General features: G+C 41.5%; 1 protein-coding gene across 1 annotated transcript; it reads left to right on the top strand.

Annotated features, from left to right (window-relative positions):
* Positions 1-31,725: 31,725 nt before the first annotated feature.
* LOC135705464 (uncharacterized) lies at positions 31,726-43,466 on the top strand. The gene is made up of 3 exons (XM_065227211.1): positions 31,726-31,891; positions 32,034-32,541; positions 43,349-43,466. Exons 1-3 carry the CDS (start codon positions 31,771-31,773, stop codon positions 43,464-43,466), a joined length of 747 nt encoding a protein of 248 aa, XP_065083283.1. The 5' UTR covers positions 31,726-31,770.
* Positions 43,467-54,684: the final 11,218 nt, after the last annotated feature.

The following is a 54,684-nucleotide window of genomic DNA, read 5'->3' as shown; positions in this document are numbered from 1 at the left end:
TGTGAACGGGTCGAATAGGTTGAATTGCTTCCAGTGCCTCTTTCACTGTCCAATCCACTCTCATTCTAATGAGTATGAAGCGTAATATTTGCCATGACGCATGGTCACGAATTAGAGAAATTGAAAATGTAAACACAATCACAAAAGTCTAACTTCAGGGTTGCCAAGCTCATGGGATATTGACACCTTGATTTATTCACTTCGGCCTACTTCGAAATGATCGGCACAACGGTTGGCACAGGTTTCAGTACTGTCGAAAATCTTGGCACAGATTGAGGTGTGCAGAGTTGAATACCCCTGGAAATTTCGTTAAAAAAAGTGCCTACTTCTGCGATATATTCTAAGTGTGTACTAGAGGGTCTAGGACCAGAGATGAAAAAGTCATGAAAAAATCACCAGCATTCACTATGAAATGAATTTTTAATCCATAGTGAACTTTGATGAATTTCAGTGATTTTTTCAGCCCTGTCTAGGACCCTCTCTAGTGTGTACCATCCTCACAGATTTGACAGTTTATTAGTTATTAGCAATAAACCAAAAACTAAATTTATGACAAAAAAAAATTAACAATCTTAAATCTACCGCGAAAAATATCGATCAATTAACATAAATTATGATTGAACTTCAGCACTGCAGCAGCATCAGCGTCGAAAAGCCTCTCAACGCACTTCGTCACGTTGTACACATCAAACAAACCCCACTCATTCTGTGAACGCCGTATCCTCCCATCGGCTCAGTATTCCGGACGGGCGACGCATAGATAAAGGAAACGCCATTCAAACGGTATGAATACATCAAAACTGATTACCTATATCAAGTTTCGGAGAGGTTTCCTGTCATTTTTCTGCCCGGTTTTCCTCCAACCAAACCACACGAGCCGGCGCCGTCACCCATCGACCTCCGGGAAAAGTCGACAAAGCAAGAGGCTTGGAATTACCCTTCTTATCTTGAAGTATTGGAGTACAATGGCTCACAACCTAAAACCAGACCGAACGCGACGCTGAAGTGGAATGAGTTGGATTGTTTTTGCCCCTGAATGCCAATACAGGACGAAATGAGGGTATGACGAATCGATATTTTGCCTACGGCGGGCTGCGGCTGCGAGCAGGTCTCGTGGGAAAAAGCTAGGACCTTACACCGGTGTAGGTGGGGGGAGGGGGATAAATGCTACAATCAATCCCTTTGACGAAGAGCTGATGGCGGAAGGCGGAAACTTGAAGGCTTTATCGATTGGGAGTGGCAGATTTATTCCTTCCGCGTTCGCCTTTCTCGGTTAACGTTCGCCTCAATCATCTCCGCCAATCGCTGGTGGATGAAGTTTTTCGTGAAAACAGTCGGTAGATGATTTCGGTTCAGCAACATAGTATAAACAACCACAGCCAGAGTTTTCGGGGCTCGGACTGACCAAATGAGGTGGAAATTCAACGAAGGATAATTGGGGTGTTAAACAGTTGCCCGGAACAGGCCGGAAGGGATTGTTGCGAAAACTTTCCAGATTTAGCCGCTCGGTGCAGCTGGGATTCTACACGGGTTTTCTGGATTTAATGATGCATGTGATTGGTGATCTCCAGAACCATGTAACGTGTCAAAATTTACATAATTTCAAGTTCTCAGGCTGCGAAAATCATTGGCTACATGAATTTCCAATCACCCACCGGGATACATAATTTATTGCCAGCTAAATGAGCTCGAAAACGGGAAGGAAATTATTCCCAAAGTGCATCCTGGCTGCCGCACCGTCATCGGCGTCGTCGTGGGAGTAATTTCTGTCTCGTTTTCGACATTCCTCAGTGTTGCATCGTTCGTTATAGCATCAACGCTCCGAAATCAGCTCCGAGAGACGAGCTCACAGGATACAACATCCCAGCGCGCTGGCAGACCGGAGCTCGAAAGCTGAAAATGCAAAACGACAGGCGTTCGATTAATAGGGCCACATTTTTCATTACCGTCATCGACGAAAAGTGTCTGTCAACGGCGGCGGTTCGACGAACCTTTCCAACCAACCAAGGTTGGTTGCTTTCTCGTGTGGAAGGGGTGTGCTGTGTGACTTATCAGACGCTGTCGCTTAATTTAACAGTCTTCAATTACGGGCCCTGCCATGATGGCAGATGGCACTAGATGGATGGATGCAAAATTGGAGAAAATTTACCGCTTGATATATCGACGTGTCTTTCGGGAGCAATTATTTATAACCGATGGGTTTATTTTTTAAATTGGGTGGTGGGATGCATGATTGTAGAGGGAAGCGTTGGTTTTTATTATGCCAGGGTTGAAAAAAATGCAATTAAGATCGATTTAGATTACAGTAATCCCTCCATATATGCGATGAGTAGAACCGCTGTTTTTCGGCTGTCGCTGATTTTTTTTATGCCAACGCTGAAAGCGGGCAACCCTTATTACCATCACATTTACAGAACATACAGAATATTCTTAATCGAATATAATTAATCGAAGTAAAATGTTTCAATTCACCATAAAACTTGATGCGCTTGTAAAAAACGGATTAGTAATTAGTTTTTTAAAGTCATTAATTTCATATGTTTATTCAGATGACTTCTTCTACGATTGTCATTTCTGATTTTTCAGTACACATAAAAACATCAGTATTCTTTTTCCGCATCACCACACAAATAATCCAAAACATATACAAATGTGGTTAATCATAATGTAGTTAACATGTATTCAAAAACAGCACTGTACTGTTTTAAATTTGTCAGTAAAACATTACAGTTAAGTCAGTCCAAACCTCATTTGCAACATGTGTCATCAAAAAAGAATGTTGCATGCAACTGGTTTGCAACTCCTTCTGCAACAAACATAAGTTGCAAAGAGACTCCACCTTCTGCGCTTTTTAAGGTACAATGAAGTTTTATATGTGATGCGTTGTCCATAACTTAGACCTTCATTTAGTCACACTACGGTTGTTGTTATTCGCTGGGAAACAAATGGTGTTGCTTGGGATGTACCGAATGTAAATCAACAACTACTTCAGCATCAACCACAACCTCAACAACAACAACATCAACAAAACATTTTAGGCCAACTGCGCAATTATATACAATAAATTCTTCGGCATCAAAGTTAGTAAAAGCACATGCCGAAATGACAAGTTCGCTTTGTACCTTTATGATCGACTCTGGAGCAGACATATCTGCTTTTAAAATAAGCAAAATACATGATAATCAACCCATAAATATTAATGAGAAATGCACAATTTCAGGCATTTTGGCGAGCAACTTGAAACTCTTGTATTAACTGTTACTGCATTAACATTTCAGAATGCATTAACGTTGAATTATAGGTTTCGGTTAGTACAAGACAACTTCGCAATTTTCACGGATGGAATATTGGGAAGAGATTTTTTTATCACAGTATTCATGGATTTTAAATTTTATGTTTAATAATGCGGAGGCTAACATTCCTATCGAAGATAATCTCAATGAAAGAATAATACTTCCGGAACTTCCGGATGCGAAGTAGTTCGTAGAATTCCTAATTTAAAGTTAGAGGAAGACAGACTAGTGTGCTCATAAGAAATCCAGAATGGAGTTTTCTGTGCGAGCGCTATTGTATATCCTAATGCTGTATATGTTAAGTTCATTAACACTACTGATAAGCCTGTACTTATTCATAATTTTTAAATCTTTAAATTTTAAAATTAAGCCAATAAAAAACTTTATAGTAGCGAATATACATGAAAATGGAAGCAATGGGAAAGAGCAACGCTTAAATGAAATTAAACAAAAAATCAAAATTGAAGAAATCTCATCTTTTGCAAGGACTACTTTGATTTCAATTATAGATTAATTTAACGATGTTTTTGCATTAGAAAATGATAATTTAACAACTTACAATATTTATGAACAAAAAAATGAACGTATTTATTCCTAATTATAGAAGAATACATGCACAAAACGAAGAAATTGAGTCGCAGGTAAAAACTTGTTGGACAAAAATATAATTGAACCATCTGTTTCGGCTTATAATTCACCAATATTGTTGGTGTCTAAAAAGTCGAACCGAAAAGAAATGGAGGCTCGTCGTGGATTTTATGCAGCTAAATAAAAAAGTTCTAGCTGACAGATTTCCACTATCTCGAATTAACACTATTTAAGACCAATTAGGCAGGGCTAAATATTTCAGTACTTTGGATTTGATGGCAGGTTTTCATCAAATTCCATTGAACCATGACTCAAGACGATTCACAGCATTTTGGACGCCTTCCGGATATTATAGCTTCACACGTTTGCCTTTTGGACTTAGCATAAGTCCAAATAGCTTTCAACGTATGATGACAATTGCCATGGCAGGTTTAATACCGGAATGTGGTTTTGTATACATAGATGATATAGTTGTGATTGGATGTTCAGCAGAACATCACATCAAAAACTTATCCAAGGTATTCAGAAGATTGAGACAATACAGCCTGAAACTCAATCCAGAGAAATACCGATTTTTCAAAACAGAGGTAACATATTTAGGTCATAAAATTACTAACCAGGGAATACTCCCTGATGATTCTGAATTCAACGTTATTCTAAATTATCCAATTCCAACGAATGCGAACGAAGTTCGTAGATTCGTTGCCTTTTGCAATTATTACCGCAAGTTTATTCCAAACGTCGCCAAGTTAGCAACACCCTTGAACAATTTGCTAGAGAAAATTTCAATTTTCAATTGGACCGATGATTGCCAAATTGCTTTTGAACAAATACGGTACCACTTGATGTGTCCGCCAATTTTAAGTTATCCTGACTTTTTCAAGAAATTTATTCTGACCACAGATGGAAGCATGCCTGTGGAGCAGTACTATCACAAGAAATTGACAATCAAGATTTGCCGGTAGCTTATGCGAGTATAGCATTTAGCAAGGCAGATGCAAAAAAGCCAACAAATGATTGTAATCCACTGGGCTATCAATCATTTCAAACCATACTTGTATGGCCGAAAATTCACAATCCGTACAGATCATCGACCCCTTGTGTATCTTTTTTGGTATGAAGGAACCAACCAAAAAGTTAACACAAATGAGGTTAGATCTAGAAGATTATGATTTCGAAATAGAACACATAAAAGGAAAAGACAATTATATTATCTTCAACTGGGGTTTTTCGGTATCATTGATTCACTCTAATATAATTACTTTTTTTTATATTCGTTGTATTTAGGCTCCGTCAACGTATACGGCTCAACTGCGAATGTTCGTCTCTTCTTTTCTTAATCTCTACAATGCTTCGAGTGAAGGGTAAGTATTGGTAAGTAAATAAGTATAAAAAGGTTTAGACCTTGTGTTTAGAACAATCGATAATTGGTATAAATGGATATAACAACAATGTAGGCACAGACGCACTTGCGAGAATAGTGACATCTGACGACCTAAAGAATAAAGCAATCCTAATGTATAATGAGAGAGAGAAGGATTAGTATTTTCCATTTAATTCCACTACTTTATTTGCTTATCCTTGACAGATACGCGTATTTCGTCTACAATGTGCAGACTTCTTCAGTGTCTTGTACTAATACTCGACGCAGTATAAAGTAGTGGAATTAAATGGAAAATACTAATCCTTCTCTCTCTCTCATTATACAGGTATTCCACTAAGACGCCCACATTCATCAGGATTCAATTCTAATGGTCAATACTAGATCCATGACCAGGAATTGCAAAACCAAAAATAACGACAAATTGATTACGCAAACCACGAAGCCTGATAATTGTCTTGAGCATGCATAAGCATGAGCATGATTGACCGCCCACGGTTGCTACTCTGTTATTGCCAGACCAGCTGTAATTACACAGAGAACCAATAGACGATGCTTGGGACAAGCAATCATCCTCAATGTGTAAAAACTGGAGATCTCAAACTAGGCAATACCAGTGCTGGTCATGCCCGGATACAGGTCAAGAAAGGAAGGGGTAGGAATGTGTTGACGTGACACTCGCTTTGATGGAAGCCGAGAATACCTCAGCACTTCCACGAGGAATTACTGGGATATTGGGTAATAGGGTTGGGTTTGCAGCAGGGTTCATTTTGGTAAACGATAAGCTGAATTGATGTCCTAACAATCATGTAACACGAAAGAGCTTGAGATTGAACCCACGGTCTTCTGATCAGCAAGCAAAAACGTTTGTCACTAGGCAGACGAGCTCCTTTTTAATCATCGAGTTGCGGTTGTAGTCATGTTAACAAATAAAACGATTGACGAATCTTGAATGTGGATCGGCTTGAGATTAGACTCATGATGTTCTGCTGTAAGCAAAACCGGTTGCTCTAAGGCTATCGAGCCCCTCATATCACATTATACCGTTACTCAAGTTTTTATAACTATTCAAACCCGGCACCGACGACAACATAAATTTTTACAAAATAGACGATAAACAAGCGATCTTACCATACATTTTTAATATGAAAGGACCTGGGACCGCGTTTTTCTGCTCAGTAAGCAAGCCACTGCAACCGACGATCTTTGAAATCCTAAAACTAAAAGCTACGAAAGAGAACTTAGGCCTGCATTAAGATCCATTTTCACGCGACGTTCAATGTTTCGATTTTCTCTTTACGCATAGTTCAGGCAATCATAACAAGCTATGGCCGACGTGACGATTGTTTAAGACCTGGTTAAACAAGCTATTCAAATGAAATTGCGTTCTCGAATTTCACTTGGCATGTAATAAACAACAGAAATACGCGATAATTCATATTTTCAGTGGTTGAAGGTTTATTTTAAATATTCTAACGGTACTGCCTACGGCGACAACGACGGCGATTACGACAGCGACTACGACGGCGCCTACGACAACGACAACAGCGAATTTGTAACTTACCTTTGCCCGGCACCTCCACTGGTTCTCCTTGTCCGCTATCTGTCACTGTTTGCAAAAATATATAATAGCAATAACCTTTGCCATGGTCATCTGGGAGGAGGGTCGCATCTAGTGCTTTCCCCAGGAACCGTTCACGGCCACCAGCTACCGCCCGTCCAGTCTTGGGTGTATCCAGTGAGGCATCCTTCAGCTTACTCACAATCTCTGACACTCAATGCAAATCGCAGGAACACTTACGCTAGTTACAAAAAACACACCCGTACAAAGAAACGCGAAAGCACACCCGTCGTCGTCGAACGGCCCCAAGAAGCCTGATCATCTTCTTGTGCAAGAAATCGACGATGTACAAAATGTGAGTAGAATGGTAAAATTAATTACCGAGATAAATGATGACGTCATAAATTTAAAAATACAAAGCGCAAGTTATAAGAAAAAAAATAGTGACAATACAATTAGATAAACAATACATTGAAAATGAAAGTCAGACACTAGAGTCTGCTCTTCCAGAGCTTAATAACATCATGATGAATATAAATGAAAGAGAAATCGCCATATCCTTGAGTGATAGAATATTTACAATAATGACGGTGGAACAATTCAAATTGATTTCCACTAGAATAGCCTAAAACTTTAAATTTTTGCTTTACAAACCTCCAACATTTATTAGTACAAAAGAGGAAATCGAGAAAATCCTACATGATTTTCACAGTAGTTCCACTGGTGGTCAAATAGGTCAACACAGACTTTATCTGTGGGGCATTAAGTAGTTCGCCTCCTCGTGGTGTGCCCTGGAAACGTTAATTATCGAACCCAAGGGAGAGATATTGCGGCTAAACGAACTACCGCAGAGTAAGGACGCTGGAACCCCATCCAGCTCGTCCCAGGAGGTTGATAAGCCCTGCACACACCCTCGGTGTGCAAAGGCAGGAGTGACACCGGGTTCTTAGAGTGCTTAGCACACGCAGCTGGTAAGCGGTCACATCTGTCCTGTTTGGCCCTGGACAATTGGCTGGCTATCACGTCTACTCTAGAACTCAGGCGAACAACTAACAGCGATCAACAAGAGGAAGGCCCTGCACAGCTGCTCACTGTGCAGTAGCGAGTGTCACGTCTGACACAACACTTAGTGATGCGCCATAGCGCAACCGGCCCCCTCCCATGACGTAATGCTTTCGGGCGGTTCCGGGGAGGGCAAGGGCCTAGGGCACAGGGTAAGGTTTAGTGGGTCGGGAGTGCTACTTCTCCTATCCCCCCAGTAGAAGACTTTATTTTAAAATTTGGAAATGTTTTAGAACTGAGATCTGACAGAGGTACGGAATATTGTAATGAATCACTATGTCAGATTGGAAAAATTCTTAATTTCAAACAAAACTTCTCAACAGCCTATCACCCACAATCAATAGGTGCTTGAGAGAGAAATCATCAATGCCTGAATGAGTATCTAAGATCTTTCTCGAATGATCACCACAATGATTGGGATGGTTGGGATGGTTGGAATGTTATTCATTCGTCTGCAATACAGAGATGTCAGATTCACAGACATGTCTGTGTATTCACAGACTTTCATTTTTTTCACAAACTTTTTTTTCGTTACAGACATTTACAGACTTTTTTGTTTTTTTTTTTACAGATTTTTAAATTTATTTGGTTACACTGTTTTAATCTTTAATCAAATTACACGTACGATGCATTTTGCAACACGCATTAGAACGAGCTGTTACTGTTGTAGATTTCTCGCGTCACTTTTCAAATAGACCAATGTAACATATCCACCATTTTAAGAAAATCGAAGTTGAAGTTCGACAGATTATTATTGTAACTGTTTAAAAACAATACATTTTGCAATACTATTTTTAATGTAGTCAGTGTATAATAACGTTAAAAATTCAGAAGACACGGTAAAATCACAATTTTACTTTGAATCTCATGTTACAACATAGAAAAAACCACATATGACGTTTTGACAAGTCGAGTTGTACATCGGACATGTTACATTGCACGATTTTTCTCAATGACATAATCAATCAGTGTTACATTGGACGTTTTGTCTATATGATACTAGATTCCCTTTCACAGATTTCAGAGTATAGTACCTAACTTTAGATTGGCCCCGCCTTTGTAAAATGAGCACCAATCATGTTAGGCAGTCCGGTTGACCGAAGTAACAATCATATACCCATCATTTCAAACTGTACATTGGACAATTTTTGATCAATGATTATTTTAAATAAATGAAAGTAAATTTGGATGGATGTTTTTGTATCACATACAATGATAGAAAAGCAATAGTTTGTATCGCTTAACTCGATTTGTTTACATTTGTTACTTAGTACTTTTTGAAAAGTGATGCGAGATTTGTCATATCTCATGTTATATCCAAAAGATCATTTTCCATACGATTTGACGGTTTGTTTGGATACGTCAACTCACGTTGGCCGATCTATAACTTGACTGTCTATAGTCACTGTCACTGAAAAAGAGAATGAAGCGGACAGTGTGTTTCCATCCTATTCCATTCACCTTAATCCGTCTTGCAATGCCCCCAGTATTCTGCCACTTCCAGAGAAAAAAAATCTGCAATGTTCCAACTTTTCGTCGAGAATAAGGCTTGTACTCGAAAAAAATGCACAATTTTTATCCGTGTGTAACTTTTTTATCCGTGGGTAAAAATTGATAAAAATCTGGGTATAACTATTTTGGAGTTAATTGTTTACATGTGCAAAATGCATGCACATGTGCAATCATAACAATCGGTTCAGTGGTTATTGAGATGCCATCGAAACAAGAAGAAAATCGCTAGAGAATTTTGCGCGCCGTCATGAAAAATCCGACTGCGACCATGAGATGGATCGGAAGACAACTGGGAATCACCCATACAATTGTGTCTCGGGTGGTAAAATTGTTTAAGGAGTCCCAGACGACCGAGCGGTGGGCTGGAAGTGGAAGAAAATCGAAGACAGCTGACCCTGTGAACGCCCGGAAGGTGTTGATTTATTTCAAGCGTAATCCGAACCTTTCGATTCGCGACGCGGCTCTGAAGGCAAAGTGGTTCATTCAGCAAACCATGAAACGAGCTGAGCTTCGTGTATTCAAGGTCCAGAAGGCACCGAACCGGCGTGATCAACAAAACACGGCGGTCAAATCCCACGCAAGGAAGCTGTATCGAGAGTGGTTAACGAAACCGATGTGTGTGGTTATGGATGACGAAACCTACATCAAGCCAGCCGCAAAGCAGATATCGGGGCTGGAGTTCTACGTTGCCAAATCACGGTTTGATGTTTCGGAAGACATAAGGAAGAAGAAAGTGGACAAATTCACCAAAAAATACTTGCTCTGGCAGGCCATATGCCAATTCGGTAAACTGAGTAAACCGTACCTCACAATGGGTACCATCAACAACGAAATTTACCGCACTGAGTGCCTCCAGAAGCGTTTGTTGCCCTTTCTGCGGTCCCACGGAGGCGAGACATTATTTTGGTCGGACCTGGCATCATGCCATTACGCGCGATCGACGTTGGATTGGTACAGAGACAATAACGTTGTTTTTGTACCAAAAACCGCCAACCCCCCAAATTCATTTTGGGCCATAATCAAGGCCAAAGTTCGAAAATCGTCCAAGGTGTTTAAGAACGAGCTGGAGTTGAAGAAATAATGGATGAAAGTGACCAAAAAGGTCGGCTCCACCATTGCACAAAATGTAATGAGGGGTCTTAAGGGAAAAGTGCTTTCAGCTATGGAAAGGAAATTGAATTAAGTAATTATGCCGAAACATAATCCATATGCACTAGTTCATTCCATGAAAGTTTCAAGAAAATCCGACCTAAAATAAATTTTTGGCGAACACTTTTGTCTGGTGCATTTTTTTCGAGTACAGGCCTTACTTAATTAGTTATTTTAAAAAAAAATGCCATACCTCCGGAGCCCAATGTGCGATCGGTTTAAAATTCATTGGCGTTCTATAAGAGAGCCGAACAAACAAAATAAAAGTGGTTCCACTCAAATCGTTTCTGCTATCGTCGAGAAAAGGAAGTAAGTTTTACTGAATTATTTCAAAATTTTACTTTTTGGCCATATCTCCGGAACCAAATGTGCGATCTGGATAGAATTCAATAGCGTTTTATGGGAGAACGGTTTGAACAAAATGAAAGTGGTTTCATTCAAATTGGTTCAGCCTACGTTGAGCTATCGTCGAGAAAAGTGCATTTCAAAATTTCACTTTTTCGATCAAGAATACGCACTTTTTTTCTTCCATAAATAAATTTCAATGAGGTTTTATAGAAAATCAATGTAAATACTTGCACTAATCATTAAGCTGAGTTCCATGTGATTTGAGATATCGCACGATGCATTTCGGCGCATGTCAGAATCTGTCCACTTCTCGGAGGTACCCGGTGCATCTGAAAGAGGCCATTGTGATAATAGGGGCTGAATATGTCCACCATTGATCTTATAGTAAAAGTCTAATGTGATTTGAGGTGTCGCATGATGATTTTTTGATATATCAATCTTTTGCGAATTCTCCAGTGGAATTCATAATTCCGATCGGGAAAAAAATCAATAGCGATCTATGGGATCTAAAACACATCTTCTGGAACTTGTTCCACTTGTTGTCTATAGGTATATGCCATTCGACTCTCCGGGTCTTGGAATAAAATTGTGTTTTCAAGTATATTATAGCCTTTCGGTACACCATGGTGTACAAGAAAGGCAAAAAGGTTGGTATCAGCAAATTGTGTTATATTTAGCCATGTTATGAATATGTTTCTTGATACATATTATTTTAAAATTGTATTTGTAAAATCGTTACAACAGGGCTAGTGTTTAGCGTTAATTCATCGTACTTGGCTTCATTGTACAGTACTCTCCATTTCTAGATGATCTTTATTACGATATTCCTTCCGATCTGAATCGTTTCAGCAACCCTGATCATTGTGCATCAACATTTATTGAGCACGAAGTGTTTAGAATCGTATTAATAAGCTTATAAATTATTCTTTTGATTGTCGATTTCTCAATATTTAGGTGGTGGAAAGTTGAATCTCTCACTAAGATGGGCTCGTTCCCCCGCTGCTGGCATGCAAAAAGACCAGTACTAAATAACTAGCGGATTACCACACTACATGGCATATAAGATCCACTCAAATTTAAGTTTAAATTACTCAAGCTCTAGAAAACGTTGTTTACTTTTAGACTGAGTAAAAGTTCTTTCGAATATGAGAAAAATCGACGAAAAATTTACTTACTCTAGAAGTATAACTCAAAGAATAAACCACATATCCAATGTAAAATATTCATTAGTATTTCACATAACATTCATGTGATATCATAATTAGGAATTGCACCACAAAACCACATGAACCTTATGTCCCAACAAACAATTGACTATTGAAGCAACGACTTCTTGACGAATTTATTCCATTTCATGCTTAATAATACTTGTACTATTTTTAATAATAACTTCTGTTCAGGCTTTGTTCACACAAATCTGGAGAATCTATTCAACCACAACATCAAAATATTTGGTGTTGAATAAGGTATGTCGAGAAGCTTTTATTCGACTTACAAAAATTGTAACAGAGGTTATTCGATCAAATTTTTGATTATTCATCGTTTATTAGACATCATTACTTCCTTAAATAGCTATGGTATACAGGCTTGATTCGCATGTGAAATAATGTTTATTTGACACTATTATACATTTATATTGAACGATTATTCAACTATGGGATAATTAATCCGAATATAAGAACGGGACAAAGCAGAGTTGTTCTCGTTAGTGATTGTTGTGTCATTACTGCTGTCGAAGCACACACCCACCACGCACATAGATCCTATAAAATTTATTACATATATACATACACACTGTTACAGTTTCTCTGAATCGAGAGAGGAAACTTGTATGTGGATTACTCCTGCTCCAACTACTATCTCACCTCGATAGCTCCTGGGCTAAAGGTTCTACCAGGTGTCCACAGACACGGGATTAGAGACTACGAGATTTCCCGAGTTCAACACATAGCATTCATACATTCATATGATAGCCGAAACTTACTTGAGGAAATAATACGATGCGTTAACCATAGTATAACGGCATAAGACATACAACTCACAAATTACGATCAATGACGTCTGAGAGGACGATAGGGATGCGTTGAAACAAATAAACTAACAAAGAAGCGTTGATTGTACTCACATTGTATTCAGGTACCTTCTCCTAACGTCCCTATCCATCCTAACCTTTCATTTTCAGGGGCGTCCCCCTTAATCCTACACCTCGCAATTATGCCGCTGAGTGCCGCTTCCGTCTGCTGTTGGACAACGCTTTCCAATGGCGTGGTCGATCGAACGCCTTTGAAAATCTTCAAGGCTGGGCCTAGCCGCCCCCGACGTAGTCGAGACCGTCACCGACCAGTGCTTCTCGGTACGAACTGCGAAGAAACTCCTCGGAAGGCCTTTTCTGTTCGCGTTTTGGTGATCACAAACGTCTGTGCAGTTTTGTAGCCTCGATGTGTATTCGCACTCCAGGAAATCTGCGTGTATAGGTGATCTCGGGATATCGTTAGCGTCAGCGAGTGATGGCGAATTGAGCTTTTCGTGCGTCGGAGATCCTCGACGAGATGAGGGATGCCACCCACGATTCCTGTTCTAGTGGTGAATCTGGAATTCTCGCTTACGCCGAAGGATTGTTTTCGCCGTCAGTGCGCCGTACCGAGTTTGCTACCTTCGTGGTGAGCTCCTTCCAGTGGCTAGATTGGCGTAGTTCCACTGTTGGCTCTCGTCGATTGGTCTCGGATGTTGAATCCAGTGGGTGTTCGGAATTTTCTTGTGCTACGGTCCGATATTTTCGACGCACAAAACGACATACGTTCTAACGTGCGGCCGACTGCTAGCAAGCGATAACTTTTTTTGACCGGATATTATTATCCAATCCGAGAGCTGGTGGCGATCGCAGCTGATGGGAGTCGCAAAGATTGCGTTTTGGTTGTCGGAGCGGCAGTTTTGCCGCTTCGCTTGCAAAATGCGCATAATGGTTACAACACATGTCGTTGGATGGGATTCGAACCATGACCTTCCGATCACCAGCCGCTTGCTTTCCCATCTGAGCTATCCAAAAATACATCAAATGGGTGGCTAAATAAGTAATAAAAGTTTGAATCTGAAAACCTATCAGCACTCCCAGCCGTAACTCTAGCTAATTCAAGGAGATATGAGAATGATTAATTCATTCATAGTTGTTTAACATGAGACCAACGTTACCTCTCCATCTCTCTAATTTCGATGGAAAGGATGCTATTCTTTTCGATAGATCTATGAATTGGTTGCCGTGAGTGATACGATCTAAGATTACGATTTAAATTAATTATTGAACTCGCGACCTTCTACTTGAAAGGCGGAAACGGTAACCACTATGCTACAAATTTCGTTTTTTTGTTAGCCTGAACCAGTGTTGTGGAATAATAAATGAATACACCGTTTGTAAAGCATTAACAAAGCATAAAAGTAAACCATCGACGCATATAAAGTATAAGCGCTATTTATTCTTTCACTTTTATTCAGCAATATTGCTTAGCAATGCAATGGAATCTAATAATGGAGCTAGAAAAAAAAAATTTTAGACGCATAATGAAGCATGGATCAATGCATGTGCAAATTACACTTATTCAGTATGTTATTAGATCACACTTTTGAATCAGGAAGACAGTCAACGTTTATAAAGCTTTTAATAAGTAAATTAATCATATCAGAGCAAACAGCGGAATAAAGGCGCATCTATCGATCTCAAGGAGCTGTTTTTAGCACATAATTCGACATCCTGTTTTATTCAGCATTGTACACTGTTATACAGCATTTATTCAATGAGTTTGTGTCAAATCAAATTAAAGTGATTTATCATATAGAACTCATGTCACATGAATATTATGTGAAATTCATATAGATATCTATGGTTTTGTTAATGGAAAAATATTATGTGCATTCCCAATGGAAACTACATGAAAACTATTTTCCGTATACTAATTTCATATGTACATCGAGATTTTGCTCATATCAGAAAACAAATTTCTGTAAAAGCTTGGAAAGTTTTACTCAGTCTATGAGTTAACTACGTTTTCAAGAATATACGTGAACTAATCTCTTCTTTGAGTCGACCTCATCTGATTTGTCGTGTAATCGTAATTTATCTTTCTATTAATTGCTTTTAACGTATACGCAGTAAATGGATGCATTCCAATTAGGTTCAATTCGTTAAAAGCAACTCTGTTTGGCTCGAACATGACTTTTACTGACATTTAAAATTTCCCATCTATTTCATAAGCATCCCCTCCCCCCGTCACACGCAAAACTTCTGCTAACATTATGCAGCCCATTTAAATACATTTCTGAAATTCACTTCAGAAGACTTCTGAAAAAAAATCTGGCATCTCTGCTACAATACAACTTCACTCACAGACATGGGGTATGCACCCTTTGAATTAGTTTTTGCCAGAAAAGCTAATTTGCCACAGGATCTCATTTATAGCAAAGTTCAACCAATTTATAATTTTGAGCAATACTATCATGAAATGAAATTTAAAATACAAAAAGCACATGAAAATGCTCGGAATAAATTAATTCAGGAAAAAATACAAAGAACTTCACTTTTAAATAGAAATTTCAATCAAATAGATGTGTCTATTGGTGATTTAGTATATTTAACAAATGAAAACCGAAAAAATAGATTCTTTCTACGTTGGTCCCTAAAAACAAAGGAAAATTGAAAATTTTAACTGTATTATTGAAGATTTAGGACAAACGAAAGATATAACAGATTAATAAAATTGAAGGGCCTCATAGCTTAGTCATTAAAGGCACGGTATTACCAAGCCGGAGGCGGCGGATTCGATTACCGGTCCGGTCGAGGGAATCTTTCGGGTTGGAAATTTTCTCGACTTCCCTGAGCATAGAGTATCATTGTGCTTGCCACACAATTTACAAATTCATGCATTGGTATTGGCATCGAAAGCTCTCAATTAATAACTGTGCAAGTGCATTTAGAACACTAAGTTGCGCTAAGCAATAAGCTTGAAATGCGAACAAGAAGAAGAAGATAAAATTGAAACATCAATATTGTTGTTATATTGCGATGTTAAAAGTGAAAAGTACTTTACTTTAGATACATTTCTTTCAATTTTACTAATGAATATCTGCTTTAGGTTAGTTAGCTAATTTTCATCACTGTTCAACAAATATCTTTCAGTTCTCTCACATATCCCAAAAGGACAAAAGTTGTTCTCCAATTACAAGTTAACTTGATGTGATCCACCTCCTAATGTTAGATTTGGAGGTGCATTTCATTCTTGTGTAAACTATAATATCAAACATTCCATCATTACCCCTTCCAGCTCTCAGTTGGTCAACCTTTTCCGCAGCCGTGAAACCAGTGGAAACCAACCACCGTTCTGGGTTTTGGAAACCGAAATCCACTTCTGGTGAACATTTATTGCCCACCATCCAACATCTGGCTACAATTTAGCTGAAACGGAGGATTTCCCGTTTTTCCTGCCAAGCAATCTCGAGTCGAGTCGAGCCCGGACTCGATTCGAAGAAGCAACCACGCGCTGAACGGATGAGGGACAGAAGCAGCTGGGAATATATCACTGTGCCACTGTCTGGAAGAAATATATTTCATTCCACATGACTAACGGTCGTGCAACACAGAATAAACTTGTTTTCCCTGGACTGTTGGCTGTCCCCTTGGCAACTTCGTGCGGGACTGGATCTGGCTCACACAGAAAAGCCACAGCCAAGATCTCACGTCCCGCTTTCGAGAGGCAGCCAGTGCGACTGGATGGATGCCACGCGGAATAGCAGTCATTCCAGGACAGCTACAGCAGTTTCAGCAAAACTAACTGGAAAGAGATTGGCTTCGCCTCCGCCACCTCCCATTTCCCTTGGAATATAAAAAAAAAAAACAGCATCATTGCCAGTAATCCCCACGAGAGTGAGTGAGCCAAGTTGATTCCGAGGAGAACCGAAAAAAAGTGCCTCTGAACTAAAATAATAATAAACTTGTCCTGTTGGACGCGACCAACTAAGGGTCAGGCAAGGTGTGGTGGCCTAAGGAAAGTGGCAAGCGTGATAGCCAGGGCAACAACAACGACGACGACGACGACGCTAGAGGTTGGAATTTATTTCGTAAAAGTGATGTTAGAACGTGACATGTCACCCGGCGAGCCAGGCGGTTTTGTTGCCTTTTTTATCTCCACCACACGGTGGGCCATAACAGCATAAGGGCTAGCAGACGGTGGTGGGACTGATGGTTTAACCTAGTAGCGAGAGTTGAGTTATGTGCGAGTGCACGTTGGTTGGATTGGGTTGGGTTATGTAATGTGGCGGAGGATTTGCGACTTTTCCCATTTTGGCAGATTGAAAAAGTTGCTACGAATTCAACTGGAAAGACTAATCTGGCTTGAAAGGTCCGAGCTGGATTGCGGGATTTATTTTGATTTGAATGCTGATTTGCGACGGGAATGTGTTGAAAGCCAAATTTGACGTTGCGATGGCAGAATTTCTAAACATCGACCACCCTGGGTTGCTAATCTACTCAGAATATTTACAAAAATGGATTCGCTTTATCAGAACACCATATTTCTGCATACAAACAGATGTTGCGCTTCGTTATTGGTGATCGCTACCTTTCTTTATTGAACGGGTTTTAAGAACAAATTTAATGTTTCTATTATATATGACTTCTAAACTCCTTCCCTTTTCCATAAGTACCGTTGAATTTGATAAAGAGCCACGCATTGTTGAGATATTGTTAAAAATCTAACACTGCTTTTTGATTCCAAATTCGTCATACGAGTTTTAATTCCGTCCAAACGCATTGAAACGCCAATGTATTTTTTTTTTTCGTTCTACGGATTAAGGTAAAAAAGCGAATTCGCTACGAGCGCTTCTTTTGATTTGAGAACAATGAGTGTAAATATTCACACAATACGCTCTAATAGGCTTAGTGTTGTAACTCGTGAACTAACGCATCGGTACAAACGTATTACTGATTTGTGCACGGTGAAATCATCGATTACGACGAAGTAGCGCTCTACCCTACGACATACGCGATTCAAAATGGCCGAATTTAAGCTCAAATGTGAATGATTGACCATAACAAACAATTATGCACAATTTCATGCAAATTGGAAAAGGATACATCAGATACATTCGTCCTTTGGCATAAAAATGCTCAGCTGCAGACAAGAAGCTGAAAAAGCATCGAGAAGAAACTCCGAGAGCTCCGGAATGAAGCTCCAAGAGCTTCAAAAAGATGCCTCGTAATGAAGCTAAGATAGCATGGAAAAGACGCTCAGAGAGCTTCAAATAGACTTTCAGAGGAATCCGAAAAAGACTCTTAGAGGAGCATGGAAAAGAAGCTCCAAGAGCTTCGAAAAGGAGCTCAAAGATCTTCGAAATGAAGCTAAGAGAGCTTGGAAAAAACGCTCAAATAGCTTCGATAAGACTCTTAGAGAGCATCGAAAAGAAGCTCCGAGATCTTCGAAAAGAACCTCAAAAATCTTAGAAATGAAGCTCCGAGAACGTCAATAAAGTCAACCAACCAACCAACCAGCTCCAAAAGCTTCGAAAAGAAACTCAAACAGCTTCGAAAAGAACCTCAGATAGCTTCGAAAAGAAGATTCAAACAGCAGTTCAAAGAGCTTCGAGAAGTATCTAAAACAGCATAGAAAAACAGCCAAAAGCGCACCAAAGAGCAGCTTAAAGAGCTTCGAAAAGCAGCAAAAATAACTGGAAAAGGAACTAAATGAGCTTTGAAAAAAAATCTCCAAAGCTTCGAAGAGAAGGTCCGAGAGCATCGAAAAGAAGCTCTTAGGGCTTCGAAAAGAGGGTCACCGAGAGTTTCAAGGTTACGATAAGAAGCTCAAAGAGCTTTGACAAGAAGCTCAGAAAACATCGAAAATAAGCTCAGAGAGCATCGAAACGAAGGTTAGAGAAGTTTGAAATGAAAAAAGAAGCTCGCAGTGCTTCGAAATTAAGTTCCGAGAGCTTCGAAAAGAATATTCCACAACCTCAAAATGAAGCTAAGAGGGCTTGGAAAATACCCTCAGAAAGCTTCGAAAATACACTTATGATGGTAATCTCCAACCGGTATTATCCTCGGATTAAATCTCGATCAAGAATGTTCGGCTGGTTTGATGTCGAAATCAGAGTTAATCAACAAACTCTAAACAAACATTTTGCAGATCATACAAACAGGGACGTTATTACCGCCATTAGAGAGCATTGAAATGAGGCTCCAAGAGCTTCGAAAAGAACCTCCGAGAGCTTTGAAAAGAAGCTCCAAGAACTTCGAAAAGAAGTTCCGAGAGCTACGAAAAGAAGCTCCGAGTTCTTATAAAAGAAGCTCTGAGAGCTTCGAATAAATGCTCCAAGAGCTTCGAATAAATGCTCCAAGAGCTTCGAAAAGAAGCTCCAAGAGCTTCGAAAAGAAGCTTCCAAGAGCTTCAAAAAGAAGCTCCAAGAGCTTCAAAAAGAAGCTCCAAGAGCTTCAAAAAGAAGCTCCAAAACCTTCGAAAAGAAGCTCCAATAACTTCGAAAAGAAACTCCAAGAGCTTCGAATAAATGCTCCAACAGCTTCGAAAAGAAGCTCCAAACTGCTCGGAGCTCCAAGTTTAACGGAACTTCGAGAAGAAAAAAAATAAGTTCATGGACTTCCAGAAAGAACTTCGAGAAGAAGTTCAAAGAATCGGTATTCGGTCCGGTCCGGTATTCGTAAGATATATCAAGCCCACCTAAGCCGCCCTACTTTTGCGGTATGGATGATGGATAATGGTGGTACAGCCGCCTCCTCCACGGTCCGTCTTCCATCTGCTCTTCGCCGAATTACTCTCAATTATCCTAAAAAATCACTCCAATGGATTTTTTTTTAATTTCTTTGCAATTTTTTTCGTAATAAATCTCTTGGCATCTCTTGGCTCTCCAGAATTCCCTTGCAATGCACAGTGGGCCAGGAATTAAATCTAGCAGGAAAAGTTTAATAAGTTCGAGTTTGAGTTGACGGTTGCAGCAAAGTTTCTTAACTTAGTTAGCACTGTAATTTGGTGGATACAACTAGTTCAATTTTTTCCGCAAAGATGGCGCAGCGACACCAACTTTTTTATTTCCCACGCCTTTTATTTTATGAAACGTTGCTCTAGATAAATGCTCAAATTCTCGGTTTAAGAATTAAGTTTTAAAATTTTGTTCGAATTAATACGTTTATTATTTTTCATTGATCAATTTGGCTCTAGCCAATCTTTTCCAGAACAGAACTGTCAGTTTTAGAATACTAAAAATAAACATCACATGAAATTTAAAAAAAAAACTACATGATTTTTCGAATGATTGAACAAAATGAACATGAAATACAAAATGATAAAACTATTCATTTGAACGTATTTATAAAATACAATACTAAAAACGCGAATTTCAAGAAAATTATACTAAATATCGTATATCTCTGTTGATAAACGAACAACTTTTATGTCTTCTGCAACTTTTCATAAAAATCTACGTTCAAGTAGGTATCGCTGCGCCAGGGGCCGCCTACCATCTTTTCGGGCCGATCAATATGGCGTCACAAAACCGTCTGATGAGCTGTATATAATATTGACATTTTCGAATCGAGGTTTGGCTGGGTACCCCTGAAATGCTGAAATTTCAGAAGTACTATTTTATAAGGTAATCTTCAAAAATACAACCAGTTTTAGACCCCGCCACTATCCTGTATACCACGTTTATGTCTATAAAAAGCATTGCTGTTCAGAAAAGTTGTGTATTTTAATGATGCCAACAATTTCTTAGAACATGATAAGTTGATCAAATTTGAAAAAAAGCACTTATTAACTCAAAAAACCAATATGGTAGTCGTAAAAGGAAATCAATTATAGCTCCACAGAGTTTTTTTTTTTTTACAAATTGTCTTTATTATCTGAGTATTATAAAAATATAAAAATTACAACTGTTTCATGTAGCATCTATATACACAAATAGTAATAATTATGACTGAAAATCTTAACATTGGTTATTTAGTTAACAGATGTTAAGATATGTTTTAAAGTTTATATTGAATGCTTTTCTGTTATTCCATCTATAATCCCTTATTATTTTTTTTTTTTTGAAAAGAATATAAACTTGGATTTTTGTAATGTATAACGTTATACGCCATTGCCTCAACTACTATAAATAAAACTGCTTTCTTTTTATGGCTTTTCTTCGATATACCGTAATACAAAATTTCTTCTGGTGATTGCAGTTTGATTTTTAGATTTTTTGCTATGACATTTTGTATCCATTTCCAGACTAACCCGGAATGGTTGCATTCTTTTATTCGATGAATGTTTGTATCAGGCTTTTTGCAAATTTCGCAGAGATTATTATTAACTTTGTCAGTATAGTTATACAATTTAACTTTGTTTGGAATAACATCATTGAAAACAAGATAAAGAATTGATCTAGCATTTGAACTGAGGAAACTTTGATTAATATTTTCCCATATGCAGTCCCACCACAAATGTGGATACTTTTCCTGAATTATTGGTTGTGTTTTTGTTTCGCTTATGAAATAGTTGTATAAACTCCTATTATTTTCTATACAATTATTGTTTGAAAGTTTTTTTGCTTCTTCAATCCATTTTTTACTGTTTAAGGATAATATGTTTTGATTAGCTTGTTCCAACAGAAAATGATTGATTCTTTTACCTGAGTTAAACAACAAACTCCTGATATATAGCGCCTTACATTGGCTTTCTGGGTCAATCAATTTCAATCCACCCTTGCTATAATCAAGATATAGCTGATTCCTATTAACTCTAAAAAAAATGGGAATTCCAGAGAAAATAGCCTGATTTTTTCATTATTTCAGCTAAATGATAATTATTAGGTGGCAGGACCTGAGAAACATACCAGAGCTTTGATAATAGAAACGTATTTAGAATTGTATTCCTTTCTAATAAATTGAGTTTTCTAGCACTATGTATCTGGCAGGCAAAAGTAATTGAATTCAATAATTTATCAAAATTGCATTTTATCATATCTTTCCATTTGTCTTTAACTATTATTCCTAATATTTTCATTTGTTGTTTCTCTTGGATCATTTGGGGGCCCAGCTTGCAGTTGTTGAATCTAATATAACCCGATTTCTCAAAGTTAATACATATAGCAGCCTGTAGTGCAAACTCATTTATGACAGACATTAAAGGGTGATACGGTCAAAATTTGGTCAATATCAACTTGACGTATTTCTTTCAATTTTGCATTTAAAAAACCTGAACACCCCTCATTTTGAAGGTGTGTGTGTAGAATGTTGCTCCTATTTTGATTTTGGAATTAACTCTTCAGTTGTCAAAATGCCGTCCAAGCAAGAAGAGCAGTGTATCAAAATTTTGCTCGCGCATCGCGAAAATCCGAGCTACTCGCACGCAAAGTTGGCAAAATCGCTAAAAGTTGCCAAATCAACCGTTACAAATGTAATTAAAGTGTTTGGGGAACGTTTGTCGACAGCCAGGAAGTCTGGATCGGGGGGAAATCGAAAACCGGAAGCCGCTGAGACGACAAAGAGAGTTGCCGGTAGTTTCAAGCGAAACCCTAACCTCTCTCTCCGAGATGCCGCAAATAAGCTGGGTGTATCGTCTACAACCGTGCATCGAGCCAAAAAACGAGCCGGACTATCGACTTACAAGAAGGTAGTGACTCCAAATCGCGATGATAAACAAAATACGACGGCCAAAGCGCGATCCCGGAGGCTGTACACGACGATGCTGACAAAGTTTGACTGCGTGGTAATGGACGACGAAACCTACGTCAAAGCCGACTACAAGCAGCTTCCGGGACAGGAGTTTTATACGGCAAAGGGAAGGGGAAAGGTAGCAGATGTTTTCAAGCACATGAAACTGTCAAAGTTCGCAAAGAAATATCTGGTTTGGCAAGCCATCTGTACCTGTGGCTTGAAAAGCAGCATTTTCATAGCTTCCGGGACTGTCAACCAAGAAATTTACGTGGAAGAGTGTTTGAATAAACGTCTGCTGCCTTTCCTGAAGAAACACGGTTGTTCCGTAGATCAAATTCCTTGTCACTCCTCACGATCAACGTTAAATCGTCTGCGTATGCCATTATTTTTATCAAGTTACCATCAATCATTAAGCCTAACGTACTATCATGAAGTTGACGGATGAGAGGTTCCTTATAGAGCGAAAACAAAAGCATCGAGAGTGGGCAACCCTGCCGCACGGAACGATCGATTTTTATGGAAGCAGTGAGAAACCCATTCACCATAACTTGTGATGACGCATCGGCATACAGTCTCCGGATGAATGTTATAAACTGCGTTGGAATTTTGAGTTTCTCCAGTGTTTCCCAAAGCCGACCATGGTCCACTGACTCGAAAGCTTTCTGAAGATCCACACTGAGTAGCGCGATCTTTACCCGTTTACTCTGCTGCGTCCTTGCTATGACCGTTCTTATCTTATCCAGGTTTTGCACACAAGACTTCCCCCAGCCCTGCAGTTTGACCTACACCTACTAGTGAATTCATGCAAGCCTTGAGTCTGCTTGCACAAATTTTGGTGAGAATCTTGTAGTCTGTATTCAGCAAACTGATCGGTCTATAGTTCTGCAAGTCATTTCGATCCTTCGACTTCGGAATTAAAATGATTATTCCCTTCGCAAAGTTTTCTTGCATAGGAATGGAGCCATCCAAAAATCCATTGAAGAGACGCAACAGATCTTGTTTGAGAGAATGAAAGTGTTTCTCGTAAAATTCGTAAGTTAGACCGTCAGGCTCAGGTGATTTCTTTTTTGTTGCATTTTGAATAGTTACGCGAAGCTCCTCTTCTTCTATTGGTGACACAAGGTTGATTCCAAGATCTCGAGGTAACGATTTGCGAACGTGCTGAAGCGCAGCATAATCTGTTTGCTGGTTTTGCGGCTTCCGGAACTGTTCCTCAAAGTGATTATGTACTAATTGCTTTGTAGTTAGACCATCTGGTGAGTGCAGACTCATCACTGGTGTGTTGTGACCGCGTTTTACTAATTTCGAAACTTGATATATGCTCAATTTTTCGCTTTCAAGCATTGTTGAATGTTGCACCTTTCCGCGGAAACTGGAAAGACGTTGCTCTTCGACATCGACGATAGCCGACTTGACCGCGTTCATCCTATCCAGCACGTTTAAACCTTTTGCTTGCTGTTCCATCAATTTGTTTAGCTTATTGTAGTGTTTTGCCTTCTTCCTTGCGTTAGTTTGATTGAACTCATAAGACTTGTTCTTGTAGTAATGTTTTACCTTGCTTTTGAAATCGTACGACCACCACTCCGAAAAGTTCATCTCGTGTTTGCGACGTTGCCTTAGCTCTGCCAAGACTCGAATGAAACCTTCAGATGTGCCTTCATCCTTGAGTAGAAAATCGTTTATCTTCCAATGGCTCCTTCCAAGGATGGGAGTGGCATCCTGTGGGTTGATTTCAAACGTAAGCACTACCGCGTGATGATCAGAGAAGGGCACTGGAAGAGTCTCGTACTTCTTAGCTCGATGAACAAAATCTTTGTCACAGTAAAATCTGTCTAATCGGGAGCCAGAATTATGCCTCAAGAAGGTGTATTGGCGGCCTGCGGATCCCAAATCCTCTAGCTTAAACAGGTTTACTAGAGTGCGCAGCCCTTTGCAGCAGCTCTTGTTTTTACTTTTGCTGTCTAACGTATCCAGGATGCAGTTAAAGTCCCCTCCCAAGATCATCAAATTTCCTTTGCTTAAGTGCGGGGATATCAGATTTTGAAAAAGATCATCCCTTTCGACATTGTATTGCGTCCCACAGTGACCATAAATATTCACTAAGTTCACTCCGTCGACCAGAACGGAGATGATGCGTCCAGATGGGTCCATCATGATCTGCTCGAAAGGAATAGTTTTCCTTATAAGTATTGCTGTACCAACGTTCTGCTCACTACGGTTGACAATTGCGTGATGTGAAGGCAGAAAGCTAAAATCATTGAACGACACTTCTTGCAGGAAAACAGCATCCAAATCGTGGCGTATGATGAATTCCTTGAGCAAATGTTTTTTAGAGTCTATCGCTATAGCATTAATATTCACAGTAAAGATTTTCCTTACGTAATTCATCTCTTTGCTTACAAAGTATCGAGTATTCAGTAACGGGTGTTACGTATTATCGATAAAGAAGGTCCGTTTGACGTTGCTTGCCAATGTCGTCATATGTCAAAGTCAGCTGATCTCGATTGTCACTAACACTTCCGAAGATCATCCTTGCTTACCTTCACACCACTTCGAGAGCGTGATCGATTCGTCATACTTCGAAGTGATCTGGAACTTTTAGATCTAGCTTCGCTACTGGACCCTGCAGCTATCACTTCCAGCGGGTTCTGCTCCGTTGGCAAACCACCGCCGCGCTTCTGCTTACGAGATTTCCTGCTCTTGCTATCAACCGTGACGAAATCCTGGCCGTTTTCCTCCGATTCCGATTTGCTGCTTGAAACAAGGGGTCGCTTGTTCGACCGCTCTTGTCCGTCGGTCATCTCCTCATCGCTCGATTCCTGTTCCGGTACTTTTTCAGCTTCAGCGGGCTTGTCCACGACACTTGCTTCTTGTTCCTCCAACACCTCAACGATGGAAACCTCTGAATCCTGAATCTGCTTCGGGCTGGACACCCCGGCTGAGGTCCCGTTTGTCAACGAAACTAACCTGACCATTGACAGCTCCAAATTGGTACTGTTTTTAGACGATGATGCCGCTCCCTGAACGGCTCCAGCATAGGTGTCATTGCAAGGTACGTCCACCTCTTCCTTTTGGCTCGCTTTAGCTGCCGTCTTCTTCATTTTTTCCGCTTCCTGCTTTGCTTCCATATCCTTTCTTGATTCTTGCTGTGTGTTGTTCTGTGGACATTTCACTTTCAGATGCCCTTCCTGCTTACACAAAAAACACTTCTGTCTCAGTCCCTCGTAGTAGATTCTCCCTCGGCGGTTGGGGAAATGGATGGTTGATGGGATGTCCTTTTTGATGTCCATATACACCCCACGGACACCGGTAAAGAGATCTCGCTCCAATTCCGCCGGGAATTTCTCGCGGATCATGCGTTTCACGGTTCCATACTTTCCGAGTACCAACGATACGTCAATATCCGATATCTCCGGGGTGAGATCGAAGATCCTCACGTAGCGGATACACCCTCCAGCGACCGTCATACGAACTTCCACGGATTGACCATTGGAGTAGTGGAACGTATGAACCTCCGGGTTGTGCAGGAGAGCCTCCTTCATTGCTCTTTCAGATCTGAATTTGATGCAAACAACCCTTTCATCGGAAAGTTTGTAGCCTGTTTCCATGTCTGCTTTGTCCGCATCAAACCCTTTGACAAATCGACCAATTTCTACAACGGTGGGTCCAGGGGCTCCATCCGGGAACTGGAAATTCAGTGTGTTCTTGACGATTCCACTGGACATCTTTTTGTTTTCCTTTTCCTTACAAAGGTAGCCGGTTAGGGCTGACAAGGAAACACACACGAACGGTAGCTAATTATATGACTTTCAGCGCGGCGATTGTACAAAAGCGTCTTCTCGCAATGAGAAATGATCGTCAACTGGGAGTTAAGATGTATAAATTTGGTGTCTTGAGCACGTCAAAAAAGGGTAGATAATATTTTTGGCCGTCTTTATTCAGATTTGTGCCACTAAGGACCGGTTTGAATTTTTAATACATTTATATTTTGTATATTTCGAATTACAAATATTGTTCGGAGTTTTGTTCATTTAATGTATTTAATCCTTTTCCTTTTTTTCTTCTCCCTTCCTTTCCTTTAATTTTCCCTCTTTTCTTTTCAGAATGTGAGTAATAGCGCTAAAACCATAAGCCATGAAAAGGTAAGACAAGACTTAGTGCTCATGTCTCAACCGTTAGAGGAAAATGGAGTATAAAATATCACCTTTCTAGACCTTTAATCATAATTTACGATAAAAAGAGAAAGTAACGGTACGAGATGATGTGCAATTGTCAAAGAAGAAAAGGTTTTCCTCAAAGAACAGCTCATGAAATGAAGAATGGTGAATTCTGTGATTTTCATTCAATAACATAAAAGCATACCTGCTGCTTCCAGGATTTCCTGCCATACTTTTCGATACAACGATTCTGTTTTTGTTGTCATCAGAATGAAAACTAGCAGAACCATCTGCTGATGTGAGGGAGCGATACTTCCATGAACAGATACTTTGCCTGTCCAAGACGTCGCAAGTTTTCATGAGTTCCAAAAATTAAAGCTCTTTCATTATTGTCACCGAAGTCAGTAATCAATAGACGGTCCCCATTATCATCCTTCTGGAATTTATCGGGTAGATTATGCCTAACGTCCATTATGCCTAACGTCCTTTATTCCCAACGTCCATTATGCCTATCGTACATTATGCCTATCGTACATTATGCCTAGCGTCCGTATGCCTAACGTCCGTATGCCTAACGACCGTATGCCTAACGTTATGTACCCGTTTCAAACATTCATTGGATTCTTCGATTTGAACAGGCACGATGTTTTATGAATCATCTTGTCCCTTAAATGGCGCACAGTAGGCCAGGCCGATTTGAAATATCAAAAAGACAAGAAAAATTATGGAGATTCCAGGATGCTTTTGAGAACTAGCTGTATTGGAGTTAGATTAGATAAGATTCGATTACATTAGATATCAAACGCTCAATCTATAATATAATAATTATATTGATTATGAATTTAATTGGTTGTTCGGCTAGTACGTATGCAGATTTCTTGTATATGGTTTTCTCAGTCTAGGGTAATCCAAAAAGTCAGTTATGCATTGTCCGATCGTTTATAGTGGCCTTTTTCAAGGTTAAACTTGCAAAATACTACAACTTATGGAGACTACTACTAACATTGATAAAACATGAACTACCGTTTGCCGTTAAATTGTGATTGTTACCACGATAAGCGTGTTTAGCTTGGAGCAACTTCCTTGTATGGTTCCTGAATTTTAAATGTTGTATAAAGGTACTATTTGGTGGTAAATTTTAATAGACTTCTTCCAACTTATAAAAAAAAACATTATCTAGATTAAAAAAAAAGAAAGTATTTAAGGAAACTCAATTTAATATGTTTAAGAATTTTTTGTGTAGTAATTTTTTTATATTTTCTTACTTGCGCATACAATTTTCTACAAAACATCGATTGAAAACCTTTTTGTAGGACTTATGATGTTTATTTTATTGTAGAAAATGTTGGAAATAAGTTTGGCCCTTTTCAAATGGTTTCCTCGATTTTTTTTTTAAATAAAATTAGTATACAAATTTTATTAAGTAGAAAATGTCTTTACAGATACTAAATTTCATTGAAATCTTAGAGGGTGCTGCCAGCCCCATAGTCGAAATGGCGTGAAATTCGTTTAATTTTAAAGAATAATAAGATATCAATAGCTTGTAGCTCAGTTGGTAAAGGCGCAGCTATAAAGTAAGACCATGCTGGGCTTGACGTTCAACTCGGTCTTGGTATTTTTTTTATGAAACGCTCTCGACTTCCCTGGGCCTAGAGCATGGTTGAAATAGCCACACACAAATTCAAAAGCTCGGCTTAGAAAAGGCAAATCAATTAATCAACTCAGTTGAATTCAACTGATTGGAATGTGAATTGAACATGTAATCCGGAATTCAACCATTTTGAATTACGCCTAATTTTTCTAGAGGGCGTTTTCGATATGTTTCAATAAGTCATAGCACGGAAACGGCTCATCTAATCAAAATGACGTCTAAAACAAAGTTGTACGAAACTGGTTTGCCTTTTCCGAAAAAAATACACGCTGAAAAAAATCAATAATATTTGTTAAAAAATTAAAACGACCCCTTGATCTGACGATAATACTGGGCTATTGAATCTTTCGTACATTTTGTCATCAATATTAATAAAAGTGCAAATCAAGAGGAATATTTCATGCCACATTCTATAATTACAAAATGATGAGCTATCCTATCCACATTCCATGCGATAACCAATTATTGGTTTAGCACAAACCCATTAAGCTATATCCTGTTCCTGTATCTGCAGTCTCTTCGGTCTCTTCCAGTTCGACTCTCTATTAATAGCTGCTAGCAAATTCCTTTTCAATCACAGAACTTTTCACTTCATTTCACTGCACCACTTTGGAATCATCATTCATTAGCTCTTACCACACTGCTGGCTGCCATCACCAGCCACCCGCGGAACCGACACAGCATGCAAAGATTCTTTCCTAGAAGCAGCAGCATCTTTCTTTCCATGGATCTATTTTAAATAATAAATTTCCACCTTAATGGAGTCGGTTTCTCCGTCAGCTCTGCTACTTCCGCATTGCCATGTTCGAAGATGATCGCTTCCCTCCCTAGTGCCTCACAGAAGCTCCATTTAGCGACTCACTCGCACATCTCTTGTCCTTGTCCCTGCAGCCCGGTCTGTTACATCCAAACCGTAACAGAATCGTTGCTCCGTTCACATTTGCTGCTCATCAGTAGCTACGGAAAGGAGCAAGGATATTCCTATTCCCGATTCCCCTTCACTGCACTTGGCTTGGCAAACCATTCGTCGAAGGGTAAATGCTGTTCCTAGCCACTGCTATTGCTACATGTTGGAATCACTGCATCCTTCTCCACCCACTCGAACCATTTTCCCGAGAACGAAAATAAGTTTCCTTTTCTCGATTTCTTAGGGAACCGGACAGCCAGCAGCGGGGAAGGGGAATTTTTAATTTTCACTTCACCAACCCGAGTCGCTTGCACAGGATCCAGGGAAATCACTGTTGAGAAGGCTTTTACATGTCCAAGAAAGTCGAGAAATATCCAGCCAACAAAAAATAGACCAAAGCGGGGGTCGAACCCGTCGTCTCTACTGGCTAATGTGATGTCTCTATAGCAGTGGTTCCCAACCTTTTCGTGCGATTATTGTAACGATGCTGCGTCTGTGATCATGCCAATCTCATATCTTCGTCAACGTTCAATCTGTTTCTTGCCATGGTTTCAATGAGGAGAAAAGTTGAAAATCCGCTCTCGTACTTACGTAGGAAGATGCAAATGGGGCAAGGATATTCAATGTCTGCTAGGAGACTTTGAAATACGACATGGCACGCCAGAACCACTGGTACAAATCTTTTTCAAGGAACAAAACACGAGATGCAGAATCATTTCTCAGGTCCAATTATTCATCCTGTGTTTCATCAAGGCTTCCACATTCATTGTTGTATCAGTTCAGAGAAACACAGCTCACATTGATAATCCAGTGAGTGAAAATGAGCAATAATTTCTGATTAAAGATCCAAATTTAGCTCGTTTGCTCTTTTGTCAGTCATACTTCAGAGTCTATGGAACATGGCAACATTTCCAATACTAACCTATCGGGACCAGTTTTGCTTGAATGCTTGAAGATCGTCTTGGAAGTGAATTAGATGGGTTTGCTAGTCCTCTGAGATGAACTAGCCATCGGCTAAAAAAGTTTGCTGGCCCCGTAGTTGAACAATTTTTGATTTCGTTCTTCATTTTTTTTACACACGTTTATTTGATGTTTAGACCATTAACAAATGACACATTTTACACGAGTAAACAGTTTAAAACAAATTCGAATGCTTCTACACATAGTTGGTTATTGGCGTCTAAAATGAAATTTACATAACTAATAAACAGCTTTAGAGCCTGATATCTTCTTCTTCTATCAATGTTTGTTAATTCTGGAAAACGAAGATTTGCAAAACTTATCCTCCTACCTAGGATTGTTTCCAACTTAGGTTGGAGATGATTCCAAAGAGCACTGGTGTGTTGGCAATTGGTAAACTAGATCCTCTACGATGTTAGGGCAATGTTGACACATAGGACTATCGATTCGGTTCTGTCGATGTAGTAGCGCGCCATGTGGAATCTTTCCATTTACTAACAGATAGTATGTAGATTTCTCTTTTGACGAAAGACCTTTAATTCTTATGTTGCTCCACCCTCTGGTCCATACGATGGCTGCATTCTCTTCCATGATTTTTGGTTTCTTCAGCTTCTCACGATTGACATTATGAAGGAATGTAGCAGAAGGATTTTCTCTATGTTGCCATGGAATATACAAGGTGGCCACCCATTCGAGAAAAGCGGGAAATGCGGGAAAAAGTCGGGAATGGAAATCCATCGGGAAAAATGCGGGAAAAAGTCGGGAAACGCATTATTTAGTCGGGAATTTTTTCCTTCCGTGAATACGTTTTCACTCGGTGTAGTTTTTTCAGTGTTTGAGGGGTACGCTACTGCGATGTGCGGTATAAGAGGTGAGGAGAAAGGAAACTAGTGGACTCTTTCGTTCTCGCGTCTTCTTACGCAGCAACAGACGTGACGTCACGTCTGCTGTTGCATAAGAACACCGTCAGAATGAAAGAGTCCACTAGTTTCCTTTCTCCTCACCTCTTATACCGCACATCGACGCTACTGCACTTTCCATATCGAATAAGTGCAAGCAAGAGGCAAATCGTGTGCTGAATAGAGAAAGACTATTAAACGTCAAAAAGCTCTACAAAATGAACATGTATGAGTACGTTTCTTCGTTTCGCTTTTTCGATCAGCACGGTCGAAGCTTCCAACAACGATTCCAACACTCACGTTCTATAGTATAGAGAGAAAGAGAAGACAATATTTTTGCTCTGATTTTTGCCGTGTTTACACGCATACATTCACAATAACCGCTTGTTCTCAGGGTGAGGATGAGATGGGAAAAATATCATTCTTAAGTTTTGCATCATCATCGATTCAGTTCGGGAATTAAGTTATCAATCAATTTCGCACCATGTCAAGTACTAGATCTACAAGTTATTCCTCTCGATATGAAGAACAGTTTTCGTGGAGTGCTGCTGATCCTAAGGATCCCGGCTCAGCTCGTTGCAAGTGGTGTAATCGGAGCTTCAAGATAAATTCCATGGGCAAAGTTGCCTTTTCCAGCCACGAAAAAGGGAAGAATCATCAACGCGAAATTCTAGTTCGCCGGACTAACCTGCAAATCAACAACATTTCCATCTCAAAAACACCTGTGAATAGAGGTAAGCAATACACTTCAATCAATTTTCATTTTTTAAGTTTAATGTAATCGCAATTGCTCTTAGGTCATCTAATTGATTCAACCGTTAACCCAACTAACCACGAAACTCCAACTATTGAAATTCCGTTTGTCGTTTCATCAAGTCTGGAACCGACCAAACAGGAACAAAACATTAGACCACAGCTCTTATCGTAGCTCCGGTGCCGATGTTTCCATTTTCAAAAAGATGTTTCCTGACAGCGAGATTGCAGCACGAATGGAAATGGGAAGGACGAAAACCGGCTATTTGATCACATACGGAACCGCTCCGTATTTCGCCAACGACCTCTTCAAAACATTGCAAGGTTGCAGTGAGTTCGTCGTTGGATTTGATGAAACTCTCAATAAAATTGTCCAGCGTCAGCAAATGGACATTGGAGTTCGATTCTGGAACCCAGCTACCAACCAAGAAGTGGAAGCAAGGTATATTGGCTCAGCATTTTTATCGTCCACACGCTCCAATGATCTGGTCAACAGTGTGAAATCCTGCTTTTATGAAAAACCTGAATTACTGAAAAATGTTATTCAATGCTCCATGGATGGCCCTGCTGTTAACTGGAAGATGTTCAAGGAATTGACTGGTGAAATTCAGGAGCTTCGATCCAATCCAGCGTTTGAGGTATTGAATATCGGTAGCTGCGGACTTCACACCGCGCACAATTCATTCAAAGAGGGGCTGAGGCAAACGGAGTGGCATTTGAATGACTTTTTACAGGCATTGTATAGTCTATTCAAAAATGTACCTTTGAGAAGAGCGGATTACACTGCTGTCACAGGTTCAAGTGTTTTTCCGCTGAAATTTTGTGACGTTCGTTGGGTGGAAAACGAACGAGTTGCTGGACGAGCTATTCAAATGTTACCACAACTGAAGAAGTTTGTCTGTGAGGTAAGGAAACAGGAGGAGAAAAACCTCAAACAAAGTCATCCGAACTTCAAAAGGAGTTTTCCATCGGTTTTTCGGTCGAAAGTGTTCACGATTGTAGCTAATGCTGTGGACGAAAAGCTGCTGGGGTCAAAGGTGAGTTTTCTCGTTACTTCAGCATCTATGGTTGAATCGTTTTTAAGAGAATACCAAAAAACTGAGGCACCGATGGTCCCTTTCCTTTTTAAAGACTTGACAGGGCTTGTGAGGGCTGCTATGGAAAAAAATCATTAAGCCTGAGCGACTGAAGGTTAAAGCTTAATCGCTTGTTGACATTGAGCTGACAGAAACCAATTTACTGCAGGCCGCAAATATTGAGATTGGATTCGCTACCAAATCCGCTATTAAAGCAGCGAAGGAGTCCGGTAAAGTTTCAGATAAAGATGTCCTAATATTTCGTAGTAACTGTCGGGATTTCTACTGTGGATTTTTGAAGAAACTGCTCAATCGATCTCCGTTGATTTACCCCACTACTCGTTACCTAACGTGCATGAATCCTGAAGTGATTTCTAACTTTCCGGACATCGCAAAGAAACGGTTGGAGTTATGTTTGGAAGCTTTCGTCGATAAACAACATTTGACCGGTGCTTGCGCAGATAAAGTGAATGATGAGTATGTTCAATTGTGTTCAATACTCTCAACTAAAACATTGTTATCTAGACACCGAAGAAAGGATCAAAGATTGGACAGTTTTTGGTTTGAGCTGATTGCCCAGTCTAAGAAGGAACTTCCAAATTTGACCATGTTTGCCAAGAAAGTACTCATTCTTTCACATGGTAATGCGACACTGGAGAGAGGATTTTCTATTAACGAAAAGTGCTTGGTAGTAAACCAAACCGAAGAAAGTCTCATGGCCCAGAGAATCGTGTATGATGCAATCACGAACGCTGGAGGAGTGAAGGATGTCGATATAACAAAAACACTTAAAGGGTGATACGGTCAAAATTTGGTCAATATCAACTTGACGTATTTCTTTCAATTTTGCATTTAAAAAACCTGAACACCCCTCATTTTGAAGGTGTGTGTGTGTAGAATGTTGCTCCTATTTTGATTTTGGAATTCACTCTTCAGTTGTCAAAATGCTGTCCAAGCAAGAAGAGCAGCGTATCAAAATTTTGCTCGCGCATCGCGAAAATCCGAGCTACTCGCACGCAAAGTTGGCAAAATCGCTAAAAGTTGCCAAATCAACCGTTACTAATGTAATTAAAGTGTTTGGGGAACGTTTGTCGACAGCCAGGAAGTCTGGATCGGGGGGAAATCGAAAACCGGAAGCCGCTGAGACGACAAAGAGAGTTGCCGGTAGTTTCAAGCGAAACCCTAACCTCTCTCTCCGAGATGCCGCAAATAAGCTGGGTGTATCGTCTACAACCGTGCATCGAGCCAAAAAACGAGCCGGACTATCGACTTACAAGAAGGTAGTGACTCCAAATCGCGATGATAAACAAAATACGACGGCCAAAGCGTGATCCCGTAGGCTGTACACGACGATGCTGACGAAGTTTGACTGCGTGGTAATGGACGACGAAACCTACGTCAAAGCCGACTACAAGCAGCTTCCGGGACAGGAGTTTTATACGGCAAAAGGAAGGGGAAAGGTAGCAGATGTTTTCAAGCACATGAAACTGTCAAAGTTCGCAAAGAAATATCTGGTTTGGCAAGCCATCTGTACCTGTGGCTTGAAAAGCAGCATTTTCATAGCTTCCGGGACTGTCAACCAAGAAATTTACGTGAAAGAGTGTTTGAATAAACGTCTGCTGCCTTTCCTGAAGAAACACGGTTGTTCCGTACTGTTTTGGCCGGATTTTGCATCTTGCCATTACGGTAAAAAGGCCATGGAGTGGTACGCCGCCAACAACGTGCAGGTGCACAGCAAAAAAATAATTTTGATATCACATCAAAGTGGATGCACTACAATCATGTCGAAAATTTCATGTAATTTTTATGACCACATAAATAAACAAATGCAGTAAAAGCAGCGTAATGTCAGTTCATGCATTGTATTAATGATAATTTTGTCCTTTTTAGCAAGTAATATTACACCATATTTTCGACATGATTTTAGTGCATCCACTTTGACGTGATATCAAAATTATTTTTTTGCTGTGTGGTTCCCAAGGACAAGAACCCTCCCAACACGCCAGAGCTCCGCCCAATTGAGAAATACTGGGCTATTGTCAAGCGGAACCTAAAGAAGACCAAAAAAAACTGCTAAGGGCGAGCAGCAGTTCCAGGCAAACTGGCTTTCTGCGGCGAAGAAGGTGGACAAGGTGGCTGTACAAAATCTGATGACAGGGGTCAAGCGTAAGGCCCGGCAATTCGGATTTGGAAAAGCGGAAGCCTAACTGAATATTTTTCCTGAATTTTATGCTAATTGAACTTGAAAAAGAAATTTAATTTGATTTTTTAAATAAACGATTTCACCGATTTACACGCGTTTTCCCTTGACCAAATTTTGACCGTATTACCCTTTATTCAGTACGCACGTAATGCACATTCGAAATACGTGGAGTCCCTGAAGGCGAAGAAAAATGAAGCAGACGAGAAAGAAAAAGAAGTTCAACGGAAGCGGGAGGCCGATCGAGCAGCGAAAGAGCTTGAGGCGAAGAAATTAAAGCTGTTAGCTGATGCTCAGAGAGATGCAGCGTTGATTGAGGAGCAAATTAAAATGCTGAAAAAGTGATTTGGTTTTAAACTGACACGATTAATTACTTACCATTAATAAAAAAAAATCAACATACGGCTAATTTGTATTTTTCTGTTCATGTATTCTCTTATATGGTTTCAATGATCAAAATTAATGAAAAAAAAACATTAAGATCCCAATTTTTCATTGTTTTATAATCACTGCAACTAATACCAATATATTTTGTTATATGACCGTTTCGTTTTTTTAGTACATGTACCTTATTACATACTTGCTCTTCCCACAATATGTCTCACTCAATAATGATGTTCCTCATCATTCAAAGCGTTCTAATATCTTTCTAAAGATCTCATACCAATTAAGTTGGGTTCTACAAGAATCTTCATTGAACTGTGATGTTCCATATCGTTCAAAAAGTTCTATGACCTCTCCGTACACGCACCTCCTCATCAATCAAAATAGGTGTCCTTAATGACAAAAGTATGCGATGATAATGATATTTTATCGTGCATCAGAACTCTGATCCAAACCGCTTCTTGTATCGAGTTTCAGTTTTCAGTAAAATAACATACGTAAAAAAACCAATAACATGACCGTCGTCGTCCAAGGACAGAGTTCAATGTGGTAGATCTTACACCAGTAATATTCCACGGATGGATGATGGTACCTGCGTGACAGGACAAGATCTCAACACTTGCATGGTAATTTGTAATTTACATATTCATTCATGACGATAACCTAGAAAGCCTTTGTCTTTGTGTACTTTGCCTTTGATTATTATCCCCATGTGTTTAACATGGTGTTATTTTCTAAAATAATTATGCCATAAAAAAAAATTATTGAAAAGGAGACATGCAGCATTCGTCAATTTTTAACCTATTATCGTCAGGGGTGAATAAAGTCTTAGAGCACCGTTCCAAAGCATAGTTATACAAAAAATTAGCACTCTAAGACTTCATTTGCTCCTTGACGTTAATAGGTTAAAAATTGATGAATCTGACAATTGGAGGCGAACCAGCCCAAGGCTGAAAGCCTCCCTAATAAAGATAAATTAATTAATTGAATCTGACATTTCCCTTATCATTTTATATTTTACTAGCTTAGTGTGCGCGGTCTTGCTCGGGATTCAATATTAGCTTGAGTTTATGCGCCGATTTAAAAAAAAAAAAGCATGCTATATTGTACGTAGCCCCCCCCCCCTCCATTATCTAAGGGGCTACCCTCTATGATTATCTCCTTATACCCCCACACACGCCCCCACATGCCTAATTTGGTTCCATTTGCTTGATTAGTTCTCGAGTTATGGAGAAATTTCTGTTTCATTTGTATGGGAGCCGGGGGGGGCCCTTACAGAAGGGGGAGGGTCTCGAACCATCATAAGAACCTTCCACGGCCCCAAAAACCCCTGTATACAAATTTTCACGCCAATCGGTTCAGTAGTTTCCGAGTCTATAAGGGTCAGACAGACAGACAGACAGACAGACAGACAGACAGAAATTCATTTTTATATATATAGAAGAAGAAGATTACCGGCGAATCGGGAATTCTGTGGAAATCATCGGGAAAAATGCGGGAATTTTATAATTGCGATTGAGTGGCCACCCTGAATATAGAGCAATATTTTGGAAAGGCTCTTCAGGCAGGGGTAAAGAGCTGGAATGGCAGCTAAATTTGGCGGGTTCTGCAATTGTTGGATAACCGAGCTTGCGAATGGCGTATGTATAATTTCTTTCAGGAATCTGTTGGTTAGAAGTGCTTTGTACTTATGCATAGGAAGATGTAGATTTAGTCCACCCATGTTCTTTGGCAACGTGAGCTGCTCAATGGTAACCTTGGTTGGATAGCGTTCCCAAATGAAGCTGCCGATGTATGAAGTCAAACGTGCGATTGCCTGGTTTGGGATACTGATCACCGATGCTAGGAACCAGAGCCTTGATGTAAGAAACGTGTTCACTACAATTACTTTCTGATGTAATGTTAGGTTTCTCGATTTAAACATCCACATTAGTCGAGATGTTTTCCTGATAACATCGCACCAGTTGAAGTCAATTGTTTGCTTTTGGGAGTTGAAGAATGTTATCCCCAAAATTTTAATGGACTCTCGAACACTTGGCCAAACAGTATCGTCTCCTGTGCGTTGGAACACAATGTTGACCGTGAACGTTTTGTTGAAATTCAAAAGAGATCCCGAAACACGACCAAAATCCAGGAAAGCTTGCTTGATGATAGACAGCTTGCGGTCGTCAGTTATGGTTATCGATATGTCATCTACATAAGCCACCACCAGATCCAGCGGGCTGTTACAGATACTGCGTAGTTTTTCTAGGAGGGGGTGAAGATATAGTTGGGCTACAAATGGTGAGTGACAATCTGGAAGGAGCGATATACCTAGCTCCGGTCCTCACAAGTTCCTACCTCACGCCTCCACGAGTCATATGATCACCAAAGACTGTCAGCTGAAACATGGACACAGCTGGTTGGCGTAGCCTGGGCAATGTTGTCAATCCGACAATAGCAGAGTGAGGAGGTGCGACGCGAACACGCGCGGTAACCATAGCACGGTGATAGAGGAAATGCTTCGCCAACCCGAGCGTCTGTTCACCATGGAGGTGCGGCTCAAACAGCGTCTGACTGGCATTCAGCGGCTGAATAAGAAATGCTCTTCCCCGGAAGCTACACCTAAGATGGCAGCCCCATCACGGCGGATAGGAGACCTTAGGCCAACCACCTACTGTCTCTGAAACCTTTACAATTGTTACAGAAACCAACAGAGAAAGACATCGAACTGATATAACGGCAACGACTTTTAGCGCAAAACAACGGACACGAACTGGATCATGGAATGTACTGACGTTAGCCCAGCAGGGTAAACTGGCACAACTCGCCAACGAGGCGCGACGCATGAAGCTAGAAATCCTGGGACTGAGTGAAGTTCGTTGGCCAAACTTTGGAGAACACAAACTGCCGTCGGGACAGGTACTACTATACTCTGGTATTCGAGGTGAAAACGCTCCCCGCCATCGTGGAGTTGGTCTCCTACTTAGCGTCCAGGCAAGTGCTGCGCTCATCAAGTTGGAGCCTGTTAATGAGAGGATAATCGTTGCCAGATTTAGAACACGGGTTCGTAACCTTACCATAATCCAATGTTATGCGCCAACCGATGCTGCCGAGCTACAGGACAAGGAGAATTTTTACAGTCAACTGAATGCCGTCGTGGATAAGGTTCCAAAGGGTGTCATCAAGATCTACACTGGCGACTTCAATGCGAAGATCGGCTCCGACAACACGGACTATGAGCGTCCATGGTCTCGGCGAAATGAGCGAGAACGGTGAGCTGTTTGCAGAATTTTGCTGATCGGGGGCTCGCTCTTCCCCTATCGGCCAGTGAACAAAGTCAGGTGGGTTTCCCGTGATGGACATACCGAAAATCTGATCGACCACATCTGCATCAGCCGAAAATGGAGACGGATCCAGCGACGGGAGGAGAGACTCGGGCGGCGGTTCAACACACGCCGACTTGAAGATCCAGCGGTAAAAAGGTCTTTTGTTGAAGAACTTGAGACTCGAGCTGCGGACGTTCCAGAAGGTGGCAGCGTAGAAGAACAATGGACGGCCATCAAGAATGCCTTTATAGAAACAAGCGAGAACAACTTGGGTGAGCTGCGCACCCAGAGGAAAGAGTGGATCACAGATGAAACCTGGCGGAAGATTGAGGAGCGTAGAGAAGCAAAAGCCGCGATAGAGCGGGCGAGAACCAGAGGAGCCAAGAACGAAGCCCGTCAACGGTACTCGGCTCTAGAGAAGGAAGTCAAGCGCTCTTGCAGACGGGACAAGCGAGCGTGGGTGAACTCCCTGGCCGACGAAGGGGAGAAAGCCGCAAACACTGGCGATATACGCCTCCTCTACGATATCTCACAACGCCTGAGTGGAGCAAGGATGAACCCGAGGATGCCAGTGAAGGACACGACTGGACAATTGCTTACCGACCCCACTGACCAGCTGAAACGCTGGTTTGAGCACTTCGAACAACTTCTTCAAGTTTCGACGGCCAACCAGCCATCAACATCTCGGCATGATCCGCCTAGGGTGCGGCGCATCACTCGCGTCAATTCCGAGGCCCCATCACTGCAGGAGATTGAAGCAGCTATCCGAAGCATGAAATCCAACAAGGCTCCAGGGGTCGATCGCATATCAGCAGAGATGCTCAAAGCTGACCCCATGCTATCCGCACAAATGTTGCATCAACTATTCTGTAATATCTGGGACACCGCGACTTTTCCGGCCAACTAGATGCAGGGCATCTTAGTGAAGGTCCCAAAGAAGGGGGATCTGACTGTGTGCGACAATTGGCGAGGCATCATGTTACTGTGTATTGTTCTCAAAGTTCTGTGCAAAGTTATCCTGAATCGGATACAGGAGAAGATCGTTGCGACTCTCCGACGGCAGCAGGCAGGATTCCGTGCCGGAAGATCTTGTGTGGACCATATTGTCACGCTCCGCATCATCCTGGAGCAGGTCAATGAATTCCAAGAGTCCCTTTATTTGGTATTCATTGACTACGATAAAGCTTTCGACCGTCTCAATCACGAGAATCTGTGGGGCGCCCTGAGACGCAAGGGAGTCCCGCATAAAATCGTCAACCTCATCGAAGCGCAGTATGTGGCTTTCACGTGCAGAATTCTGCATAACGGAGCCTTGTCCGACCTTATCCGGGTAGTCGCTGGTGTGAGACAAGGATGTATACTATCACCGCTACTGTTTCTCATCGTAATCGACGAGATCATGGTAGGTGCAATTAACCGTGTACCGAACCGTGGGCTGCTTTGGCAGCCTATCACCATGGAGCATCTCAACGACTTAGATTTGGCTGATGATGTTGATCTACTAGCACAACGGCGCTCTAATATGCAGAGTAAGCTCAATTACCTAGCCGAACGCTCCTCTGCGGTGGGTCTCACCATCAACGTCAACAAGACCAAATCGTTGGATATCAACACGGGCAACCCTTCCAACTTTACGGTAGCGGGGTAAGCAGTGGAGAAGGTCGAAAGTTTCCAATATCTTGGCAGCCAAATAGCGTCGGACGGCGGGATCAAGATCGACATAGGTGCACGAATCAAGAAGGCTAGGGCTGCCTTTGCGAGTTTACGAAACGTATGGAGATCCAACCAGATAAGTCAACGCACCAAAATCCGAATTTTCAACTCGAACGTGTAATCTGTGTTGTTATACGCCAGCGAGACGTGGTGTGTATCAGAGGAGAACACTCAAAAGCTGCAGGTTTTCATCAACCGATGCCTGCGGTATATAATTCGTGCCTGGTGGCCTCACAACTGGATCTCGAATGCCGAGCTCCATCGTCGATGTCATCAGAAGCCGATAGCAACAGAAATTCGAGAGCGAAAGTGGAGGTGGGTCGGCCACACACTTCGACGGGGCGGAAACGAAATCTGCAAGCAAGCGCTGGATTGGAATCCAGCAGGACATCGCAGCAGAGGCAGACCCAGGGGCTCATGGTGGCGGAGTCTCAATAAGGAAATTAAGCAAGTCGATAGAAATCTGACCTGGGCCCAGGTCAAGGCAAAAGCGAGCACCCGCCCAGGATGGAAGTCTTTCACGTTGGCCCTTTGCACCGCTGGTGGTGCACAGGACCCAGACAGATATAGCACGAATAGGTGCATGCTTAAGGGATCGCCCTGTCTAACAGAGCGTACGATTGGGAATTTTAGTGTGAGATTTCCATTTATAAGTTAACTAGAACTAGAAGCGGACATAATCTTCCCTAAGAGTTGCACAAAATTTTGGTTTAAGTGGATATTCTGCATCACAGCCTTTAAATAGTTTTTACTAACTCGATCGAAAGCGTGATCGAAGTCGAAGGAAATTAATTTTCCTGTCCTACGTTTGCAATTGAATTCTGCAATTCTATCTTTGATTGCATGTACTGCTTCAAAAATAGTTCTATAAGAATTTGAACATTTTTGACTGGAGTTGAGAAGATTATTTTCAATCATAACTTTTTTCCAAACGTTGTTTGAGTATACTCGACAGAAGTTTGTAGTCGTAATTAAGGAGACTTATGGGTCTGAATGCTTTGACAGTTTCGTCATTCGTTTTCTTTCTGCCCAAAACAATCACTCCTGCAACAAATTTTTCAGGGATGTTTCCTTGTAACGCTTCGTTGATAATCAACTTAAGTTGGGGATGAACAGTAGTGAACGCCTTCATGTAGAATTCCTTAGGAATTCCATCGTTACCTGGAGACTTTCTGGATGCACTGGACCGAATAGCAAAAAATATTTCGTATGTTGTAATTTCATCCATCATAGTGTTGTTGGTATTTGAATCCGGTGGAATGCTTCGGTTAGTGGGGAAACTTTCGTTACTGGATATATCATCTACAGTATACAAGTTCTTAAAGAATTCATACACATGGTTCTCTATCTCAGATACATCAGTGAGCAAACGCTCTTGGTGACGGATAGAGTTAATAATAGTTTTCTTACGATAACGGTCACCAATCTGAAATGAGGATAATTTTTCTCAACAAACGAATTTGTCGTTTATCCGTTCGTACGCTTTCGCAAAACAACTCTGGCTTTTATTTTATTGACTTCAGTCATACCATTTGGGTTTTGATACATCCGGTCATACGCGTCTCTTAGTTGGCGGTATAACAGTTCATTTGCTGAGTGGAATTCACGAAATGAATCGTTAGTCTTCCATCTGAAGAAACTTCGAATTTTTGGCTTTGCGAATTCGATCCACCAAGAAAACCAACTGTTGTAATTTTGTCGTTCACGAAGCCAACGACGCCACTTTTGTTCAAATTCCTCTAGATTTTCTTCATTCAGAACGTGCGCACGGATAGACCAAAAACCCCGACCATGTGGCTTGCCTAAGCTAGGTAAACAACATCGAATCTTGTACGCTTTGTGGTCTGAAAAGGATGTGACAAGCAGCTCCGAAGTTCGAAGATGCGGAACAAGTGACCTAGAGACATAGATGCGATCTAAACGAGGGGCAGAGTTCGGACGAATAAAACTGTAATCAATCCTATTTTTGTTCAAACAGTCCCATGTATCAGAGAGACTCAGAGTATCCACAAATTGCTTTAGGGATGGACTGAGGTTACCTGTGCCATTAGCATCTTTGGCTGCGATTACACAATTGAAATCACCACCTAATATAAGGTGTTCAGCAGAACTTTGAAGATAGAAAGACAGTTGTTCTTTGAAAAATTCTTCACGTATAGAGAAGTTCTGCGTACCCGAATAAGCGTAAAGGTTGCAGATAGTAATAGAATCGTTAACTTTAACCGTTAAAAGTCTACTATTCAAACTTCGTTGTACGTTTGTGTACGGAATATGCGCTTTAAGAGCGATAGCTGTTCCTCTTTTATCATTATCTACGTTGGTGATAACGTTGTAACCTGGAATACACAAGGTTTCACATTCAACTTCTTGTAAAAGGATGATGTCAAAATCCATCAATCGAATGAACGAGCGGAGAGATGAGATTTTATTCACACTGGAGACAGCATTGGTGTTGATGGAGCCTACATTATAACTAACAGGGGAATGATTCATTTTGATTCGTTACGTGATTGTTAGCCGTAATACTCCGTAATAGCCGTCCTCTTCCACGTTTCACTTTTAGGAACGGAGTACCTTTAGTGGATGACTCGTTACTTTCACTCTCGGAAATCTCTATGGTCAAGGACTTGGAAAGGACTGGGTTGATGGGAATTTTGCATGCTGGCACGTGGCAGGAGCTGATACCATAGTCATCACGTTGGGTCTGCACGACCGAATGGGTGCTATGATCACCAGATGATCTATTCAATACACTAGACGATGCAGTAACAGCAACAGCAGCAGCATCAGCAACAATAGCTACAGCAGCGGCAGCAGCAGCAGAGCCCATGATATTGCCTTCAGTGGAACGTTCTCCAGTCGTCGTCTCTTCTAGTTGTTTTGCTGTTGCAACGTTGATTGTTGTTTTTCCTATTCCGCTTTGATCCATTTCGTGGTCGAGCTGGATTTCACCCACAGTGCCTACAGTAGTAGCTGTTGCAAGGACTGTGCTACTGGTCGAGGGTGTGGAGAGGGTAGCCGGCGGGCCAAAGATGTGTTTTAGGCTTTGAGTCTGGAACGTATTGTCACGCATAAACGGTGGTGTTGGAACAAGTGGAGCTGCATTGTTCAATATAGCTGCAAAACTGATAGCTGCCGAACCAGTCTTTGCTGCTTGAGAGGTCGGACCTGGACCATTGGAAGCTTGTGCTCGCTTCAAACGACTGTCAAGGTCAACCTTTTGTCCAAGTAGTTTTTTTTTATTTTCCACACATGTACTGCCTGGATGCGACAAATTCATACAATGTCGACACGTTTGAGGGTGGTTCCGGTAGGTCACCAGTGATTGCTCGCCTTGGATGTTAATAAATGACTTGATGTGTCGTCGTAAGTTCATTTTGAGGACCCAAACTCCTGAAGGGATCCCTTTGCATGCAAAGCCATCACTCCAGGTTAGCTCCTTTGCACTCACTACATCACCGTACTGCTTCAAGGCTGCAAACATTTCGTCACATTCTCAGACACGTCATGGATTTTAATTTCCACCCCCCCATCGTCCATCTTAAGTCGCACTTTGTATTTCTTCTTGTTCACCTCCAGCTCATGTCGTCCGTCATGTAGAATCACCGTGTCCTGCGCTGTTTTCAGGTCAGGACATTTGACATGCACACAATTTTGTGCATGGTTCATCTGGAGTCGCAATATTTGGTCGAGTCGCAACCCGAGAGTATGATGCACAAACAAGTGCAGATCTTCGAACGACGGTCGCTTTGGGAAGTTCGAGAGTAGTACCTTGAAGGTATTTTCACGAGGTCGCACAGATGTCATAGTCGCGTGAAGTGCATACGAAATGCAGACAGCGAGATTGTTTGTCGTCAGTACTTGACGCAGAAAATTTATCAGACCGAAGTGCGGAAGGGATAAAACCGAAAACTTTTCACACGCGGAGCCCGATTGTAAAACGCCTGGTCGCTGCGATAGCTTGAACCTAACTGTATTCAAAAGCACGGTTGAGAACATAGCCTTTGGACAACCAGTGCACAACAGTGTAGAAAAGAAGAACCACGCGATCTGAATTACCCAAGTAACAATTTTGGTTTTAAGAGGGTTCTGTATACCATGGTTTGGACTTGTAGCATGCTTTAAAACCTCAATAAAACATGCAATGTTACTTGGGTAATTTGCTTGTAAAGTTCTTTGAATAAACGAGTGTTCAGAGCTCCAGAATTGACATAGTTAACAATTGTGATGACATAATCAAGTACTTTTAACATTAGTTCCGGCAGAGTATTGCTCTTGCTGACAAGGGCATATCGAACACCTGTGGCGTATGGAGCAAGCTCTATACTCTCTTTCTGAAATCTTGATTTGTTACCAAGCATTGCCAGAGCGTCATCGGTATTAACTTCACTTACTTTTTCCCACTGTAAGCCACCCGATTCAAAAAATGTTTTGTCACTTTTGGCATATTTTTTTTTAGACCAAACAAACCAGAACCCTGAAGAGACTCCGCAACCCCCCTGTCGGCCGTGGACCACCGGTTGGGAAACCCTGCTCTCTAGTATCGGTTAGTGGTGGTCTAGGATAAGAGAAGAGTATACTGGCTGGCATTGAATGAAGCGAAAGCCAAAACCATATTGAACGACGCCTATCATTATTTCATTGGCAGTTATGCTAGGCACAAGTCAGTTCACTGGTTCATCGATTTAAAATTTGACCCAGTATCGATGCGTACAATGCCAACCACACTTCATGCACAATGTCCGATGTAGAAGTTCGAAACATCGTACTAATTTTCGACAACTGTCCCCGCTCCCGGTCACAGTTCCGATAATGATACACGAACTTCCGTAAACTCAGCAAAGTCCATCGAGTACTGGGCAGAATACACCCGCAGCAAATGCCCTTTCGACACCACCAGCACAAGAGGCGCAAAATACCACCCTTTCAACCGAAACTTTCCACAATGCGAGCCACGTCGTCACACGGACTGCTCTTCATTCCCCGAAACAGACTGAGTTTAGTGTGGTCTTCTCATCCCCGCTTCACGCAGCTGTCCTGCCCCGCCTCCAACTTAGTTTGGCCGAGATTTGCTACAGAACACACTGTACAACAATCCTGCAGCGCTGCAGCCACAATTCGAAGCAACGCCCGATGAATATCCGGCAAAAGAGCGGATGCTGGAAAACCGCAATTCTTCCAGACGATCGGGTTGATTTAGGGTTTGATTTTAACTTTTGCGGTCCGCAGCCCCGGGTCGGAAATTCACTTTTTCGCCTGGCCATTTAATATATGAATGTAGTTCTGTTCGGTTGCCTTTCGGTTTCCTCCATCTCTCTCTCTCTTTCTCTCCCATTCATGGTGAAGGTCCATCATGCGACCACAGCCTCATTGCCAGTAGCAGCCAGCAGTTCCGCAGTCAGTTGATGGTGTGGTTTTCCTGCAAGGGATTAGGGACGGGAAGTTTCACAGCCAGAAAGTTGGGGAAAAAGTGCATCAGTTTAATTTCAATTACGCAACCGATTTCAACGGCGCAAACGGTGCCATGGGCTGTAACAATGGAAAATGGCGAGTAACCAAGAGGGATCAATCAACCTTCATCAAGCGTCAGTCGGGCCAGTATAGGCGTCATAAGAAAGTATTCCATGCCACATTATTTTCATAAACTCTGCACTGTCTTCCCGCAAGTTTCGAGGCGAATAAAACTCTAAGTGATTAAAATTGAAGTGCGGCATAACTTTTCCACCAACAATGGTGCAGAAAATGAAATAGACTAGATAAAAAATCCATCCGGTAATCTAAGCCCGACCCAAAAAGTAAATCAGTATTCCCTCTCTCTCTCTCCTTGGGGTGCATGAATAATTTAACCTTTTTTTGCACCAGAGAAATTTTCCGACTAAACTTTTCCTCGATCCGGCAAGCGGCGCTGCTAATTGTTTATCGATTGTCTCACCTTATTAAAGCGATAAAAATGAATCCAAATCCTTCCACGCCAGATCGGAAGCCTGTGCTTGGTCAATTCAAATCAATTAGATTAAACACAAAGCATATCCACAATCCTTCCGGCTGTTATGCTTCGGACATTAGATTTCAACTCTCCAGTCGGAGGTGGACAACATCATCCCGCCTGTCGAGATAGGAACCCGGCAGTGGTTTCCGATTCCAATTCAGACACGTGTACGAATGAACTTATCGCAATCGTCTGCTAATGATATTTTAATATTTCTAATCTAAGCCAAACTAATCCGTATGATTAGGAAACTCTCATTGCTGCTTCCGCTGCTACGGCTGGGCTTGTTTTGTCAATGACATTATAGAAAGGTCTCCGTTTGCCAAGGCGGGACTGAGTGGGTGGTCTTCTGTGAAGGGGGAAGCGAATGAGAAGAGAAACGTGCTTTCAAGCATGCATGAAGAGATTCACCGGAATCGAACCGAAACGGAAGCGAAGGCAGCGCCGAGCAACAGATATTTCAAGCAATGTGGGGTGAGAAAGGTGAGACGATGTCTTTTAAAGAGCGGGACAAAAGATTTGAACGCTTCTTCTGGGGTAGGTATTTTGACGCATTTTACTCACAGTATTTTAACGGGGGAAAATATAGTGTGGTGTCCTCGAGATGTCCTTTAGGATGATCACAAAACTATTCAGTATCTAAACTTGTTCTGAGAGACGGACTCGTCGTGGAGACGGACTCGTCGTGGAGACGGACTCGTCGGGGAGACGGAGTCGTCGTGGAGACGGACTCGTCGTGGAGACGGACTCGTCGTGAAGACGGACTCGTTGTAGAGACGGACACGTCGTGACGACGGACTCGTCGTGAAGACGGACTCGTCGTGAAGACGGTCTCGTCGTGGTGACGAACTCGTCGTGGAGACGGACTCGTCGTGGAGACGGACTCCTCGTGGAGACGGACTCGTCGTGGAGACGGACTCGTCGTGGAGATGGACTCGTCGTCGAGACGGACTCGTCGTGGAGACGGACTCGTCGTGGAGACGGACTCGTCGTGGAGACGGACTCGTCGTGGAGACGGACTCGTCGTGGAGACGGAGTCGTCGTGGAGACGGACTCGTCGTGGAGACGGACTCGTCGTGAAGACGGACTCGTTGTAGAGACGGACACGTCGTGACGACGGACTCGTCGTGAAGACGGACTCGTCGTGAAGACGGTCTCGTCGTGGTGACGAACTCGTCGTGGAGACGGACTCGTCGTGGAGACGGACTCCTCGTGGAGACGGACTCGTCGTGGAGACGGACTCGTCGTGGAGATGGACTCGTCGTCGAGACGGACTCGTCGTGGAGACGGACTCGTCGTAAAGACGGACTCGTCGTGGAGACGGACTCGTCGTGGAGACGGACTCGTCGTGGAGACGGACTCGTCGTGGAGACGGACTCGTCGTGGAGACGGACTCGTCGTGGAGACGGACTCGTCGTGGAGACGAACTCGTCGTGGAGACGGACTCGTCGTGGAGACGGACTCGTCGTGGAGACGGACTCGTCGTGGAGACGGACTCGTCGTGGAGACGGACTCGTCTTGGAGACGGACTCGTCGTGGAGACGGACTCGTCGTGGAGACGGACTCGTCGTGGAGACGGACTCGTCGTGGAGACGGACTCGTCGTGGAGACAGACTCTTTTTGAAGACGGACTCGTCGTAGAGACGGACTCGTCGTGGAGATGGACTCGTCGTGGAAACGGACTCGTCGTGGAGACTGACTCGTCGAGGAGACGGACTCGTCGTGGAGACGGACTCGTCGTGTAAACGGAGTTGTGAAAACCAAAGAAGTGGTCGAATTCTTTGTGAATCAAAACCCTCAAATTTTCAAAAAAAAAGATTATTGTTGGTCATATAGGTAAAGTATTAAGAGTCTCTTTGGCCACATCTTGGCATTAGGGTGGGTCAGCTTTACAACCCCATCTTACCCACTGATCTTTGAATGCTTATTGAGGTCCCCAACAACAGTGCCAAATTTGAATGAATTTGGTCAAAATCCTAATTTACATGGGATTTTCTATGGATAAATGTTGCGAGGCAGCACTTTCATTTCCAAAGAGGGGACGACTCCGGCGTAGTGGTTAACATCTATACCTCTCACGCCAAAGTCACGAGTTCAAATCTCACCCCCGGATAAGTCACGAATGACCCAAGAGTGTTAAAGTGACTATAATAAAAAAAAATCAAAGAGACGTGAAGGAGCATTTTAGATCGTGCAGCACATTTCATTCTTCTTGAGTTGGAGAGCTGCCGCTCCAACAGTTTAAAAGTCTCTTTCTCTCCCTTTCTTTTCCTCCTCCGAGAGTGTGATTTTTCTATAGCTGTAGCGCTTTCGGATGGCTAGCATTAGCCGGCGCCGGTGGTATAGTGGTAAGCGTGACTGCTTTCTTACACCCCAATGGGTCTGGGTTCAATCCCAGCCGAGGTCGGTGGGATTTTTCTGAAGGCATAAAAATCTCTGGTCACGTCTTCCTTCGGAAGGGTGTAGAAGCTGGCTTCCTGCACATTCGGTTGCCGTCAATGGATGGCAATCGATGTCCGTCGGTGATTGGCACTAGATTGCGGAACAGTCACCGACGTTAAATAAAGAAAAAGAAGAATAAGATAGCTAGCATATGAGGTAAGAGGGAATGACGATGTGAAGTGGTGTTGCAGCCCTAATCCTCTTAAGCAAATCGATTAAAAGGACTGTTAGCACCCAAATTTTCCGCCACTTCGAACACACTTCGGACGTGTGCGTGTGAAGCAAACTGCGCCAGCTAGGCCTCAGGTCTAGCCTAGTTTAAAGATTGATATGAGAAAATTTAGTGGACTTTTTTGCTTGCAAAACTACAATGGATTCAAGTTATCTACAATTTTGTAACCCACACTGACCCAAAATAGCTTCTTCACAACAATTAAAATAATATCACTTGGAACTTTAAAAAAAGCTTCTTTCGTAAAAGCATCAAATTTGGTGTTTTCTCACGCTATTGAACACCATAAAGTCACTGCATCATATATTGCAGTGTAGTGTAGTCCATAGTATAGTGTCTGCATATTATGCACCCAGCCTAATGTTTGCAGTCATTACCGTAAATCTCTAAGCCGCGCCTCTTTTCCGATTGAAAAGTGCTACTTCCTTCATAACACCGTTCACTAGGGTAAACGCTCCTATATTTGCGGTACGTTAGAAGCGTTACGTTCCTATAGTTGTGCATGGAGACTCAATACACAACTATAGGAACCTAACGCTTCTAACCCGTCTCGAATGAACTAAATTCTCCTCTTGTAGGGGAACAGTTTAAAGAGACGTTAATAGACTTATCCACAGCTAACGCTTCTAAAGTACCACAACTATAGGAGCGTTTCCCCTACTCGGTTGCGATTGCAATTCAACTACTCTCACTTAGGTATGCAATCTCTCTCTCTCTCTCCTTTTTCCCTTTCTCCTTCCAAATATAAGAGATGCACTCCAGTACTTGAGAGTAAAGACTGGAACACGCAAAAATTGGTCGGCAAAAAAATCGTTTCTTTCAGTCAAAATTCGCATCACAAAAATCTTATTTTTCTTTTGGTAGTTCAATTCATATTTCGTTTATTATTTTGGTTTGCCAAATCTTAACTGCCGTGCCTTCCGCTACACCCCTTCCAATTAATTTTGCACAGTGGTCTCATCGACCTTATTCGCCGCCGAACGTCAGTTAGATTTAAACTGCTGCTCGTTTTCCATGGATTTATTAGTTTTTTTTTTTTTTTGAGATTCCGTTTTATCAAGGCCTAATATCGTTCGATAGGGTGGAAATCTGGGCTGTAGGGAGGGTTGCGGTCTTTGGGTACCACAACCACGTTGTTCGCATCGTACCACTCGATTGCCTTTTTCCCATAGTGGCAGCTCGCCAAGTCCGGCCAGAACAGCACAGGTCTATTATGTTGCTTTAGGAATGGTAGCAGCCGCTTTTCCAGGCACTCCTGGACGTAGATCTCTTGATTGATGGTTCACGTAGTAATGCAAATGCCGCTTTTTAGACCACACGTGCATATGGCCTGCCGGACGAGATATTTTTTCGGGAGCTTCGATAGTTTAATGGTTTTGAAAATTTCAGCCACCTTCCCTTTTCCTGATGCAGTATAAAACTCCTGCCCTGGAAGCTGCTTGAAATCCACCTTCACATAAGTTTCGTCGTCCATGATAACTCAGTCGAACTTTGTGAGCAGATTCGTATACAGCTTTCGGGACCACTGCTTTGCCGACGTGTTCTGTTTTGTAATCTCGGTTCGCCACCTTCACCTTCTTAAACGTCGACAACCCGGCTCGTTTCTTGGCCCGCTGCACAGTAGTATGGGAGACATTGAGCAGCGACGTTCCGGATGGAGAGGTTAGGATTCCGCTTATATTTCACCGCCACCTTCTTCGTCATCGCTGCCACGTCCGGATTACGATTGCTGCCGCTTCCAGGCTTCCTGGCGGTTCCCGGACACTTTTGAAACGTTTGTCACGGTCGATTTGGCCACATCCAGCAATTTTGCCAACTTGGCGTGTGAGAACGTCGGATTCTCTTGCTGCGCGAGCTAAATTTTGACACGCTGCTCCTCTTGCTTGGACTTCATTTTGAAAACTGGAGAGCAAACGGCGAAAACTCATCATAGCAACCATTGTATATACACTCAACTTCCAAATGCAGCATTTCAGGTTTTTTATGCATTTTCAACAGAAATACAACAAATATGAAGTTGACCAATTTTTGCGCGTTCCAGACTTTAGCACCACTCAGAGTTTTTAGGGTTTTTAGCCAATCCCTGGGTAGGGCTCCAAATTCATATCCGTCGCCATTTAAGAATAATTCTGGTGGCTATGGATTTGCTGTCAAAAATAGATCGAAAATTCAACTCAACCATCAGCAACTTCCGTGCAAAAAGATTAAATTAATTAATATGTGGCATTATCAAATTTGAGTAAAATGAACTCAATTTTGGATTGTTTTATTTTCTGTGCAGAAGGTTTTTCAAACACACATTGGATAATACAAATGTTCCTGAAGATTGTGTTCCATAGGGGTATGACATTCAGGCAGTGTGTTATTTGAGGGCGGTTAATTAACATCTTACCCAATCTTACCCCAAGACAGTAAGATCGCTGAATTTGACTCGTAAGGCCATCGAAATTGACATATTTTTCCATTGGAGACAATCCATAACCTACAAAATATTCAAAGTTGACCCATACAGTCTTTGGAGTTCATTCGTATGGCGAGTATAGGAGTTAATCCACGAGAGCTTGTTTCAAAGGATATCCTTATTATCCTTGTAACCATTTCCATTCCTACTTGATGTGCGGCCTGAAGATTATGGATAATACCTTAAGAATTCACTTATTAGCCTAGTTTAACCAACCAGTAAGGCTTGTGGACTTAACTCCTAGGTCATCAAGATTAGCCACATAAAACCTAGTATTTAACTTAACAAGCTTCATGTTTTTTTTGCAAAATTTCCGCCCAATTAAAAATCTCCAAACTTTAACCAAAAATTTCCAATAATCCAAATATTTCCAAACTTCCCTTGGATAGAATTTATCATTGACAAACTTTCCATCTTCCGCTCACGAGCACAAGCACATCACCTTCATCATCGCGCTATACTCTGAGGCCTGAATTCGCTTTGAGCTCGAAAAGTTCTGCCACCTGTTCCTTTTCTAGACCCTCTTTCGCTACACACGGGCAAACCTAGGACCACATTATGCAACCTAGTCGAAACGACTTTCCCATACAAGCGTTCATACTAAAAAACACTTTGCTTGGACTTCCCCAATGAGGCCAATGATTTAACGTGCACGTACGCAGGTATCTGTTTCTGATGGCAATTCTGGGCTTATTTCTTCAAACGCCTTCAGCGAAGCACCTTTCTTCCATTAAACCCCATCAGACCGACAGTGAGACCGACAGACACAGGCAGACCAAAGACAAACCGGGCGTAAGCGAACACCCCAGCTAGCGATGCGCAAATAATCGCCCAGGTTCGGAACACGATGAATGTGTGCCATCAGTATCAGCAACGGCAGCAATATGGGAGGCCTTAGGAAGACGAGACGATTTAGAGTACGATTATGATTCAACGGAGGAAAGTACGGCGTGGAATGAGGTTGGCAGAAACTGGAAGCGCATTTTAATGGATTAGATTTCTCAAACGCTCTGTTAATCATAAAATACCTATTTCACCGGTAGATGGCACTACGCAGACAAGGGAAAGGAATTCAGCGTTGTTGGCACTTTGCTACGACACAACGAGATTGCTCGGCAGCGATAAAACTTGACGCCATTACCTAGTTTATCGAGCAAAGTGGTTATCAATTGTTTGGATCTAGAACTAATCTGTTAATGGTAGCGATGATGAACGTAGGTTAATAGACCAAGGGGAAATCGGAATCAATATTTGAAACCACTTTGTTTACTTCTGCTGGATTTGGTTTATGAACGGAAAGTTTTGTTCATTGAATAATTCGGATTTCCCCCGCTGCTGATTTCTACCGAAATGCGTGGGAAAGCGATTTCTGATGATCGTTAATTGCAAATGCTAACGAACCGAAAATTACAGGTTCCCGACAGCGCGCATGTGGCATGCACATTTCGCACTAATTCATATGATTAAGTTGTTCTCAAGCTTGTCCGACGGTAACAACTTCTCCAACAGTAAATAGTGTGCCGTAATGGTAGTAAATTTCATATCCCGACACGGCAGTAAACAACTGCATACAATTTATTGACCCATTTGTCATACATGATGCGTCGGTAACATGACCATTTGCTTTCATTGGACTTCGGATTGAATATGTATGAATTTATGTCGTTGCTCGGGTGGACTTTGGATGAACTCATCGAGTGGGGTCGCAATTTGCCATCAGAGGGCGGAGGTAACAGCATGCTTAATGAAATAAATTGCTAAGATCAGTGAGGGTATTCTATATCATTCCAGGAATGTATCGAGCCATATGCAAACAATTACATTTATTCAACAGTCTGACAATAACACGCATACTCACAAGTAATTAACCCCTACGGGGTGGAATTCCGACTGACTGAAATTAATGATGAGTCCTACGCTCCCTGTCCAACACTTAAATAACGTGATACTGACAATGACAATACTTGTACTTGAATAGAATCAATGCAACAGCCAATCAATACTAGGTGTGCCAGTTATGATTCAGTACTTTCTGAAGTGATTCCAAACTGCTTTGAATCGATTCATAACATTCAGACGTGATTCTAAATATTTCTAAAGTTATCTATATATATAAAAATGAGTTTGCGTTTCCTTTGTCACTCCAAAACTCAAGAACGGGTGAACGGATTAGAAGCATTTTTACATGGATTTGTTCGTCTTGACCTCCGCTGTGTTTGTATGAAACCAAATGCAATGAAAAAGGCACTGGAACATTCGAAAAACCGTGAAAACCCGAATTTACGAGAAACCAGAAGGGAGCTTGCAGGGATGAATGCGAAACAATCTAGAAGGCGATGCAGCAATCAGTCATCCGTTGTGCAACAAACAAAACCTAAACCATACACAACTGTTATCAGAAAAAAACCAATTGCCATCCCGCTTCCAATCTCGAACGTCCGTTCCACATATTACCGCCATCACGCATTTTTCAAATCAAGTTGTAATCTATCGCCGGCAACCATCGACGGTTGCCGTTGCCACCGGCATAAAACCCACCAACTTCCGTTGTCCAATACCTACCTTAATAAACAGTGCAGCTTCTCATCATCGATTTCAAAAGGTGAGTATAACTTAGAAACAATAAACATATTAAGAGAGAGACATTGATTTTGAGACATTTCAATGCAGCCCTATAACGGTAAATAGCCAGAAAATAACTTCCATAACGAAGAAAGTGAACCGATTAATTGTCACCAGTCACCGGAAACCTTCGCCGAAAGCCACTTCCAACAACAGCCATCCAGATACCAGGTTCCGATCGCCATCATCACAGCCATTCAGCATCAAATACCATCGTTTTCAACTTCCACTGCTACCCATCATCAACTTCTACAAAAGGTTAGTTTGTCTTTGAGTTTGTATACTTCATGACGTGTTTTTTATGCGGAAAAATGCCGTAAATTACCCCAACAAAGAAAAAAGACCTA

The sequence above is a fragment of the Ochlerotatus camptorhynchus genome, unplaced genomic scaffold (assembly GCF_037179485.1).
Source record: "Ochlerotatus camptorhynchus isolate MF236.1 unplaced genomic scaffold, CSIRO-AGI_Acam_v1.1 ptg000267l, whole genome shotgun sequence".
Taxonomy (NCBI): domain Eukaryota; kingdom Metazoa; phylum Arthropoda; class Insecta; order Diptera; family Culicidae; genus Ochlerotatus; species Ochlerotatus camptorhynchus.
Note: the sequence above shows the minus strand (reverse complement) of the source record. Positions and strands in the feature narration are given on the sequence as shown.

Excerpts from the sequence above, each read along its gene's own strand:
- LOC135705464 (XM_065227211.1), top strand. The coding sequence starts at position 31,771 with ATGGGCAAAGTTGCCTTTTCCAGCCACGAAAAAGGGAAGAATCATCAA. Across the intron at positions 31,892-32,033 it reads AAAAACACCTGTGAATAGAG|TCTGGAACCGACCAAACAGG; the intron begins GTAAGCAATACA and ends CGTTTCATCAAG. Across the intron at positions 32,542-43,348 it reads GAGCTTCGATCCAATCCAGC|ACGATGCAGTAACAGCAACA; the intron begins GTTTGAGGTATT and ends TCAATACACTAG.